Raw genomic sequence first — 72,089 nt, 5'->3', positions numbered from 1 at the left:
ACAGATGGTCATGTTTTTGGGCGCATTCTCATTTCCAGCTATCCCCGACATCGACTCAAACCCTAAGACCGCCATCTCTGGTGTTTTCCCTGTCCATGACCTTAGGAGTTTGTTACCAACTTGGTTTCTTTTATTGGTAGGTGTTGGTGTTGGGCAGGGTTAGAAGAAGGTTATTGAATAGATTTATTTTCATGTGTCACATGGCTCATGCTTAAGCAGACCTGCTTCCCAGAATATAGTTAGCCAGGGTGACCCCAGGGAAGAAAGGCGAGAGAGGGACCTCAGCGTGGACCACGTGATCAGTGCCAGGAAACGGCTTAGCGGGCACCAGCAATCATCCAAGTAACTAATTTATAACTTAGTTCTGATATTTTGATTTGTCTGAAATCTTTTCTTAAAAAAGGGGGCGGGGCTTGATTTGTTTTCAGGGGAAGACATAGATGTCCAGAGATTTCCTTGAGCTTGTTGAGTCTGAGAAGGCCAGAAGACAATCTGAACTCTCCTCGTACAGACTTTGTATGTCTTCCTCTCCAAGAGTTATCGAGGCTGTACCATGAGGTAGTAGTTGCAAAATGCCTTAAAAACTCAGGAACAACCAGACATTGTGACAAACACCTGTAAAACCCAACGTGTAGAAATCTGAGGCAGGAGGATCATGCATTCAAGGCTAGCCTGAGCTACTTAGGATTTTGTCTAAAAATGTAAAACAAAAACCTAAGCTAAACATGATGATGCATCCCTCTGGACCCAGCACCAGGATGCTGAGGCAAGACTGCCGTGAGTTTGAGGTTAGCCTGAGCTACATATTGACTTTGAAGCCAACTAAGGTATATGGAAGAACTTGCCTCAACACAACAAACCAAAGCAAAACCAAGTAACCAATAAAATTCAAAAGCAGGCAACCAAAACGTCACTTCTCAACATTGAAAATCCAGCCATTAACCAAGTGTGCTGTGTAAGAGTGGAGTTTGTCTGAGGCACTGTAATTTAGACTATCTGCATCGTCAAAGGATGTCGATACAATGGGGACATCACGAGGAGCCCCACACACATGCATGAGTTTGTCCCTGAAAACATCTATAACCTGTCACTGCGGAGCAGTGAGACAAACTCATGCCTATACTTGAATAATACGGTCCCAAGGGCTCAGTATGTGCTTACACATGTATCAAACAAAAACATGTTACCATGGCACTAAGTGTAGTTAAAAAACAAAACAAAACAAAAAACTTCACATTTTGATCAAGGCAATTTGTCTTCTCATTGGCTCATTTTTAAGTAATAATTAAAACTGCCTTCCCTTTCCTTTTTCTGAAGGTTGAGGGTGATCTTTCTTGGGGCATCTTCAGTGTGTTTTGTAATCTTTAAATAACCCTGTGTGTGTGTGTGTGTGTGTGCGTTGTTACTGATACTTATATGATTGTTATAGAAAAGGTGAAAAATGCCCAAGTCCACAAAAAGAAACAACCACCCCATCATTCCACGGGTGTTATAGGGGCAGGTCTCCAATGTATATACCAAGAGTGTTTTCAAGTGTCGATTTACACAGTGGTATTTATATGTGATAGTAATCGCGCACACCACACACACACACACACACACACACACACACACACACACACACTCAGGTGTTTATGAGCCTAAGGAAGGCATCTATGCATGTGGATATGGATAGAATCACAAAAAGGTAGAAAGGGGTATTGAAACTCGCAGACAAAGCTGAGGGAGGAGGCTGGAGATGAGAGGAAGAAGATTCCTCCATGGGAGAATGTTCTTTTCCCTCCTTCCCCTCCCCCACTTTATCATATTATTGTTATTTTTAAAATTTATTTATTTGTTCACTTTACATCGCAATCACAGCCCCCTCCCTCCTCCCCTCCTCCCCTCTTCCCCCTTCCCGACTTCACCTCCTCAGAAAAGGGGAGCCTCCCAGCTAAAATGAGGTCTTGAGCTTGAAAATCGGTTTTATCCTCTCAAGTCATGGGGTGACCAGTGTGTGCCACAGTGGCCGCTCCTGGGGCCAGTGAGCCTTGTGGGGGATGGTGGTGGGAAGCTGTGCTGGGGTCTGCAAGCTGATCTGGAGCAGTGAGAGCTAAGCATCGCACGCATGCGTTTAAGAAGGTGAAGGAAGCATGCTGCTGGAGCTTGTGGAGGACAGGTGGAGTAAGGAACGCAGAGGGACAAGTGGGGTAGGACCGGTCCTGCAGTTCACAGTGCCACAGGACAAGGGATGCGATGGAGAGGACATCCAGGAGGAGTGCTGAGATGGAGGTCCAGTGAGCTCAGGGTACACAGAGGAAAGCATATAGGCAAATACGAAAGGCTGAACGGCTGAAGGGATGCTCCAACTGTCAGGAGTCAGGAAGGTGACTCTGTTGTGTGTCAGAAACGCGGTTGTTGTATTTGTGGCTGGAACAGATCTAAATGTCAAGACTGGTGTGCGGTTTAAGGTTTTAGACTGTGGGTTCTTGGAAGTGTGATTTAAAATGCCACAAGACAGTGCATGCTGCAAATTAAGCTTATCGATTTGGTATTGTCAAAGAGCTTAGCACTTTAAAACTTGGCAGTGTGAGTGATATGCTCACTGGCAGGTGCCGCGTGATACTGTGACTTTCTAACAGTGAACCATACAAGTTAGCAATTCACTGGGGACACCAAGGACATTGAGAGCAGCCTATTGGCTGGGCACGTGCCTCCACCTGCCATCCCCGCTGTAGCCACGCTTGTTCTGATGCCCTCTACACATCTCCTAATGACATAAGGAGAGGGCACGTGGCCTGCTGTCCCCTTTACTTTTCCTCCAGGAGGTTTCAGAGATATGCAATGAGGCTGATTTATGTTTGACTCAGAAAAAAGGGGATCCCCAGGGCTGGGTATCCGCTAAGGGAAGATGAGTCACGACTGGCCAAGCAGGGGGGTGTGGGAATGTGTTTACTGCTTCCTAGGGGTGCTCCTGGCTTTTATTGCTCCTGGCCCCTTGTCGGCTTCAGACTAACACAGCTGTCTTTTAATAACAAGGAGGTGGGGATAAGAGCGGGGGTGGGGGAAAATGTGTGCTGGGGAAAACTGGTGAGAATGTTTGTGTTTTTCTGTATGTTTGTTTTGGTTATGGCTCACACCTTTCTGTTATTTACTTAGCTGGGACTCTATTATAAAGCGTTTTCTACAAATTTATACAACATGAAGAGGCTACAAATGCATCATAGTAAAAAAAAAATAGTCAGGCTTTAAATCTTTAAAAGGTAGAGCATTCATGATCGCTGAAACGCTAGTATTTTTACAATGGGAAGAATTGATATATTCTGATAGTTTTATTTGCTTGTGTGAAGCACGGTCTCGTTATGTTGGTTTCCACTCCTGCCATCCCCTGGGGCCACGAGCTCTGTCCTTGGAAGCTACCGTAGCCCTGACCCTTTATAACGGAAGCCCACTCGTTCCTTACCCACTAGTCCATTTGCTACAGTAGGCATGGCCTGCTTCAGGAATTCCTGATCCTGAGGTGGTAGAGGTTAGCCCAGATGCTGAAGTAACCGTCACATGAAGCACACGGGGCAGTTTTTGCCAGGGGACAGTTCCTTCCCCTGCTTCGAGGTTCTCCTCTCCAGCCTTGGTGACAGACAGCCCAGTCTGTCCTCAAACTTACCACATGGCTGGGGGTGACCTTGACTTTGAGTGTCTGACCTTCCTTCCCACAGTTGGGGTACGCAGAGCTGAGGAGTGACCACAGGGCTTCATGCATGCCAGGCAAGAGCTGGGTCAGCCGAGCCACGCCCTCAGCCAAATTTGCTCTGGTCGTTGAATGGTGTCCAGCTCACATCCTACACTTATTTCAAGCTGCTGTGCAAATCCATGAATGGCAATACATGTAGTTTAAGCATGTGAATATACATATCTTAATTATATATTAACCTACAAAAGCACGCAAGATACTCTTAAAAATAAACTGAAATCAACCTAACAAACCCAAGGCTCTAAGCGGGAGTTACCACAGCTGGCGTTCCTGGTGTGCTGTCCCCGGTGGAGTCATCGCTCTATTCACTAATAGCTGTAGTTTTTAAGCTACAAATTACATGTGTTCAAGCTAAGTATCTATACAGGGCTTTTTTTTTTTCTCTTCTTGGTTCTTCATTGTTGGTTGCTAACTTTTCATGTGAAGGATCAAAATAATAGCACTGCTCAATCATGCTGATTTTTGCCTTTAAAAAAAATGGTTTTGTGCTATCGCCTCGGACAGCTTTACTGTCTTTGCTCTTAGTACTCTCCAAATACACACAGGAAGTGTTCTGTGTTTGAAAGTCGACTGTGACACCCCCTACAATGTTCTCTTTGGCCATCAGCAGTTCAACATCCAACTGTTAATCTTTCCTAAGGAAAACAATACTTTCTTTTCTGGAAGTTTGAAATATTAAAAATAACAACATGGAGCATTCTTAATGTGTAGGTGGTCATGATAGATCCCTGTTTTTTTCCTGAATCCTACTGTGCCTCTTGGGAAGGGACAGGATGAGAGAGAAGCGTGGCCACCCACTCAGGACACTGCTGTTCTCACTCTGTAAACACTTCCTGAGAGGACTGTGCTTTCTCCACTGGGTGACCCTGTTCTCTGGGCTAGTCTTCAGAAAACACACCTCTCTCGGGGAAGACACCCCCGCTTGGCCAAAGCATGAAGAAAAAGCTAAGCTCTGTTTAAAATCCGGACCCTTTGACCCAAGCAGCCAGAGCTCTTTCTCTAATGACTGGGAAGTGGGTCCCACGACTGTGTGAAGCCGCAGCTGCAGATGGGGTTTCAGGAAGCAGGCCTGCAATCCCGGTCACCAAGGAGCCAATCACATGTGCTTTGTTAAAAAGAAAAAGGAGGTCTATGTGTTGATGGTGAACATCCTCCTCTTCCTGCCCAGTATCTCCTGTTGTTGGAAGGCGGTGGGCTTTCTTCTGATGCAAGACTTGCTGAAAACCAGAGAAAGGCATATGCATGCTTGGGGTGTATGGGCACAGTGTCAGTGTGTTTCTCTATCAGCCTTCCTCTCATATCCAATGACAGGGCAGGTCCTTGCCATGCCTTCTGGAAGAGAGATGCATTCCTTCTTGAGACAGCACATGCGAAGACAGGGGCATTTCCCTTGCGATAGGGGCTTTGTTGACTTTGTGTGTTAATCCCATAGTCTAGTGGGAATGTCAGCTTAAATTGTAAAACATCTACTCTCTCATCTACTCTGGAAGCCTGGAACCAGAGTCACGTTCAAGGCCCCGAGATACGCTGAAGGCCTATATGGTACAAATAATATACAAGCCACCACTCTCTGCTTCAACAAAAGCACAAATAACAAAGACCATGCTAACCAGTCCGTCAACTATAGTAGCTTGTTTTTCTTCCAAGTCACAGAGACAGTGGTTTCTGTGTCAGGGAACGGAGGTGTCTCCAAGTATGTTCCTAGCAAACTAGAAGAAGCCACTGAGATGGAGGTTCATAGTTACTTTGGAAAAACTTAATTGAGTAAGGAAAATATCTTAAATTAGACACCAGCTTTTTGATCCATCAAAGACTGTCAGTCAGGTTCACCCAAAAGTTAAACGCCGTGTTGAACAGCATCACCATGTCAGAACACCAAAGACAAGTTGGAGACCAACACTTAGACACAGAGGGCAGCAGTTGCTGTTTATGGTGTGTAATGGTATTTGTAAAAATCTGCAATAAAGTACCATGACAGAAAAACAGCAAATAAAAGCAACATAAATAAAATAAAAAATCAATATGCACACTATAAAATCTTCAAAGCCCCATGAAATCTAACTCAATGTAAGTGGCAGATTTTGAGCTGAAAAGGTAAGTTTAGAATGCTCTGTTTGTTTTTTTCTCAATTAGGGGCTTGGGGCAGTAAACACCACACACACACACACACACGTTAGTATTAGACTTTCTGTTATAATCTCAAATGCTCATAACTCTGAATCATGCCAGCCACTCTAATCCCACACATGTGCACATGTACATACACATATATGCACATGCTCACTCACATACACAGTCACATACACCATTCACACACATATAACACACGCACATGCAGACACACTTAAACATGCTTACACAGATATCATGTACACACATGCACACACACACATACACACAGTCATACATACCAAGCACACACATACAAAACATGCACACATATGTGCACACACACACATACACACAATAAATAAATACAGGAAAAGAAAGAGTCTATCGTCTTGCTAGATGTGCTGATAGAGAACTGTAATTCCAGCGCTTGGGAAGCTGAGGCACGAGGGCTGCAAATTCAAGGCCAGCTTGGTCTGTATTATGGGATGTCATCCCAAATGATAAAGGACTGAGAATGCAGCACTGTGGTAGCTTACTTGCCTAGTGCACACAAGGGCCTTGGTTCAGTCCCACTCCTGTGTACGCTTCAATCACCAAACAATCCTAGACAACATTTCTCAGGACCCTGACCATGAGAAGTGGATTTATGCTGAGGACTGAGGAAGTTTATTATTCACTTATGGTTTTTGAGATGTGCTCTCTCACCATGCAGTTCTGGATAGCCTGGGACTTGCTATGTAGAACAGGCTGGCCTTGAACTCTCAGAGATCCACTTGTCTGTGCTTCCACGTGCTGGGATTAAAGGTTTGCCTGGCTGAAGTAAGAGATTTTACTCTCTTAAAATTTCACATTTTTTTTTAGAGGCTGGAAAGACGGCTCAGCAGCTGAGAATGCTTGCTTTGCTTCCAGAGGACCTGAGTTCAGTTCTCAGCACCCACATGTGGCATCTCACAACCATCTGTAACTTTAGCTCTTGGCCATCTGACTTTCTCTTTGGCTGTTTGCAACAACCCACACGGCGACACATATACACAGAATAAGGTTTTAAACGACATTTCTATTGATATTTAAAGAAGATGATGAGGAGGATAGTGACGATGATGAAGAAGAGGAAGAGGAGGAAGGAGAAGGAGAAAGGAGGAGGAAGAAGAAGAAGAAGGAGGAGGAGGAGGAGGAGGAGGAGGAGGAGGAGAAGAAGAAGAAGAAGAAGAAGAAGAAGAAGAAGAAGAAGAAGAAGAAGAAGAAGAAGAAGTTGTTTCTCTGTCAATCACTGGTCATTCCCAAAGCTTCGGAGTCATAGATTCTAAAAGGCAGAGGTGATTGAAGACACCTGTTTTGGCAAAAAGCAGTCAATGATTGGTTATACTGGTTTTATGCTGCACAGAGAGGGCCCGCCACTCTACTTGGGGTAATTTTTTTCTTTTATTTGCATTTTTTGACACAAGGTATTGCTCAGGCTGGCCTTGCACTTGTGAGCATCTTGCCTCCATTTCCAGAGTGTTGGGATGACAGGCCTGGGCCGCCATGCCAGGCTCCAGGATTACTTGGAGTAAGTCTGGTTAGGACCCCATCACGAGTCCCAGCTTTCCTTCTCCTAGTCCCACTCTCCCCCAGCAGGCTCCTCGTCCCTTCTCCCTTGTATCTCATCTTGGAGTCATTCCTTTCATTTATTTAAGAACTTCTGCGATTAGAGCTTGTGAGAATAATCATTTAAATTCTTCCCAGTGAGGCGCAAATGGCTGTTAATAGCTTAAAATGTTACTCCTTTCTGAAGTGTGTGCACAGAGCTAAATCAAACAATCAATTATTTAACATATTTTAAAAGCAAATATATTAATTTCTGGTGGTGACAATGCTGTGGTCATTGGCAGAATTTATTTGTGGACTGTGAGGAAGGGGGGGAGAGTAAGACAGCTGCCTTTGAAATTAACAATTAACACTCTCAGGTCTCTGGGCTTTGCACTGGTGAATTTGCATTGGCTTCTTGCCATACACTGGCACAGCTGATTTTTAAAATTTTGTATGTAACATAACATATATTTCCCTTTTAGTCTGTGAATTCTTGTACATGTACACACATGTGTACCCTTTGCCTGTGTCTGTATGTTGAACAGTAACACCTCACCAAGTTCTCACAGCCTACGTGGCCGTGGTCATAGCCGTCCACGCCGTGGCGCCCACTGATCTGCCGCATCTTCTGCTGTGTGACTTCCTTTTGGGGAATGTGTACAAGGGGAAGAATACAGTGCATGTGGGCGACCTCTTTATTGAGCGGCAGTGTTAGGCTATAGGGAAACTCAGGGACTCGTCCTTTGCTGGAGGACATTGGGGCTGCTGTTCTTCATGGTCAGGAAGTGACATACCACACACGTTTGTGTCCACACTTTTGTGCAAGAGAAGCTTTCGTTTCTCTGGCGTAAATAACCAGGACATGGATTGCCAGACTCTACAGTGGGTGTGCTTTGGAGTTCATAAGAACCTGTTTTTGCTATGGCAACAGCCAAGGACTATACATGCAGTAAACAGTAAACATTGAACCCCTACCCAGATCTAGCCAATGGACAGGACATTCTCCACAGTTGAGTGCAGAGTGGGAACTGACTTTCACACGAACTCTGGTGCCCCATATTTAACCATGTCCCCTGGATGGGGAGGTCTGGTGGCACTCAGAGGAAGGATAGCAGGCTACCAAGAAGAGACTTGATACCCTATGAGCATATACAGGGGGAGGTAATCCCCCTCAGTCACAGTCATAGGGGAGGGGAGTAAGGGGAAAGTGGGAGGGAGAGAGGAATGGGAGGATACAAGGGAGGGGATAACTATTGAGATGTAATATGAATGAATTAATAAAAAATTAAAAAAAAAAGAAATTGTTTTTGGAAATGTGGGATGGATGGCAGGAGAGCCTTCCTCACCACATTCTGACGAGAACGTAGTTGTGGGCTGTGACCATTCCCTAAGAGAATAAACACGTCCCTCCACAGACAGAGAGGTGTCTGTCTCAGTGTGGGTTGCCTGGCCCTTTACTTGAGGCTGTAGTCTCTATCATGTTTCAGGCACGGGTTGACCTTCCTCTTTCTCTGAGTGTCTCCCAGCAGGAAGATGTTCTACATCAGAGGGAAATCATTCTAGAAAAGAAGTTCCCAGCCGCCCTGTTCCGTGTCAGTCCCCAAACATGAACACCAATGTTAAGTGTACACATGGCGGCCGATGGACAGCCCCCAGCTGCTGGTGGAGCCCATGACCTTTTCCTCCCTGTGGGTTCACATGTGTTTTCTGGGCTTCTGCCAACCCTATTTACACCACGCAGAGGAGGACAGAAGACAAACAAACACATGGCGCCTGATTCCTAGGGGTAATGTGAGTGTTTATGTAAAAGATTATTCCCTCAGTTTTTAGCTCCGGTTTTCAGAGGAAAATCAATAACTGTGTTGTGGCTTGCACTGACATTAGCCACCCTCTGTGGAAAATTGTATATTCAGAACAATACCTTGGCTTTAAGTTTAAAAATACCAATTGGAGTCTTAGCATGTGGTAAACATAGTGCTTAACTCCTGGACCCAAAGGGCAAATGGTCAGATAGCCTGGCCTGTCATCAGTGTCACCATTGAGAGATGGACAGGTGGAAATCAGTAGTACATCCACAGAACAGTGCTGCATGGCAGAAAATAAAACAAAACACAAAACAGGTGCATTGTGCAAGCCTTCTTCCTGCCGACTTCAGGGCCCGTGTGACTGACCTTTGCAGAACATAAGTCTTTTGTGAGTCCAGAGGCCCAACGATGCTTATCCACAGCAGAGAATGAGTCTGGAAACCTTGCTGCCAACCTCAGAAAGGACCCCCAGAGGTTCCCAGAGAAATCCCTCAAAGATTAACATTTTCTTTTAAAAATTGTGAGTGGGAGTGTGTGCGCACACATGTGTGTGTGTGTGTGTGTGTGTGTGTGTGTGTGTGTGTGTGCATGTTAGATGTGAGTAGGGCACAGTTATGCCATGCTGCATGTGTGGGGGTCAGAGGTCAGAGGACAATCTTTTGGAATCAGTTCTCTCCTTCCATGTGGGTTGCCGGGATTGAAGTCAGGCCCTTGCTTAAGCACCCCAGCCTGCCGTGCCATCTTCCCAGCCCACTGCTTCCTTCAGTTAGTGTTACCCCACAATAGTGAGACATGTTAGCAGAGCAAGGCCATCTGACTGTAGTCTCACATGGCCACGCTGGCTGTGCTTGTGACCTTCCTTACAGGCTAGGCTCCTGGACACGGGAACCATAGTGCCAGCCTGGGTGAGCTGCTCACGGAACCTTGAGCCTTCTGTTCCCCTGCAGGGCTGGGATTGAAGTTTGCTTGGTCAGGGGTGCTGGGATTAGAGGGTTTAATGAATTGCAGAAGTACCCTATTAAGGAACAGGCACCATTCTTATAAACCATGAATTAATTTTTATGAATTAGGTCCAAAGAGCTTAAGTAAAATACAGCTGATATTTCGTAAGTGATTTCAGCCCTCTTTAATAGTACAAGTCTCCGGTGTGTAATATTTAGGTAATGATTATCATAAAACAGACATCTTTTGAGGGCAATTAGCTGTCCTCGGCAATTCTCTGTGAGGGAGCTTGGAGGGAGAGATGTCATCACGTCTGACTGTATCTATCTCTCCCAGCACTCAGGACGTTTGGGAGTGTGGTTATCTCACCGTGTAGGCGTCTGTTGCTGAAGGGGTCCAGTGTAGGTTTCGCCACCAGCCCTTCTTGTATGTGGTCAGCGGCACAGGCGGGCTTTTCCAGCCTAGGCTGTGGTACATAGCAGGGCATGGCTTTATTTCTGAAGCCAGACCACTGCACGGGGAGAGTGTGGGATCAGTGCCACCGCCCCCCCCTCCAAAGGAGCAGAGATGGTTCCAGGCTTCATCTGAACAGGCTACCTCATGTTCTGTGATGAGTATGTGCCGGGTACTCAGGCTTGGCGTCTCGTTTGTTTCGTTGGGGAAATTGGAAACTGATGGCACCAGGCCCCCTGCAGAGGGCCAACCTGAGTGCCTCACCCTGATTTCTTCACATTTCGGGACCAATCAGACACAGCCGATCTATTAGTTGTCTTTCTTGTTGCTATGGCAACACACTTGGAAAAAAGCAACTTAAGGGAAGAAGGGCTCATTTAATTCATGCATGCGCGCACTGGTCCTCCATGATGGGGACAGCATGGTGACAAGAATGGTAGGCAGATGGTCACAGTCAGGAAGCAGAGACAGGTTTAAAATATGACCCAGTCAGTGTACTGTGAGAGTTGAACCCCCAACCCCCAAAATGACCTATGTGCCACTTAAAAAAATAAAATGCAAATGGCAAGAGCTAAAATTTAGAATAAAAATGGTAAAGTAGTGATATAAGACACCTACGATGAACGCTGCTGTTTGCCCTCTTCCCAGCAGTTTCCTCCTCTGTAATTGTTCACCCGTGCTCCTGGATATGGGGCCTACTGTACTGTTGCAGTGGATCCTGGTGTGAGGCCAATCCTGTGGGGCTAGGGTGGGCGCTCACAGGAGGGCCATATGTGTGGTAGAAGGAAGCTTGTATCTGAGGTCAGCATGCAGCCAGCAAGCCCAGAGGGGACTGAGGGAGGGCATGCGCTGAGCCTTGCCTCATGGCTGTGCCTCCTCCTGGGGTGTTGTGTGGGCACCCGTGGCTCAGCATGGGGCACTGAGCTGCATCTTCCTCTCACACAGGCATCTTGTGGCGTTGTTTTCTGCTACAATCATCATAGTAACCGCTCATGATCTGTTTTAAAGTAGCTAATGACATAAATGTTAAGCTGCGCTTTTGGAGAATATTGGATTGCCGCATAATCAGCTCACGTGTGGACCATGGTTTGCATGTACCAAATAGCTGCCTCACACCTCCAGCCTGCAGCCTTTCCCCACCCTCATGGGGTTTTGACTGTCTCCTGACGAATCTCCTGGTGGCACTGTATCTGAACACCCACTGTGCTGTACCACCGGCTTGTCGTGAAGATGCTGTTGGAACGCTGGGATTTTGAGATGTGGGGGACGTGAAAGTAATTGAGGCTACATGGATATATGAAGTTTAGGAAGGAATTCTAGGCATTGGATGGCAGAGATTCCAGGTGAGGCTGCACCAGCAGCACCTGGCGTTTCTTCTACTGAAAGATGAACAGTAAACATTGCGCATGGTGGTACACACCTGTCAACCCAGAACTCAGGAGGCTAAGGCAGGAGGATTACTGTGAGTTGATATGAGACTCATGCTTGCGATGGGAGCTGGAGGGCAAGTCCTGGGAACGTCTTTATCACCTGCACCAAGTGCTGCTTGCACTTGGGGGATCACAGGGGCAGATTGTGTGTGACTTTCCCTATGTGTAGGGTGCCCCTTGTTTTGTCCCCGGCCAGACAGCCTCACCTCACAGGGCACTCACGGCCACCTGCTACCTCCAGGTCCTGAGGGCAGCTGGCTCCGGGTCAAGGCTGTGGGTCATGATTTCCAGAGGACCCTGTGGGGCTTCTGGAAGAAACAGTCCGGTCTTGTGGCTGCAGCTGACATTGTACTACTAGCCGTCGTGGCTGAAGAGTCCTCCATGCCGTCTGTCCTCTGCCCTCAGCCTGTGCTGTGTGTCCTGACTGGTTTAATTCTGTCGTCCGAACACCCAGGCTCTCTCCTTCCTTCCGCCTCCCACATGGCTTAGTGATGGGCTGGAGGGTGGCATTTCTCCACCCCTAGCCTTCGTCTCCTCCACCACCGCCTTCTACCACCACTGCCTCTCCTGGTTCCTTCCAGGCATGGCTCAGGGACTTTCTTTTTCCTTTGTCAGCCTCTGCCCTTCTCAGTGTCCCTGATAACAGTCCCAGACCCGGCCTGGCCTTTCCAGAAATCCCCCGGGAAGCTGTTTTCAAGGAGCTCGCTGCTCTCCCCTGAGCCATCTGCTGTCACCACTCTGCCTGACTTGATAGATTATTATTTCCTCTCTGTCTTAATGACTTCTTTACCAACAGATGTTGTCCCTGAGCCCACTCAGAGACCATTGTCGGAATTTCAGGATTTTCCTAAGTCTCTGTGAATTTTTCCAGGATGTCAAGTTCCTTGAGAGGTCCTGTTTACTCTGATGTCGGGTCTTACTGAACTCCCTCTGGAAAATGATTAAGAAATTTTGCTACATGGTTTGGACTCAGATGATCTTCCCTGAAGTTCCTCTGTCTCAGTCCTGCTTTGCAGGTTCTTTTCCACAGACACCGGACCATAGCCCTTCACATCGGCCTGTATCACCCCCACCACCCGCCCCCACCCCGTGTCCCAGAAACCACTTTGTTCTACTTCCCCAGATGCCTCAGGTCTGAGAGAGCTCATTTCTCTCCTCAGTACTCTCTTTCCTGCCTCAGTTTCTCCTCCAGGTCTGTAGCTGAGGAGATCAGCTCTCTACTTTGCAGGAAGGTCTGTAAGCCAAGCGTTCAATCTCTGCCCTTGCTACATGGAAGTGGAGGCGTGGAGGGGAATTAGCACCAATAACAAACAAGAGAGGGCTAAAGAGACAAGACACCCTAGAAAGTATTAGTCACGGCTCTTTAGTCTTCTTCCACAGCAAAACAGCTCTGTGTGCAGCTGTTCTCCTTGTCATCTTTATAGAGTTCCCACGGGAGTGAGCACCTTGCCTGGGACGCAGGGTTTACCGGACACACCTTGGCAGGGAGCTGAGTCAGATATGCAGGCCGTGACTCCAGCTGTGGGTGCCCCGACGAGGGCTGTGGGAGCATCCCAGGATGCCGGCCGTGCCCTGGGTTTCACAGCCCTATGGATGTGCTTGGTTTGGGTTGCTACATTTTTCTTCCCCTGGGGTTTCACTGATGTTTAAAAGCTATCAGACATTTAAACACGGTATCAGTTTGCTTGTGCTATTGTGTGTGTGTGGGGGGGGGGAGGTGGAGGGGGAAGAAAAGAAAAGACCACAATCTAACAATGGGACATGCTTCCCCAGTTCTGAGGTGGGAGTCCCGGATGTAGTGTGGGCAGTGGTTTCTCCCAGGGCTTTCTTCCTGAGTCATGTAGGTTTCCTCATGTTGGCTATGTTCACTCACCCTTGATCTCTTTTTCTCAGAAAGACACCATTCCTGTGGGGTTAGGACTGCAGCCCAACAGTCTTATTTTAATTACCTCCTTGAAGGTATTATACACAAGTCGTCAGCTAGAGGGGACAATGAACACAAACCGATAAGGGTCCTGTTCATGCTGTAACGAGACCCTGCCCTTGCTGTCTGTGCTAGCCTGAGTGGATCCGCCACAGGAATTTCAGGTGTACAGCAGGTGTATTCTCTCTCTTGCTGTGCTTGCCTGGCTCTCTGTCATGCCTTGGGGCAGCTGTTCTCTTGTGATCACTCAGCAGGTCCTGAGCACTCGGTTTTAGGAGGCTGTGGAGGTGGGGGGTGGGAGGGTGTGTCACATACAGCTTGCCTGCTCTGGGCAGAGGTGGAACTGGTGGTGTGGCCCTTCTTAACAGCAGGGACTGGAAGATGAGCACCAAGGGAGGGTCTTAGAGAAAAAGGGGGACCCGAAATGCTGTGTGGATGGGGATGCCTCTGTGAGGGGGAGATAATTGTCCCTGGGTCCCTCGTGGCACATCGTGTGGCCAGCATCATGCCAGGCAGTGCACACACGCTAGTCAGTGTTCAGCATTAAAATTTCAGTTTTGATTTTAAAATTAACATTCGAAGTGCCGGGTTTAACATCTGCATCTTCATGCACACTCGGTTCTGACTGATTCCCCCACCCCACCCCTGCTCTCTTACACCCCCTGCTCCCCTATATCCTGTTCCCACCTCTGTTCTTCCTCCTCTGGAATCCCTCCCTCCACTGTCACGTATTCTTGCCCTGCCCTCCCCACCCACGTCTCTTTTGCCTCTGCTCTTGGGCCCCTTTCTAGTTTCCTGACCTCTGCCCATGGTCATGCCTATGTACATACACATATATAAAAAGGAAAAGCTAAGGGCTAAAGAGATCATTCTTACCAATTCCTTAAAACAACTGGAGGAGGAACAAACCTGCCTAGAAGGACAGTTAAGGAGGTCAAGCTTAGGACACAGTATCTGGGGATTCTTGGAAAACATCCTTATTCGACTTTTTAGTGATGTGCATGTGTGCGTCTGTGCGAGTGTATGTATGTTTGTTTGGGTGTCCCTGTGTACTCTCCTGGGGCTGGACTTACAGGTGACTGTGAGCTGCCTGACTACTGGTCGTCTGTAAGAGCCGTATGCAGTCCTAACCACTGGGCCACCACTCCGGCCTATGTTTACAATTCTTGAGGAGGATGCTGTGGGAAGGATTGTAAGCTTTGTCCCAGGTAAAAGCAGTCTTGGCGGGCTTTTCCCCTTGGAAACACCAGGGATAGACTGAATGGAGCCATCCTGGGTCTGAAATTCAGGAAGTGGACTGGGGACTCCGACTGGGCTATTGTGTTTCTAATCCAATATCGAGGGGGGCAGGGATCCTGAGCCAGACCGGCCACTGCGTGCCCGAGAGAGACGCAGGCGGAGGAAGGAGAAGAAGGCTGCATCTTATGGAGCAGGGTCACACGTGGATTTGGAGAGAGTCCAGCTTACAAGCCAGACCAGCGTGCAGGCCAGAGACACCTGGGGATCCGTCCCGTGGAACAGATACCGGAAGGTGTACTCTTGTTTCCCTTAAACCCTTTTTTCTTCTTGTATAAGATTGTTGGATTGTATAATACAGTCTAGTTGTTAAGAAACAGAGCCAACTCACATACTCTGGTGCCTCACCTTTGACCATGTCCCCTGGAGGGGGAGACCTGGTGGCACTCAGAGGAAGGACAGCAAGTTACCAAGAAGAGACTGGATACCCTATGATCATATAGAGGGGGAGGTAATCCCCCTCAGGAACAGTCATAGGGGAGGGGAATAAGGGGAAATTGGGAGGGAGGGAAGAATGGGAGGATACAAGGGATGGGATAACCATTGAGATGTAACAAGAATAAATTAATAAAGGAGGAAAAAAAAAGAAAAAAAAGGAAAGAAAAGCAGTTCAGGCTCTGGAAAAGGGCAGGAGGTGGGGACGGCTGCTGGGGACGGGAACTGCCGGGGAGCTAGTGGCAAGTGGCCCCTGAGAGTTCTCTGGGTGTGGGACAGAAAATGAGTCGCCTGCCATCATCTCTCTTTCCCTGCTTTTTGTTACAGCGGGCCTTCAGCAAAGGCCCTTTGAGTCTAGAGCTATGACTGGCCACTGCACAGCGGAGCCCGACCTCAGGGCAGCATGCGCCCCGGCCCCGGTGTGTGAGCTCAGTGCTGGCCATGCTGAGAAGTGGCCTTGAGCCAGTGCGTTGGATTCCAGAAGACCGGAGGGTTTGGGGTCTTCAGGCAGCAGATTCTGATTGTTAAAAATAATTATGGAGTTTCTGCTGTCGTGCCTCCCAGAAAAACCCTCATGTTTACATAAGTAAATGTCTGTAAATGGAGGCTAGAGTGATGGTTCAGACATTAAAAGCACTCACTGCGATTGCGGAGGGCCCTGTAACTTCAGTCCCAGGGCATCTGACACCCTCTTCTGACCTCCTTGGGCACCAGGCATACATATAACGTGCTTACATAATGTATGAACTCTCATTTACACATAAACAAATATGTCAAAAATGGTAATTGATTTCTTTTCCTTTTTTTTTTTTTTTTTGAATTTTTGCTGCTATGGCAAAATCCTTGAGACTGGGGAAGTTACAGAGAACAGTTTTTTTCTTCTCACAGTTTCTATGGGAATGAATGGGAGAGAAGGCAGTGGAGGAAGGAGGGAGGGAGGGAGGGAGGGAGGGAGAGAGAGAGAGAGAGAGACAGACAGACAGACAGACAGACAGACAGACAGAGAGGCTATTAGGCGACACTGCCACTAGGGGGCGGCACAAAGGTTTTATGGCCCTTTCCTATTCTTGCTTTGCTTTCTGATCTGTGGGCACGTGAGGACTGCTCCCACACTCCCACTGCCAAGAAAGCCATGACTCTGTCTCTTCAGTCTTTCCTTTAAGTTGCCTCTAAAATATTTGGTCACAGTGAGGAGAAAGGTAAGTAACACATTGCTCTGACTGACAGTCTGTCACCTTGGTCCTTATCACTAATGCTCACTAGATGCTATGGCGGCACTGGGACTTGGCTCTCCAACACAAATCACACAACAGCCTACTGGCTAGCCTTAAGTATGTAAATATTGGCCCCCATCTCTCTGTCTTGCCCTGTCTCCTAATCTGGTCTTCCCCAGCCCTGCACCCCCAGCCGTTACCTCTGTGTCTACTGTCTTGGTTTGCTTCAATGTGCTAAACTCAAGGCATCCAACACATTTTTTAAAATAAATTTTATTTATCAATAATTTCATTTTATCCACTCCCAGATCTAATTCCTCAAAACAGGTCTCTAAGAAGCAATTTGAGAAGCACTATTAGCCCCTCCCCCTAAAAATAAAATAAAATAAAATAATACCCATAGGCACAAAATAAATGATAAAGAAAGGCCACAGGCTAGCAGGGTAAACCAGTTAATCTCAGCCCCACGGTGGCTGAGACAGGACAGACGCTCCAAGTTCCAGAGATCCTCTATCAGCAGCCAAACCAAAAGGAAAAGAACCCAGAGGAAACGGTTGCTCTGGTGTTCTATACAGGCCTGTAATGAGCCCTCGGAAGTGGAGGCAAGAAGATCCGGGGGTCATCTTTTGCTGCTGCTGCGTATTGAGTTGATAAGTAGTCTGGAGTACCCGCCACCTGGGGGTGCGGGTGGGGCGTTAAATGAATTTGAACCACAACCTTCAGCCTGTGAGGTGTGGCCCTGCAGGGTCTACGGGGAAGCCCCGTCGGAGACTCGGCTTGGTTTTTCATCTGCCGGTGCCATTCCTGTCCAACGCTGTCTGTCTTGGCACACAGGTATTGAAGCGTTGACGCTGAGTCTCGGGGAAGCATCCGAAGTTTGGTGCAGCCAGGAGCCGGAAACGAAGCTCTGTGCCACACGTAGGAGTGTCCCCATGGGGCAATGAGAGTCGGCAACCGTGCTCACGGCTGGTTCAGGACTCCGAGGGGTTGATGGTGATGAGCCTGTACATCCCCCAGCTCGGCGTCCCGCAGCAGTGGGGTCTGTGGGACGCCCAAGAAGAGGTGTTATCCCTGGGCGGAGGGCTGCAGCCTGCCAAAGCGAGGGCGCATCTCCTGCTCCAAGGAACGCCGGATGAGCTGAGTCTCAACTTGTTCCTCCTTCAAACTGAGTCTGGTGGCCAGGACCTTACGGGCCTTGAGGTTAGGGTATGGCTCCACCTTGAAGTGTTTCTCCAGCTCGCCAAACTGCCCCGCGCTGTAGTCCTGGTCAAGGAGGCCTCCGGTTCAGAAGGACAGGGAGCACGGACACACTTGCTTCCATCTTGTCTGTAGCTCACTTCAAATCTGTTCCTATCCGACGCATTTTTGGCCCTTGTAGATGTCAGTCCTGGGTGCATTTTGTTTTAAAATGACAGCCCCCCCACCCCTTTTCCCCACCAACAGCAAATAAGAAAATCAACTCATTTAACAACAATAGAGCAGATACTATGGTTTGTGTCGAGATGGTTTTCTTTAGAAAAGAGTTTTGGCGTCAACCCCCCCTTTTTTTTTCCTTGCAAAATTTTAACTTCCATGTGGGAAAATGAAAATGGGAGATGCTATGAGTATTTTAGCTTCTTCCTTTCCAATTTGGGGTAGTGGCAGCAAGTGGCACCCATATCAAGGTCAACCTCAAAGGACCGCCTTTGAGACTCTGGGAAGAACCTGTCATCCTGTGTCAGGTGAGGGGTTCCTAGCCTAGGCTGCGTTTTGATGCTCAGCAGCAGGTTGGCGGGCGGGACTCACTGGATGCTAAGCCGTCACTGGAGAGGACGATGGGGCTAAGACTTTTCTTGGCAAGGTTGTGTCTATAAAGTAATAAGCTGCCACAGTGGGGCTGACTTAACCGGGTAGGCCAGATGGCTCATTTTGCTGGGCTACACTGGGGCAGTGAATTGGGGTGTTCAAACATGGTTTCCCTCTTTTATTCTAAGAAAAAATGTTTGGGGATAAATATTATAATTCCCCCCACCGGTATAAATGCTTAAAGAGTTTGTGGATGAAAGAAAATTAGTCTGTAATCTTCAGTCTGAACAGCACACATAGGCTTGTTTGTGTAGAGTCTGCAGATACCTTCAATCACCTTGTGTGTCTTTAGTGTGCCTTCTTAAAAGAATTGATAGGCATGTGTGTGTGCGCGCGCGTGTGTGTGTGTGTGTGTGTGTGTGTGTGTGTGTGTGTGTGTGTGTGAGAGAGAGAGAGAGAGAGAGAGAGAGAGAGAGAGTGCTGTGTGTGCCCATTGCATGTGAATGTGGGTGCCTGTGTGCCACGGTGTCTGTGTGGAGGTCAGAGGACAGCCTCCAGGCGTCAGCTCACCTTTCCACCTTTACTTGAGACAGGTTTCTTTGTTGCTGCATAAGCCAGGCTAGCTGACTCTTGAACATCTGGAGACGATGATGCTGTCCCTGTTTCTCCACCACAGACACAAGGCAGGACAAGTGTGAGCAACCGCATTTGGCTTTTACGTGGGTTCTGCAGGTTACAGCCCAGGTGGCCAAGCTTGTGTGGCAAGCAGCTTAGCCACCGGTCCACCTCCTCGGCGTGGGATTTGATTGACGGACAAATCAGGCAGTGGGGTAGAGTTCCCAACCCTGTCCTGTTCTGCACCCATCATTTCTTCTGTCATTGAGGCTGTGTGTTTGAGTTGTATGTGTTCTACCTGTGAGCACTCTGCCTTGGTGCATCATGGTTACGTCAGCATTTGCTCTGCTGACATCCTGAGGACGTTGACAGATGTGTAACATCATATATCTGTCATGTAGCTACCATAGCCACCCTCCTGCCTGAAAGTTCCCATTATTCACCCACTCGCCCTTCCCCCAGCACTGTGCACCATGGGAGACAGACTTTCCATGGCCTCCTCAGCTTTCCCTTTCTAGAACGCGTAATAGGAAGCACACAGCACGCTCTCTTTCCAGACTGCCTTTTGCACCCAGCAATGCGCACCTAAAGTCCCTCCGTGTCTTTTTGTGGCTTGGGAGCTCCTTTCTCTCTTATTGCTAAATAACGCTCCATTGTCTGCACAGAGCACGCCTTGTGTGTTTGCTCGCCGACTGCAGGGCATCTGGATCGCCTCCACGTCTTGGCAACTTGGGAGAAAGTTGCTGCTGTAAATAGTTCTGTTCGGGTTTTGTGAGGGTGTAAAGCTTTCGTTTAGGTAAATGGCCAGGAGCCCAAAAGTCAGATCAAAAGGTATCCATGTGCACCCGGGGACGGCTCAGCGGGCAAAGGTGCTTGTCAGCAGGCCTGACGATCTGGCTCCCACACGCTGTCCTGTGACTTCCACAGGCGTGATCTGAGACACGCTCCTGTCCTTGCACACACACAATAAATGAACAGCTGAAAAATTTTAGCTATGTGAGAAGCTGTCAAGCCGTATCCCAAAATGCCTTATAATTTTATCATAGATGTGGTTTTTCACCAGTTTTTTTTTGATAGTTAGGGAATTGTAAAATGTATTAATTGCCATATTAATTATCTTACCAATATCCCAAATTTTGCAGAAAGGTCTTAGGTAGGAAAGAAGCATGAGAATTTGTGGTGTGTGTGTGTGTGTGTGTGTGTGGTGTATGTGTGTGTGGTGTGTATGTGTGTGTGGTATGTGTGTGGTACATATGTGTGTGGTGTGTGTGTGTGGTGTGTATGTGTGTGGTATGTGTGTGTATGATGTGTGTGTGTGGTGTGTGTATGTGTGTGGTGTGTATGTGTGTGGTGTGTATGTGTATGTGGTGTGTATGTGTATGTGGTGTGTATGTGTGTGTGGTGTGTATGTGTGTGGTGTGTATGTGTGTGGTGTGTATGTGTGTGTGGTGTATATGTGTGTGTGCTGTGTATGTGTGTGGTGTGTATGTGTGTGGTGTGTGGTGTGTATGTGTGTGGTGTGTATGTGTATGTGGTGTGTATGTGTGTGGTGTGTATGTGTGTGTGGTGTGTATGTGTGTGGTGTGTATGTGTGTGGTGTGTGTGTGTGGTGTGTTTGTGTGTGTGGTGTGTATGTGTGTGTGGTGTGTATGTGTGTGGTGTGTATGTGTGTGGTGTGTATGTGTGTGGTGTGTATGTGTATGTGGTGTGTATGTGTGTGTGTGGTGTGTATGTGTGTGTGGTGTGTATGTGTGTGTGGTGTGTATGTGTGTGGTGTGTATGTGTGTGGTGTGTATGTGTGTGGTGTGTATGTGTGTGATGTGTGTGTGTTTTGTGTGTGTGTGTACTAATTTACTTTTAAAGTGAATTTAAGTTTAATTTAAATTTCTGATTTTTCAGAGAGTTCCCAGAAGTGTCCTGGCCAGCATTTTTCACTTGTACCTTTCTGTTTTGTCTCAGTCTATACAGGTAGTTAAGGAAGCCCAGGACAGTAAAAATCAGTCTCTCTTGTCTGCAGTGAGTGTTAAAGCTAAGCCATTGGGTTACAGTTGGTCAGCTCACGCTGTGTCTAGACTTCAGGGCTCCAGTTTTGGGTTTTGGTACTTTATCAATTAGACTCCCCTGCTTCCCATGAGGGGTGTTATCAAAGGTATGTATACGTCTCCCTAACTGCCCAACTCCAGATCAGAGAGACATTTCATTTGGGTCTGATAAAGGCTTATCAGGAAGAGAGAAACAAAGCAACAGGAAACTTGAATGATATGATTAGCTGCTCCTCGAAGGCACTTCCTGCAGACCAGCCACCCTCGCCACACAGGTTTAGATGAGAGATGCCTGCCCTTGATCATGGGGGTGATGTCTGCCGTGCTGTCAGGAGGACTCTCCAGGCTCTGGGTGGCCAGGGCCCACTGGTCTGGCCAGGTAATGGGCTGTGAGCTCACCAAGGGAAAAAGCAGACTCCACTTTCAGCCCCCAGGGACTTGTCAGGAATTTCTGAGCTAGAAACAGTTGATCTATCAGGGAGAGCAAGAAGCCTGGTTTTACCAAGGGCGGGCCTCACCAGATAATGGCATTGTAAGGAGACCTGCAGCTCTTTGTTCAGGTGAAGGAAAAACTTGCAAGGGAAGGAAGCAAGGAAGCAAGGAAGGAAGGAGGAAGAAGAGTGAAAGGACAGAGAAAATGAAACTTGAAGGCTGAGTTAGGACTCTCCCTTTCTCTCTTCCATTTCTCGGCACTGGGGATAAGTCAGGCCTTGGCCATGCCAGGGAGGGATGCTGCCACTGGTCCACCTAGCCAGCCTGGGAGTCTGGGGAGGAAGTGAAAAGACACAGCCTTCACGGGCGAGGGAGCCTGGATACATGGTCACAGGATGACATCCGCAGTTGGGATGACCAGAGTGGGGAAAACTTCCTTCCAGCTTTGGAAGGACCTGTTGTTTTCAAGACTGGGAAGTCACCAGCCTGGTGGGACTGGAGATAGGAGGAGACAAGAGGGCAGTGACTCTGTGGCGCTAAGGTTGGGGAGGCTGGCTGGAAGGTCTCCTCTTTTGACACTGTCTGGTAGGTGAGCCTAGTCTCCTGGATGCTCTCATAATTCTGCAGAAAAAAACCCATGATTGTTTTTCTGGAAAGGATATTCTGAAGGCTGTCGGGGACAAAGTTGTACCACGGTCACAAAGGCTGAGCCCATGCCCCAGGAGCATCATGGGGCCAGGGCCTCTGCTTTCTTGTAGTTTTGTTTCAGGGAGGCAAATGCCCCTGCTTTGATCAAGTGTCAAGCGTATGTGACAAATTCCTCCGTGAAGGACCCCCCTGCTACACAGGCTGCCTGCAGGGGAGGTGGGGAGTGGAGGGAAGCAAGAGTCATTTGTGGTACAACCCATGAACTCAGGGCTGCCACAAGCTCCCTGGGCACAAAGGAAAGCCGGTGCAGGCTGCGTCTCTTTTGATATAGATTTTGCCACCATTGTTCCAGGTGTCTAGGGAGAGAGCTTATTTCCATATGTATGGAGAAACGGAGTGCTTTCTCCTGCCGCCGAAAGTGTCACCGAATGTATTTTTAGCTGTACATAAAGCAGCCGTGGGGTGAGGCATCTTAAGGCAGGTTGCAAGGTTCGAACATCCTTTGTCACTGGAGGAATGTTAATGAGATGATTCTTCACCCCACTTATTTTAATTGCCAAACAACACTTAATCCCCCACCCCACCACCACCCCCACTCAAATTGCTTTTGTGTTATCGCTGGGTTTGCTCTTGCAGGAGGAGGAGGTGGTTATCTGAGGAAGACCTCAGCCTCTGGCGCGGAAGGTTCTAGGCTCGGCTCTCTCCCTGTGTGGTGTCAGTGTCTGCTCCGCTTCTGACAGATAGCTTGGAGGATGCTGAGGGGAGGAGATGCCTGTGGTTGTCAGAGAAACACGGGGATAGATATATTATTAGATCTTTCATAATTAGGCGTTGCTGATGTGTGCCAAAGATTCAGAGCTTAATCAAAAAAAAAAAAAAAAAAAAAAAACCACGTTATCACCCAGGCTGCCGTTGGGGGTGGGGGTGGGGAATCTGGAAAGCCAAAGGCTGTTTCTCCTGGCTCTGTAAGGTAACAAACGCAAGACAAAGGCCGAGGTCCCCTGCCTGAGGTTCTGAGCAGGCTCAAGCTTTGGTTAATCACGTGACTTATGTAGCCGCGGCAGTGGGTTTAGAAAACCCGAAGCCCCTCCCCACTCCTGATTTCTGAATCACTTCACCGGCCAGGTGCTGACTAAGGCTGTGGGCTGTGGGCTGTGGGAAGCTGATTGAATGTGTCTGTCAAGCGTTTCCAGGTAAAACTTGGCTCCCCCGGGAGCCTACGGGGTCCCTCCCTGGGTCACAGCAGGCCCGCCTGGCTGCGAATTTCAAAGAGCTGTATCTCAACCTTTAGATAAACCTGGCTGATGTCCCCTGGCAGCAAAGCTAGGGGAGGACCTCAGGGACAGCCAGCCTGCAGCGCCCAGGGCTGTTTGGACAAACCGTGCTATGTTTTTTCTGCCCATATCTGGCCGTGCAGGTGAATCCTGGTCCCGCTGGTATCTTGGCTGGCCGCTCTCTCTCAGGCTCTGCAGGGAGCTGGGGGTGCATCCCTGCAAATGCTCCAGTAAAGCTGTGCAAACAAACCGGGCCGATTAGTTGGACAGGCTCACTGGCTCGCCAGTGTGAGCTGGCCTGGCAGCCCTACCGCGCTCAACCCTTTCCAGCCTGTGGTCCTACCAAGAGCGCTCGTCAATGGACACCAGGCCTCCCCCTCTGGGTGCTTGGCTGGATGCTGGGAGCCTGGGTAGGACACCTGGTTCTCTCCTTGGACTCTCCTCACACAATCATATCACACGGTCTTCTTTTAAAAGCATTCCGCCTCGCCCCGCCCCCCCCCCCCATATATGAAAAAAGTCACTCATGTTCAATATAGACCGGAGAACGAGCATTTGGGTCAAACCCAGGCACGGCACAAGGGACGTACGTTTGTGCCTCAGTTATTTCACGCACATCCGAGTTGCACAAGACCCGTGTCTTCGCTGTACATGCCGTGTCAGAAAGGAGCTGGCAATTTCTGTTTTAAAGGTTCAATTTAACACTTATAAATAACCTGATGTTCTGAGCCTTTGGGAGAGACTGCTCAAACCGACTTGACTATTTTTTTTCCCCTCTGCCTCTGGTTTGAAGAGTCAGCTTGGTATAAAGAAGCCTCCTCGGGTCCCCTTTGAGGTGAAATCAGAGTGAATCAGAAGGAGTGATTACTCCCTTCTTTAATCAAAGGCTGTGAAGAGGATTTTCTTTTTGGAGAGAAGCGTCAAGCCACGCGCTTTGAAAATTACTTTCATATTTTCTTGAGCAGTTCAGATCAGGGCGAGTCTTAAGAGTTGTCATTTGCTCTTGGATATCAGACTGTTAGCATCAGCCTTTTGTCTGCGTCCTTCCTTCAGAGTGTCAGAAAGGACTGAGCTGGCCCTGGCTTTGTTGTTCGCCACACAAGCTATCAAGTGACTGATGCTCTCTGGAGTCTCACGGAGACGTTGACTCTGCCCCTGTTGCTATGAGCCCTGTGTTCTTTTGTGGAACCTAACAATGTAGGTAACGTATCTAGAGTATGACCCTGACAAAAGGAACTTGGTCGTAAGCAGCAATCATAAAATCACTGTGTACACATCACCGGCCTGTGGTCCATGCTCATCTTAGGGTTTCAAGTATGTTTGTGTAAGTGATGTGGGCTGATTAACTCGAGGTGACATCAGAGCGCCAGTAGAAAAAGGTCACCCACATCCACACAGCGAGTGCACATGGAAACATTCTCAGGGACTTGGGGAAGCCACACTTTTTTTAGGGAATTAAAAAAAAAATAAGGATAATCAATTAGAAATTACTCAGCTGACAAGCCGTGTTATGGGTCAAAATCATCCCTGTTATTAAAATAGTTGATACATTTAAAAAGAAAAGATAGGCACCATCATATTTTAACATTTTATATTAATAAATAGCTTTAACAATTAATGTTTCCTGTTTGTTTCCAAGAATTTGGTTGTTTGAATTCTTCTTGGGTGCTTGGAATGTTAATTTGGAGAAAGAAGTAAGCAATATGTGGGTTTTTTTTCTTGTTTGTTTTGTTTTGTTGTCGTTTTATGTTTTCTTTTTCTCTTTTATTTTTTTGTTTTTCAAGACAAGGTTTCTCTGTATAGCTCTGGCTGTCCTGGACTTGGTTTGTAGACCAGGCTGACCTCGAACTCAGAGATGCACCGGCCTCTGCCTCCCCAAGTGCTGGGATTAAAGGCTGTGCCACCATGTTTTGAGTTTTTGAGACAGGATCTTGCACAGGCTGGCCTGAAAAGCACTACAAAGTAGCTCAGGCTGGCTTCAAGTTGTGGCAGTCCTCCTGTCTCCACCTCCACAGTGTTGCAATGGCAGCCAAGAGCTACAGTGCCTGGCTAGGAAATACGGTTTTGTCAGAACTAAACGTGTGCTCGTTTTTTAACCTGAGACATTTAAAAATTAGTTGAAGCCAGAAACAATTAATGGTCCAGATTTCTCTCACTTTTTTTTGGCTTTTATCTTACTTGTTTTTTTCCCATTTTAATTAGAAAATAATACAATGACACAATTAATTTTACCTGGCAGGCTCTCTTCCACAGAAACATGGGCATGTGTGAAAAATGGTGCTGGCTTTTTTTTTTTTCTTTCTCTTTCTAGAATAAAAAAATTTAAACCTAAAAGTCTGTTACCACTTGAGCCTTTATAAATCCTTAGACAATATTTGAAATTCAGGCCATGATTTTCACGTCTTAGGAAACCATATGGAGGTTAAAATGTGATTCTTTGTTTTGTATTATGTATTATTCCACATATTTGTTGGCCAGCACTTCTATTTAGCCATTTTAAAATACAAAACTCACACTTTCCATTTAATCACATTTCCTCAGAAATTGTGTCCATGATTGCAGATAACATTTTAGCATTACCACATTTTATTGATTTATATTTGATGTTAAAGTTGAAAAGATGAAGATAGCATTTTTAAATTATGTAAATAAGAAAAAAATCTGCATTAGGCTCAAATTTTAATTGTTATCATACTGTCTCAATGAAACCCACTTTTATCACTTTTTTTTTCTTCTAAACATGTGCTATTTCTTACAGTTTCCCCTGGGGAGACCGGACCAAATGTTGTTTGACCACAGATGTGCAAAACCATCTTTACTCCACCCTCTGCACATCATGTGCTCTGCGTGTGCCCCATGAATCAAGTGTTGATTCTATTGAGTTGATGGTCTATAGGTACCAAGCAGTCCTGGAACATTAGAACACACACCATACATGCTAGCAACAGTAAATCCACATGCTCGGAACAGCTAATAACTTTCCCGCTGTGGATAACATCAGTTCTCCTGCATCTGATAGAGCCCCAAAATACCTATTAAATCTGGCCCAAGGAGCCCTGAGGAACAACACGCCATCGACACGGGAGCTCAGAAAACATCAGTCTTAGCATTGTTTCACCTCCCAACCCATAAGGCATACGCGCCTTTTAGTGAAAACTCTACCTTCTAAAATGTGGGCAAGAGGGTGGTGGTTGGGAACTCTGACTTAAACCCCCATCACCCCCAAATAAATAATGCCTAGAAATGGCCTATCCCAAGCCAGCGATGACAGCTTTCAAAGAGTTGAATTCGGATCTGAGTGTCTCTGACGCTAGTCTTTTAACTGCTTTTCTTTTTATTATTTCCTATAAATATAGAGTTTAGGTAAAATTCAAACAAACAAACGAAATGAAGTAAAAAGCCAAAGACACAGAACAGTCCCCTCCTCTTGGCAGTCCTTTCAGCCATGGCCAGTACCTGACCAGGAGTCCGAGGGCCTGGTCTTGGACAACAGGGCGCTTTCCTCAGCCTTATCCCTCCTGGCGTGCAACGTTCCAGGCGGAGCAGGCCTGGCTCTCTGTCTCAAAGCAAAGCAGCTTTGATGGGAGCAGCTAACGTTTTTATTTCCATAGGCCTCTCATCATTACCTGTTGTTTTTGGCAAAACTGACATGGTATTTGCACACACTATGTGTTCAGACTCTTCCCATGGCACTTAGCTCCTGATTTAAAAATACATAGCATGTACATATACTAATTTTACAAGTAATTTTTTTTAAAGTTAGGGTCTGATTAAAAAAAAATCTGTGGGTATTGTATTGAAGTAGAATTACTGTATGGAAAAACAAAATGAAGCCCCCCCCCCCCTTAACTCAAACAAGGCAGGCCAGCGAGCTGACCTAGCAGGTAAAGGCATTTGTTATGTTAGCCTGGCCACATCAGTGTGATTTCTAGAAGCTACTCCACAAAGTTGTCCTCTTGACTCTCCCATGCGCACTGCCACCTCATGCAAACATACACACAATAATAATAAATAATCAAGAAAACAAAAATAACGCCACTGCCATTTGCTGCCTTTTCTCTGATCACAGAGTTCCTTGAGAGCAAGCTACCAGCGAGTTCCACTCTCTTTGTGCAGCATGAGTAAGGCTTAGAGGATAGGGTCAGAGTCACTGTTTCACTAGCAGTAATGGCATGCTAATGATGTTGAAGCAGCTTGGACCTCCGAGTGACAAAGCCTTTTGCACTCTGTGGTGATGCTCTCCGTGAATTCAATTAAAAAGGCAACCATGAGCTGCTGGCAATGGCTGTTGCTCTCCTAGAGTTTCATTTAGCGTGCTTCCTTCTCTCAGCCACCGGGCCAGTCTTAGGTAAATTGTGCAGACATTCTTGTTGGGTTTGGCTTATTTAATTTTTATAAAAGTGGGGTTTGTAAATATCACAGCAAAGCCCTTCTCTCAGTTTTGACGACTAAATACACGTTATAAGCTGTATCTGAAGGTTGACGTCCATTGAGATATCCAGCCAATCAAATTATTTTATTTTACTTTAATATTTTATTTTAAGACAGACACCCATGTATCCCAAGCCGTCCTCAAACTTGCTAACTTGGGGCTTCTGTGCATGTGTGGGCTGTGGGGGGACAGAGGTGTATAGTCTATATGTGTGCATGTGGCATTACATGTGTGTGTATGTGGCATTACATGTGTGTGCAAGTGGTGTTTTGTGTTGTGTGTATGTGCACATGTGTGCATATGGGTATACATGTATATTTGTACATGTGTGTGTATATGAGTACGGCCTATGTGCACATGTGTGTCTGCATTTGTAGATATACATGCCTGCGACCTTTCCATCAACCCTAGAGCTTGCTGATTTGGTCAGGTAGGCTGGTGTCAGGTGTCTTAGTGCCTTCTTTAAAGCATGCACTGCTGTGCCGAGGTTTTCCGTAGACGGGAGGGATCCAAACTCGGTCCTGTCTGTGTTGCAGGCAAGCATGCTACTGAGTAAGCTAGCTCCCCCAACCCTCCCCACTTCTCCCCCCACCCCCAATCACAAGCTTCTGGCCTTCCTGCCTCCACCTCACAGGCCCCAGGACTACAGCCTTGCACTTCCTGACTCACGTGGTACTGAGGTTTAACCTGGGGACTCGCTCTACCACAATCCTAGCCCACATTTCCTGTTAGTGCTTGGTGAGTTTTTAGATTATTTCAATATGTTGATGAGGGCTAGAAAGATGGCTCGGCTGTTAGGGCGCGGCGTATAGTTGTAGAGGGCTGGGCTTCACTTTGCTTCTTAGAACCCACATAAAAAGGGGCAGAGCTGCCTGGCACTCCAGCGTGGCACTGGACACCTCTGGCTTCCGTGCACTCGCAGGCACATACCCCTCCACAGGCAAATATGCATTCACGTAACTTGAAATTAGTTTTTTAAAGTTCACCTCCAGAGCAAATGCTCCCTCATCCTGTGATGCCTGAATTGTTGGTTAGTATTCTATCAACATCACAGAGAAAGTTCCATTTCTGGGGGAAAGTCTTCAGGATTCAACCTTCCCCCAAAAGGATAATCCCAGATTCCACGACAGAGCCGGCCATAGTAGCTGCTTCAAGACTGGAGTTGAAACTTTGGTCCATATCCTTGTGAAATGAAAGAAACGCTGAGGTCACCACCAGCTTCCCAGGAAATGGCTCTGTTGCTAACTAGGTGGTAGTTCTCATCGGTTGCTTAACCTGCAAGATTAGATCTTCCTTCAACCAGGCGGGGAGGCCTGGCGGGCACACAGTGGAAGGGGAAGCAGGCTATCCGGATGAGACCTGATAGGCTGCAATCACAGGGTGGGGGAGGGGGGTTACCTTCTCTCAGAGGTCTAGGGGAGGGGAATAGGGTGGAAGAGGGAGAGAGGATGGGAGCAGGAAGTTACAAGTGAAGGGATAACAATCGGGCATGTAATCTGAATAAATTATAAAAAAGGAAAAACAAACAAACAAACAAACAAACAGATGAGTTTTCCTGCCTCTGAAAACAATCAGTGTGGAGTTAAGGAGCACTGTGTAGGGAAGGGTGTTGTGCTGGCGTTTGGCGGGTCTCCCACCCTCCCATCCTCCCACCCCCAGCCCCATTCAGATATTTTAAGTCTCCCAGTTTCAGAATCATCAGCACTGGAAGGCTGCGGGGAGAGTCCTGAGCAGCCATTTCCACAACAGCACGCAGCCATCGACAAAGCAGGAACTTATAAACAAGCAACCTTTTTAGTTTCAATCCCCTTCCTGTTTCCTGGTCTTTGGATGCCGAACACTTTTTAGGGCATCTGGCTTTGCAAAATCGAGGTCCATCTTTACTGGGCAACCCTGGACCCTCTGTAATGGCTGAGGGGACTTTGGATCCCTTCAAGCAAGTCCCCCGTCCGCCTCCTTTGTCCATGGTAAACTTTTGTCCTCTTGGGTGATAATTTTAAAGACCCATCACGAACTCAACTCTTCGTCATTCCAACTCACTTATTCGCAACAGGAATACAACACATCCTATTTTCAACAGCAAAGGACAAGGCAGCAGGCACCACCCAGCTTGGGTCTGGAAAAGGGATGCTAGGTCTGCAGACCCCTGGCTAGATCTGCACGTGGCCTCAAGCTAGGGAAACCCAGGACTCACATGGGTCCTGTGACTCGGAAATGACAGTTTGGCAGTCCTCCGCTATCACCCTGGTTCACGCCCTTCCTAGCCTCCTGCTTACCAGGCAGCTTTTGGATGCCTGCGGGTCCTGAGGGACCATGGAGAGGCTCTGGATGAGCAGGAGGCTGCAGCCCTGCGCTTCGAGAAACCTTTCTTATCTGGGCTCCTGTCAGGGACCCTGTTTTGCTGACGAAGCCTGGATCTGAGGCCAGGACTCTCCGCTGCTCCGGCTCTATTCTCATTTCTTGTACCTGCGTATCGATTGACTTTAAGTTGGGAAAAGAGGCCGCAGTCTCATTTGATAAGGGGATTTGGGGTTTCAAGCTATGGAACACGTGAAGCTGGAGAGATGTGGGCCAGGGGAAAGCTGCCTTAAGGAACAGATAATGAAAAAGATCTCCCTTAAAGCGAAAGTCATGCTTACCATCAACGGGATAAACGAAGTTTAAGTAGGAAAGCTTAGAATCTAAATCAAACGTGCAACGCTGAGGCCCTTATATGGGTAGGTACAGATAACTCCGTCTTCAAGGGTCTTTTTGGAGGCAAAAGCCCAACTTAGGGAAGTATGCTCACTTTGAAGTGGTTATTTTATTATTTTTAAAAAATGATTCCTTCTGGTCCTCATACATCCCCAGCCTTAAGAGCTAACACTAAATTCTAAATAAGACTTAAAATTTTTACCCACTGTCCACCTGGAAACTTGTATGTGCATTAGTCTAAGTACAGGCCATGGAGTCAAGGCAGAGCTGTGTCATATTGGACAAGGCGCTGCATCCTCCGTGTTCTATATATTAAAGGTGTTGGTACCTACCTAATAGGGCCCATGGGTGGTTGACAGCTGTTAATTTATATAAAGCCCTTAGAGCAATGCCTTAGAGCATACCAAAGAACTCCAATTCCATAAATCTTTTTTTTTTTTTTAAATTCTCTTTCATGTTCTGGCAGGTGACCGACACTCTTCGTCCCAGCCTGAGTTTGGGTTATTTTGAACACAGAGCTCGTGGCTGACAAATAACAATAGAGAGCAGAAGGGAGGGAAAGGGAGGACCTAGGGCAGGGAGAGAGGGCCACTCAGGGATGGCCACGGGATTGTCCACTTCCGCATGCTTTACAAATGCTTCTGGGAGGTCTGCACTGAGGAGTCCATGCAGGGGTGAGCATCCACAGCTTCCAGCCCATGGCCAGAGAAGAGAGGCGAGCATGGGAAGGGGCCACGTGTACCCCCACCCTCAGTTTCAGTGTGAGTGTTTCACACTGAGGTGTCAGAGAGCCCCACATAGATGCTGTTGGCCTTCTCAAAGCCAGGGGAGTTGGGTGAAGCCACATCCTGCAGCTTTGATGGGGCTAGACGTGTGCCTGGAAGGATCTGAAGCCAGGTTTGCATGTTCAAAGTCAAGTCCTGTATGACCCATTTTATAGGCCTGGAGGCTGAGCCCAGTGGAGTTCAGCATGCCACCTAGTTATAACCTCATGAGACCAGATTCTAAATCTCAGTCCTACATCCAAGGCGCTAGCCCTTTTCCTCTTCTGGTTCGTTCATTTGTTGACTGAGTATGTGTGTGTCTGTTTGTCTGTATGTATACCATATGCATGTAGTATTTGTGGAAGGCAGAAGTGGGCTTTGAGTTCCCTGGAGCTGGAGCTATAGGCAGTTGTAAGACACCTGGTATGTATGGGTGCTGGGGACTGAACCTAGGTCCTCTGCAGAAACAGCAAGTGCTCTCAGCTATGGATGATCTTGAATCCTTACCAACATGTGGGACCTTATTTATTTCTGCTTAAGAGTACAATTTTTTTTTTAGCTTTTATGTGACTAATGGAAGAGCAGTGAAATGATTGAAAGAAAAACATTGAGAGTTAAACAAACAACAAAAAAAAATTCTGGGGAGTAACGCAAATTTTACACTCTTTAGCAAGCACAGCAAGACTGCTCCAAATTTCAGTTAATGAATTTTAATTCCAGCTGAAGCTTCATTCTAAAATTGATCTTTAATGTGAGTGGCGGCAAGAGAATATTGATGTATAACGGGGGTATGTTTCAGGAGTTAATCTTATTGAACTGTAATTACGAGAGTGCCTTCCTTTTCTGTCCCCTTTCTGCTCTACATGAGGTGTATGTGCCTGTGTGTTCTGAATTAGCGAGGTTTCCTGTGGGTTCTGGGGTTTGACGTCAGCCATCAGGCTGCCTTAACAATCATATTTACCTGCTGAACCTTTTCATGTTTTACTTTTACCTATTAATGTTTTATGTTTAAGATTTTTACTTTTTGTTTGTTTGTGAGACAGGGTTTCTCTGTGTAGTATTGGCTGTCCTGGAACGTGTAGACTAGGCTGGCCTCGAACTCATGGAGACCCACCTACCTCTGCTTCCCAAGTGCTGGGATTAAAGTTGTGCACTACCACAGCTGGACTATTTAAGACATTTTTCTGAATAACTCTGTATCCTCTGTATCTTGCATTTTTATGTGATTCCATACTTACTTAATAGATATTTTTAGACCATTTACATTTAATGCAGTTATTGCTATGATAGGTTTATTTTATCTTATACTTTGGTGCTAGGGATATAACCCAGGCCTATGAGTGCCAGGTGAGTACTTTCCCACCAAGATGTATTCCCAGTGTTTGAATCTGCATTTTGCTTTGGTTCTGTATTTTGTTGTGAGTTCTCATTTCTTCCACTTCTCCTTTCTTTCTCTCATGTCCTGGCTTCCTTTAACTCCATTCTGTGTGCTTGCTGCAATCTTGCTTACTTGCTTCCTGGATGATTAGCTGCGGCTCTGTCTCAATTTTTTATTCTGTGTGGTTGAATTATTGCTTCTAGGATATCCATCCTTCCTCATCATCACCACTGAAGCCCAGCCCCTTTATTGGAGCTTAGTGAACTTTTTGCATATGTGAGTGTATGCTTTTTGCATTTTTTCAAGTCTTAAATGTGGGCTATCATTTTCTAAACTGCGTTTCACTCTTTTCATGGATTTCCTTGGGAGTACTGAAACTTCCCCGTGGTCCGGGATGCTCTGCTCTGCTCTGAGCTCCAGCTCTCTTGGAGTCTCCACTTGGGATTTGTAGCTCTGCCTTCTTAGCCTGTAGAGACTGCAGGTTCAGCCGGAGTTGGTTCCCATGATTTGCCTGGAGACTTCTTTAGGGGACAAGAAAAGCTCACAGTCAACCACTAGGTTTCTTCGGCAGACTTAGAAAACTGTCAATGCTTAGTGAAGATGTATCAAAAGTCTGTGGAAATGAAACAGTTTGTGCCTTTGATCTACAGCATATGGTAGTGCGATCTTAACAAGCTACAAGCCCCTCAGGTTTCTCCATTTCCTCTTTTCTAAAATAGGGTTGTTGCTGTGAACTGAGCTCCTGTTTGTAGCCATCTAGACAATTTCCTGACATGTAACTAGTGCCATGAGACAGACATTAAATAACAGAAATCAAAATTAAAGCACACACACACACACACACACACACACACACACACACACACACACAAATACACACACACATATGCACACGCACACACAAGTATAATGCTCATGGGAAATGAGTGTTGGATACCACTCACTGCAGACCTCAGCAAAAGGTCTAACAGGAGAATGCTCTAGCAGCTAAAAGTAGCCATAACAATCCAAGATGGCTGCCACTATGGAAAAGGGGCTAGAAAGAAGCCATGATTGAAGAAAGCATCTTGGTAAGGATGAAAGGGAGAGCAGAGGTTTGAAGAACAATCCAGAGAGGGACGCTGTTGCCTGGGACAGCGGTGGTGCCAGGCACGGGCTTGGTGGGCTGGAGTTAGTCCAGCGTGGGAGCCGTGATGTCAGTGTGCAATGCTCCACACTGGATCGTGCTTGTGCAAGAAGGGAGAGAGGAGTCTCTCGGGCCCTGATGTGACTGTACAAAAGTGATGATTAAAGTTAAATGTAGAACAGAAAGAAGAAGGCCCTGGCGGAGTGGGGCGGAGGGTTCTAGGGAGGTAAGAGAGTGCATCCGCCTGGGGTGTAGTCTGGTTAGTAGAGGGCTTGGCATGAGTTAGGCCTGAGTAGCACTGTGTGGAGCAGATGTGATGGTGTTCATTTGTGTTCTAGGTGGAGGCCGGAGAATCTGTGAGCCTGTATGTAAGATAAGCATTCCACAGACGAAGCCCCTCCCACCGCCATGCCTTCCCTACCAAGACACAACATACTGCAATCCTTCTGAAACCGCAAGCTTCAGTAAACTTCTCCTTCCTCAGGATGCTCTGTCAGGCCCTTTCACAGTGATGACAAAAGCAGCTAGCATGGGGTGAGAGATTAAGATAACATCAAATTTGAAGGGAAGAAAATCAATTGCGTTTTTCTTTTCAAGGTGTCTCTCCTTTTGAGTTCTACTCAAGGCTCCAGGTGTGGTTTTTCTTCTTCTTTTCCCCCTTCCCACCAGCGCTTAGATCAATTTATGTTTCCAAATCTGAGACGTCCTTTAGGGGGTAGTCAATTGAAGTTGAAGGTGAGTGGAGACCATAAGTACAGCTTAATTGGAGAGACACATGGAAGATGGAATAATCCTTCATAGCACTAGAAAGTGAAAGGAAAATTTCTTATTGTGTCTCTGCATTCATTTTGATTGATATCTCTACTAAAAGGAGCCATGCAAAAATAATTCACAGAGTAATAGAAAATGACTATAAATTGCTTTAAAGCCCTTTGTGGAGATGTTTATTGGTGTTATTCATAAGTAAGAAAAATTGAAATGGGCACTTGATCGTACTTTTGAAGGGTATCCAAAGGACCCTAGATATAGGTAGGTTATGACTATGATGACATCACATTTAGGTCCTTATCAATAAAAAATGTACCCGTCTTATAGATTATCTGAGCCATAACACAATTCTAGGCAATTCTGAGAAAACAGCCATGAGTTAGGTTGACAAATAGGAACTATAGTTACGTGCAGGGCAGAAGTTATAAGGACAGGTGGGTCTGTAATTTCTCATTGTCTCAGCTACATTTCTATTGGGGTCCTAAGACACCACGGTCAAGGCAGCTTATAGGAGAAAGAGTTTATGGGGCTTCCAGTTCTCAGAGAGTTAGTCCATGACCTCCAGGGCAGGGGACATGGCCACAGGCAGGCAGGCTGGGTGCTTAAGCAGTAGCTGAGAGCTTACATGTTGAGACAACCCAGGAAGAAAGAAAGCTAGGTAGACATTTTAAACCTCAAAGCCACCCCCAGGGACCCACCTCCTCTAACAAGACCACGCCTCCCAATCCCTCCCAAACATTGCTACCAACCAAAGACCAAGCATTCAAGTATATAAGCCAATGGTGGCCATATCATTCAAACCTTCACACTTATGTTAAAACATGAATGGCAAACATACATTATACAAAAATCTGTCATTTTGCATTTTATGTACTTATCATAAAAAGAGATAGAAGGCAAGATGGGCATTGTGGCACACTCCTTTAATCCTAGCAATTGAGAGGCAGAAGTAGGTACATCTCTAAGTGTGGTGCAGACTGGTCTACATAGCAAGTTCTAGGCCTGTCTCAAAGCATTGGTGGAAGGCTATTTAAAGTAAGTGAAGAGAATAGTTAATCCCCATAGTTAGGTTGCATAGGTAAGGACAAAGTTGATTAAAATATCTCTCATTTTACTGCTACAAAGAAGCCAGAGGCTCCTAGTGTGAACAGTGTGTGAACGTGGAGGTGGCTTACCACATTTCAGGAAGAGCGCTGAGTAGCAACGCCCATGCCTGTACAGTAGAACTGATGGAATGCCGCCATCCTTGCTGCCGGCCAGCTGGTGTGCTAGGATGTGAAGATTCCCAGCCACATGCCCCTGGACTGTGAAACATCCGTCACTGTGCCTTTCTAGCTATGTTGGACTTTATCGTTAATAGGTGAGGCCAAAGACAGCTCTTCCCTTTAAAGTCGCTTCTGGTTGGGTCTTAGGTCACAGTGATGAGACGGTAACTGAGATAGAAGACCATCACTGAGAAATGGCCGGTGCCATGCCTGACCTGGCTCCTAGGCCTCTGGAGATTGGCTTCCTAGAGGAAGGTAGCAGAGTTATAGTCATGGGGAAGAGAAGCCCCCGAGTGCTTAACAAGCCATGCTGAGGGGAGCTCAGAAGACTAGCACTCTGTCAGCAACGTGAACAGTGAAGACTCTACCCATAGGTTTTCATGGGAGGGAAGGGATTCAATTGGGAATTGTACTAGAGGCCACTCATGCCTGTGTCCTGCCTGTGTGTGTCCTGCCCGTGTGTGTCTTGCCTGTGTCCTGCCTTGTGTGGTGTCTTCCTGTGTGTGTTCTGTCTGTGTGTGTCCTGCCTGTGTGTGTCCTGCCCGTGTGTGTCCTGCCTGTGTCATGCCTTGTGTGGTGTCTTCCTGTGTGTGTTCTGTCTGTGTGTGTCCTGCCCGTGTGTGTTCTGCCTGTGTCATGCCTTGTGTGTCTTCCTGTGTGTGTCCTGCCTGTGTGTGTCCTGGCTGTGTGTGTTTTGCCCATGTCCTGCCTGTGTGTGTCCTGTCTGTGTGTGTCCTGCCTGTGTGTGTTCTGCCTGTGTCTTGGAAGCTGTAGTGAGGCTGAATTTAAAACTCATTGGTCGATTTGTTTGGTGAAGGAAACTTAAGACATGTAGTATTCAGGGAATGGCATCACTAATGCTCATTGAGCTTAGAAGTCTTTATAGAGAGGATTGAAATCAAGAAAATGTGAAAAATATGTGTTTTGGTGATGAAAGAAGCACAGTCATAGCTAAAGTTGCAGGCAGGTTGGGTGCTGACAGCTGCAGTTATTCAATATTGGCCCCACTAAAGAGATACTGCCCACCCTGCAACTGGACAATCAGCAAAGTATCTCGAGAGCAAGATCCATCTACTAAAGGCTGCCATAGGATTTCTATTCTTGAAAACAGATGCCTAACGAAGTGTTTTTTCTAGGCTCAGCCAGGAAGCCGCATGGTGGCTGCTATAGCTGTGGCAGAGGCAGGCCAAATTGCATGTTTTTCTGGCAAAAGAAGTTGACAACATCATCTATATGGTACAGTAGTTGAAAGCATGTAAGACACAAAAGTTAATGGGTCGTGGAGGTTTGCAACCAGGCTCTAGGAAGCTACTGAGGCCAGGCAACGGGCAGTCTACACAGAACTCTTGACTGGTATGGCAATGAGGCGGGGGGAAGTGAGGCAAAATTATAGTAGAGACTTTAGGGTGCTGGGGCTGCCAGAAGCATGCGATGTTCTTAGAAAGAAAGCCATGGGCATGTAGTGGAGTTAGCCAAAGAAAGAAACCACATATGCCACAAGGAACAGAGCTGGGAGGTAGGACCACTCAAGAGCATAAATGATGCCACCATGAGCCCCAGGTGCTGGACATGGGTTTGGTGTTTGCCCTGATGGGCTGTGGTCTTGCCTTCATCCAGTATTTCCATGTGGTGTTCCCTTTCCTCTCCTTGGAATGGAAATGTTTACTCCATGCCAGTTTATATTAGAAATATACTTTTTTTTTTTTTTGGTCTCGCTGTTGAGAGATTGCCTTAAGTTTCAGAGCAGACTTGAATTTAGACGCGAAGCCAATGGCTTTTACATTATAAAATGACCAGGAGCCTCAGCAGACCAAGAATATAATGTTATATATTAAAATGATGTGTTTGGGTGCTACATGGCTAGCCTCATCGCTAGCTTGACTGCATTTAGGGTCATCTAATACACATCATCTAGAGCATGCTTTTAGGGCCTTTCCAAAAGCATTGTTGGTGTTATCCCATGGGAAGCTGGGGAGGGGGGAGTCCAAAATTAATAAAAGGGGGAAAAGGAATAATAAAATAAAATGAATGGAATTAGTAAGCAAAATAATGAAAATATGCTGGGCTATAATTCCTGGAATTCCTTAATGACCATCTTAATCTCTCTCCAGTGTTCAGTCTAACAGTGGTCTTTGTTCTGAGAGGCACTGACTGGTCCTTACCCAGGTGATTGTGGGGTAAACATTATAGGAGTGTGAACTAGAAAACATAAATTTCTCAGGCCAAAAAAAAATCTTTTTGATTGAATATTTTAATAGTGTCTGTAAGGGTAAGTTTATTTTGAGATACTGGGAAAGGTTTTTGTTAAAAAGCTGTTTTATGGCCAACATTTACTTTGTGTTGAATTCAAGAGACCCAAGTCTGACTTCGTGGATGAGTTTTGGTCTTAATCCAGTTAGGAATCCAAGGAGATAGGAAAGGAATACAGAATCCTCAAATATAATGCTAAAAACAGTTAGGACTTAGAGTAACAGGGTTCAGTATTGCTAAGGATGGGCTGTCTCCAGTCTTCTTCCAGAGTAGAGACCAGAGAGGTGAAGAACAAAAAAATAAGATGCTCTGTCTTGGTCTGGTCTGAGAATGAGGGAGCATATGCTGGTTTACACGCCTGCACAGAAGGCAGAGTTCATCTCCTAACCCGAGACCTCATGGGTCCCTGCACTCAGAGAGCCCTGATCCCATGTGGGGTAGGGTTTTCAAAGCATTCATCCATTGCTCTGTCTACCTCAGCAGACATCCAGCTGAGGGAGAACACGTGTGACGTGGAAGGAAAACCCACCAGTGACTGTGAGACTCTTACTTGTCAACGGCAACCTTAAAAACAAAGGCAAACTTGCAAGACTCTGCTGTGGGATACGTAGCTTTGGATATAAGATAACACCTTTTAAGAAACAATCGATGTTTTCCATTATGAGACTGAGAGTTTTGTATATGTAAATACTTGTTTAAAAGACCAATATTAATATTTTTAGATTAACTTTATGGCAAATGACAGTGACATATAAGGTATTTAAAAAAACTATTTTGTTTATACATATTAGAAAACGTTACTTAACAAAACCCAATTCTTTAAAAAAAAAAAAGTTAAAATATATGAGTTAATCCCTTTAAAAAGTTGGCACTTTTTCCTCTAAGAAGAGTCATATCTTGTACAATCTTAGCAAACTTTGTCATGATCCATGAAGCTTCAAAGATGGCAGCTATATTTTTAACAGAAAACAAAACACATGCTTATAGAGTGGTTTTTGAGAACATTTTAAATAAGAGATTGCCTTCTGTTGCCTTCTTTTAGATAGGACTTGATTTATTTATTTTTCTTTGACATGCAAGTTTACAATTTTTTTCTTTGTGTAGTTGAAAAGGACTGTTGCTGTAAAAACAGGAAACGATTTTTAGAATGTGGTTAAGTAATGGCTGACCTATTAAGCTGGCTCTCTGCAGATTGGAGGTGAGTCTCTTGTCTTTTGTCTGAGGGACAGTGATTTCCCCCAAAATTCAATTCATTCCTGTCATGGAAAAGTGCCCTCCAGGGCCTTGTGATGCAAAGTAGATAGTATTTAAAGTTCTGAATGACACCACTAGTTTTTCCTCTTCTTTAAAAAACAAAACAAACAAAACAAAACCCTGCATAAAGTAAAACAGACTCCAAAAACAACTACAACTAAACAAATCCCACTAACAACTCAACTTTTGCACCATTCAAGAAGTCTCCCACTGGTGAATGGCTTGGGATGGCCATTTGCATTAGAATGAAGCTCTTTTTTTTTTTTAATACAATGTTAAAATCAAGAAGTATTTCCTCCAAGGAAACCCAGGGTAGGGCTTGAGAAATCACTGCAGTTTGTAGCGCTTGGCCTTTACTTTCTGTGTGAATTGGTCTCTTACAATAACTTAAGAATAGGCAAAGAAAAAGTGACTCAGAGGGAGAGTGTTAGGGAGAGCCCACAGACCAGCCTGACTCCAGAAGTGCAGAATTCAGCGTGAGCCATGGATGCCCTGCGCGCTTCCTGAAGATATTAAAATGAAATACCTATTATCTACCAAGAGACGCTGGGTTCTTGATGCAAGCTGTAAGTGTTTTATTGTCATTGTGTATGTGACAACATAATGTTCATGACTTAAATCGTTTGGGACTGTAGCTCACAGCACTGACTACATTTGCAACGTCTGAGTCCAGTCGCTATCTCACACTCTGCGTTAGTTATTTTTTTCTTGTTGTTGTCATAAACTGCCTGAAGGAAACAGCTCAGGCAGGAAGGTCTTATTTTGGGCTTGTGTTTTGAAGGTACAGTTCCTCATAGAGGAGAGGCCATGGCAGCTGAGGGGGGCTGACCCTGGACTGTGGGGGGCTCTGAGGCTGCTTGCTTACATTTCAGGGGATCAGGAGGTGGGTGGAGTCGGGCTAGAAATGGGGCTGGAATATAACTCTTAAGGCCCACCTTCTAAGCTTCTCTCAGCCCCTAAAGTTTCCTTCCTAAACAGCTTTACTAACTGGGGGACAAGCGTGTGTGTATGCATGTGTGCATGTGTGTGTGAGTGTGTGTGAGTGAGGGTGAATGTTTGTGTATGTGTGTGTGAGTGTGCATGTGTATGTGCTCATGCATGCATGTATGTGTGTATGTGTGAATGTATGTGCATATGTGTGTGTGAGCATGTGTATTTGTGTGTGTGTGCGTGTGTATTTGTGTGTGTGCATGTGCGTGTGTGCGTGTGTGCGTGCGCGTGCGCATGCACGTGTGTGTGCGTGTGCGTATGTGTGTGTGTGTGTGTGTGATGGGAATGCAGATCCAGGAGTATGGTCAGTCTCTACGGTGCGTCCTGTCTCTTTCCAAGAGTGCAATCATTTTATTGCTCCTCAAATACTTCTTATTTATCATGCTGATGATAACAGGGATGTTCTGATTGGAACTGAATCTCTCGTTTTCTGGGAAATTCATTTAGATTGTTGCCTAGATAAAAATGATTTTAATTAGCTTGCTCTGTGGAGAACATCTGACGCAGTTGTGCAATTGTCTCAGGCTCAGAGCTTTCCAGGCAGGTTCTCCCCACTCACCCATTTCTGTTTTTCTCTTAGCCCCACTAGCAAAAAAGGATTCCTTCGCTTTCGACCAACCCAGACTGAAACCTTGTGAGTAGTGCTTCTTGCTCTGATCTCCGTCACGTCCTTAGCTCTAACCCCACAGGTGTTCAGAGCTGAAAGCAATGCCTAAGTCTGGCTCACACTTTGCCCTGCTTGGTCTTGCTCTGACTTGTACCTGGAAAAACATGCCTCATCAATATTTGTTTGGTTTTTCAACCTGAGATTTCATGCTGCCTCCTCCACAGAGTCTTTTGTTGTAGCCATCTTTGACTCCCCCTCCCTTACTCAGCCCCCTCTGAGCCTCAGGATGCTCTGCAGATGGCTTCTGTCACTTTGGGGGTGGGGGGGAGAGGCCCTAGGGAGCCCTGTCAGAAATCTCAAAGGAAGGTAGGCAGAGATGTTGGGGGGCTCAGCTCTTACTCCTGGTGTGAGGTCATTGTGTGTTCCTGTCACATTTGACTGCTGCCTGCTGGTTCTCTGTAGGGCTCCATCCTCCCTGGTTCCTGCTCACCCTCTCTTCATTTGACCTCTGACCTTAGGGTGGTAACAGCTCCTGCTAACACTAACTGCAGGTGGCCTTGTCATGGTTTCCCCAGACTCAAGCCTCTGCTTATGGAAGTCCCTCCCTTTGCCAACAATCTTGCTTGGAATCCCCTAACTCCAGACTGCAGCTTGCTTCCCCTGGGCCGGCCACTCCTGGACAGCCCTTCCTTCTCACCTTCAGGGCCTACAGGGCCTCCTCTAGGTTCCTGCAGTGGCTTGTCCTTACTTTAGGGAACTGATAGGCATATCAGACTTGGGCGATTCAAGCATATGTTTTAATTCCATTTTTGGTTTGTTGATTTCTTATGGGAGGAAAGTGTATTTTATTTTATTTTTACATTTCTTCTCTTCCTTCCTTGAAAGGATAATGTTTTAAATGACTATGACAAAACCACACAGCTGTACTGAAAGCAAGTAACTTTGGTTTTAGGTTAAGGGTTTTTGCAGCCATTCGATGCAAATCCAGCATGACCAGTGTGTGTTGGAAGTTACCCTCTGAAAGGTCATCTAATTTCAAAGAAAGAAAAACATTGAAATTTATTAAAAGCAAATAAAAACCATATTAAAATTATATTATTAAAATAGCTGCAGTGGACTTAATTAAATTGAGAGCTCGAACTAATAGCTGCTTCTGTGTGGAATCACGAATCCAAAGGTGGCTGAGTCTGTGTTGTTTTAGGCCACAGTCAAACTCATAATTAAACTCACTCACTGCAGAACCTTACTTTCCTGGAATCTGTATGAAGAACATTCATTTTACACGGGAGCTCATAGACAGCCAAGCCAGAGCACCTCAGAGGAATTGCAGGTTGTGTTAGGCTCCAGTCCCCTCTGCTGTTTTATTCCTGGCAGTTTGTAAACAGCTGGTACCATCCAGGAAGCCCACGCTGCCCTCACATGAAGTTTCTTTATAGAGTCTGCTCTGTGCTGTCTTCTCACCAAGGCATAACCACCATCTCCCTTTCAGTAAAATTTTCTTCTGTTGAGTGCGGGGCCTGTCCTCCTCTGTACGTCAGCTGTCACTATCTGATTCCCTGATCATCCCTGGCGCTGTATGCGTCCTTTTTAGTGTTCACCAGAGTTCAATTTGAGATGCTTCAGGCCTCTTCTCCCTCCATCTCACCTCCTGTATGTATGTACTTATCCTGATTAAGAGGCAGACCCTCAAACCATGGTGATGGCGTCTACCCAAAGCCTGGGAGCTCTGCACAGAATATGAGGACAGGACAGACCCCAGTCTGCTCATCATCAGCTTCATGGAGAAGTCTGTTTGACATCCCAGACTGACCAGGGGGCAACCTGGGCTCTGGATTACTACCACCCTACATTGGACAGGGACAGCCTTATAAATCCCACCGTCATCTTTTTCGTAATCTTCAGCCAAAACCAACATTCCTCCTCCAGCTCTGCCTCTTTGATAATTATTTGGTGCATCTGAAAAATCAATTCTGTGTGCTGGCAACTAGTAGATGTCTCTGCCAGTGTCCTTCAGTTGTTTCCTTGGTTCCTCCAGTGGCAGACAGCCCCTCACCGCTGCCTACTTACCTGTGCTTCTAGAGATGTTAACAGCTATGGAGTGAAATGAAAATGTGGTCTTTTCTTCTTTTTGCTTCAGAAAGTAGTATATTAAATATGCTCGTGTGTACCTTTTATAAGTCAGATTAAATTGAAGTGAAATTTATTTCCAACCATTGTATGCAATATGCAGAACCCCAATCCTAGCCTCGAGGAAATGTACTGGCCCTGACTTCTAAGTTTGCTGGATGATTGCGTGAGTGCTACTAAAGCAAGCTGCAGAACAGATCGGCCCATGACTCTTCAGAAGCTTTTCTTCGTGCCTCTCAGCAAGCAGTCCCCACCTCAGCCTCAGCACCTGGCCACCTCTAATCCAGTGTCTGCCTGACTAGCCATTCCTAGCTCCAAAGGCAATGTGAATGCAACTCTCTGCGTGGGGCCTGGGTGTCTAGCTTTAGCTATTTTTCTGGGCTGCTGCAGGTGTCACAGTTTGTGATTCTTTCTTGCTGAATGGCACGCCCATCCTGGTCAGTGTGTGGAGAACTTTCTTCTCCATGTCGGCCCCTCCCCCCCCAATCCTGCTCCCCTTCCCCGCCCCCCACCCCACCCCAGTCTCCTTCACTGCTGTGATATAGTTTGCTGTGTGAACGCCCTATAATTTGCCTCCTGGCACCATTTCCTCCTCGCACCATCCCTCTTTCAGCCACAGACAACCTCCCTGAGCCCCGGCACCTGGCTCTCTCCCACATGTACCAACAGGCCGCTGCTTCTGGTGCTGTTAAGCATATAACTCAGAGACCGCCTACTGTGACTAGAGTGAGAAGGCAAAATCACAAACTGGCCTTTGATTCCCGGTGCTGTGTCTGTGCCAAGACCCAGGTGAAGACACCCAAGGCTGCTTTATGGATCACCTAGTGGGAGTCAGAGCAGAAGAAACTATTTCTGCAAGATGTGCGATTCCATGGCTGTAGACTTTGGGCCCAAGAACATCTTGAAGGCTTTACTCCCTCCTTGAGATACAACGCAGCATTCTAGGGCACCTCTGTGTAGCCTTATACAGAAATCGGTTTGCAAGGCCCCCTGATTGCACCCCCAAGCCTTCCAAATCCCTTCCAGTTGCCTTCCACTTGGGCATTTGGAATAATGACACCTCTGCCCATTGAATGCTATCTGGACGTATGATGAATTAATAATTTCCTTCAGTGCAGCCGTAAACTACCTGACAAATGCAATTTAAAAACCATTGATTTTGGCTCACACATTGAGTCCATCATGGTGGCAGAGGCATGAAACAGAACCAAGTGAAAGGCGAGCTTCAGCGCCCCCTGTAGGTTCAGGTCCTGGGCTTCCTCTCCTGTCTCCATCACATTGCCTGGAGAGTCCCTGCTGGACTTCATTAGCCGTGGGCTATTCTTCCCATACACATCTGAATGGCGTGTCCCTTCTGTGGCAAGTCGTTGCTGGAAGTCACCTCTGTGGGAAGATTATCATGGTTTGGACATGGAGGCCTTTATAAGGCCAGTGGCTCCATGGCCCAAGCCCCTCCAATGTCTATCACCTGCTCACACAGTTGCATCAGAGACCAAATTCCTACATAGATTTTGCAGTAGAAACACTACACCCAAGGCAAAACACTAATCATGTGCTAGCAAATACTGGCATGTAATCTGCGTATTTGCTAGTTGGTTCCTCTGGGAAGGATCCATGCTCTGCATTGTTTTATTATTTACCTGTGAGATTCCACACTGCAATGGCTCATGTGTGGAAGGCTTGGTCCCAGATGGTGGTGCCATTGAGATTGATGAATTATAAGTATTAATCCATGGATGAATTTCTAGTGCAGTAAGAGGTGGAAGTAGGTCCCTTTGAGAATGCCTTTGAAGGGTTTTTTCCTATTGCTTTGATAGAACACCATGACCAAAAGCAGCTTGCAATAGAAAGGATTTATTTAGTTTACTCTTTATTATTACACTTCGTCATTGAAGGCAGTCAGGGCAGGAACTCAACCTGGACAGGAATCTGGAGGCAAGAGCTGATGCAGAGGAGTGCTGCTTACTGGCTTGTTCCTTGTAATTTGCTCAGCCTGCTTTCTTGTAGAACCCAAGACTACCACCTCAGAAATGGCACCACCAACAATGGGCTGAAACTCTTCCCCCATGGATCTCTAACTAAGAAAATCTTCTACAGGCTTGCCTACGGCCTGACGTTATGGAGTCATTCCCTTCTCTCCGATGACTATAGCTTTTGTCAAGTTGATATTAATCTAGCCCACACAGTTTGTCTTGCCCACAGATGATTCCTTTCTTGAGCTGTAGATTTCCTAGCTGCTCTGAGATGAGAGACTTGAGTCCATGGTGTTCTCCCAGCTATGATGTTTGGCAGCAGGGCTAATGAGCCTCTCAGACTGAGAGCTTTAAAACCGTGAGCCAAAACAAACCTCTCCTTCTTCAAATGGTGTCTTTCAGGTATTTTGTCATGGAGACAACAAATGACTAACATTATCTTTGTCACCAAGAATACTGGCTGGCACATGTTGGTTTCTCAGAAATCATTTGCGTAAAGAATGAATGGACTTGTTTAGGGGCTGATAAGAATGGCAGATTCGACATGCTTGCTGCACACTGAGCATGCTTTGGTGAGCATATGCCTTTTTTTTTTATACTGGCAGAGGTCCAAGCTGAGAACTGTGAGAACAGGCAGCCACACATCTAATTCTTGGATGCAGCAATACCTCACAGGGCTGCAGGATATTACTAATATTAAATTTATACATTCAGTTCAGATTTGCTTAGGAATTAGATGTAAAGTCCATCCATGTCCTAAAATGTCATCTTTGATTTGATCTTGAAACTGTTGGTACTCACAAATCAGGTTCTTTATCGAAGAGCAGATGTGTAACTAGACCCTAATAAAATAAACACAGCATCCTGGTTGGTGGACTAGAGAGTGATTAGTGCTAGCCCACTAAGGAGACTGATGTGTAGAGAGGTGGGCATGTGTGTTAAGAAGAAAATATTGTTCTAAGAGTTGCCATAGATTTCCAGGAATAAAAATAGACCCAGTTCTGCATTTTCAATGGCCCGTGTTGATCTAATGGACTCTCCAAAGATCTGCTGGTTATTGAGTTTTTTAAAAAAATTGATCATGACAATTAACATTTCTTTATGAGTGTCAGCCAACATCTGCTACGCGGGTGAGTGGAACTCTCTCTTCTACTGATGGAACCCTTGGGGAGATAACTCATTTGCAGATTTCTTCTTCTTTGTTTTGCTTTTTGAGTCAGCAGAGAAGAAACTGGAAAAAAAATGATGATGGGATTGAGCAGTTAAAAAGACAAACTATAGCTTTAGTTACACTCTTGTTCCCAGGGATTGCAGAAAATTACTTCTAGACCGTTTCTAGTTTGTTATTATATTCTTATTAAAAAACTCTGAAATTTTTAAAAATGTGTAGTCACCTTCACAAATGATTCACATTAAATATCTTGACTGAAATGTATAATTGTTGTTGGAGAATATTCATTTAAAAATACTACCAAGTACATATTACCCCAGGGATCTTTCTGAGTTTGATCTGGAGAACATTTCTGGATTTATAATAAATGACATTAATTTGGCTTCCAGAGAGCATATTTTATCTTTTTTTCTGATAAATTAAGACATCCTAGTAATGATTTAAAGAAAGTAACAACAAATTTGACTCTTTGGGAAATTGAACATGCAAATTTTCCTTTCTATAAATGATATAGAAATCTATTTTTTAATCTCTTAGATATGTAATTAAGGTAAACCCCAAAGATCATATAGAGGGAAAAAAAAGATCTAAGAGTAGAAGCATCATCTTGGAGGACAAAGTTATTTTAGTGTTTTTTTCCCTCTGTAAGAACTGTGTTCCCCTGACTCCCATGACACATTGCTACACCTGAGGATTAGAGTATTGCTCACCCCTCATCAGAGAAGCTTCTTGCAATAGATGGTAATTGCCTCAGAGGCCCACAGTTGCCTAAAGTATAGACAATGAAAGGCTTTGAATCATTCAAGTCCGGAAAGGAATGTCTTTATCCCTCAAGGCCCACGGGTCTATGCAGAAGAAGAGGCAGAAAGAACCAGAGGTTGTGGATGACTCCAAGAAAATAACGTCTTTAAGATAGAACACGGTTGATGCACACGTGAGCTCACAGAGGCTGTGTCAGCATGCACAAGACCTGTTGGAGCTCAAGCCAGAAAAAACCCCAGTATTGTGGAAAAGGAAAGTGGATACCAAGTCCCATTTCCAACCAATAGCTGTTGGGAGAAAGAAAATCAGTTTCAATGGGAGGGACATTGGGTATACCAACCATACTCTAGGACAAACCTAAAGCTTAGGAGCACTCAGGGAGACGCATAGCAGGAGGGAAAAAGGATGTTATCAAAACACAATTGCGTGAAAGTTTCAAGGAATAAACAAAACGTTGAAATGATAGTTCTCCATTTTTCTAACACCACTACACATTATTTTCTATGGTAGCAGCCTCATGCTTACTCCAAAATTTACAAGGTTAAAACAAAAAAAAAAGATACAAAATCATTTTTGAAGACTAACAGCTGAACTGGCAGTGTTAAAAGAGAGCTGTGGTGTGGGTGCGCGAGGCTTGCTTTCTGAACTCGCTCTGTGGTCAATTACCTTAGGATGCCTGGAGTCTGAAATGGCTTTGGCCGAGTTGAAGTCAATGAAATATTTATGGATCAAAGCATCCTGGAGATGCTTCCTATGGGAACGTGTATAGTATTTATACAGCGCCCTCTTTGATGTGCTCAAAGCGTTTTGCGGACATTATGGACTACATCTGCACCACCCATGAAGCAGGTTAGGGGGACAAGTGAGTCTTGTTTACGAATGAGTTCGCGAGTGCAAAGCAGAGCTGCTCAGAGGCTCACAGTGGGGCCCGCAGGAAACCCTGTCTGTTCAAAGGTGTGAGGAAAAGGATTAGTTTCATGGTGTCTGCAGGGGGCCTTTAACCTCTAAACTTCTTATTTCCCAGGATACCTAGTACCATGTGCTCTGTGACTCCTCCACTCCCTCCTACTTGAATTCCACAACCAAGTTCACAGTCATAACGCGCGCCATGGAGGCGGGGATTAGACGCCCCACAGGAGACAGCCCGGGCTTTGAGTCCTGGGCCCTCACGTTCTTGAGGGAGACACTGTGAGAAACGCAGTTGATTCCCTTGACATTCAATTTCTTCCATTGTAAGAAGAATGGGTAATTCCAGCCTCGTGAGGTATCACTGCCCAACAGAGACGACACGTAATAGGTTCTTTTTTTTTTTTTTGATTTTTTTCTCCTTTATTAATTTATTCTTGTTACATCTCAATGGTTATCCCATCCCTTGTATCCTCTCATTCTTCCCTCCCTCCCATTTTCCCTTTATTCCCCTCCCCTATGACTGTTCCTGAGGGGGATTACCTCCCCCTGTATATGTTCATAGGGTATCAAGTCTCTTCTTGGTAACCTGCTGTCCTTCCTCTGAGTGCCACCAGGTCTCCCCCTCCAGGGGACATGGTCAAAGGTGAGGCACCAGAGTATGTGAGAAAGTAATATCCCACTCTCCACTCTACTGTGGAGAGTGTTCTGTTGTATACGTAATAGGTTCTTAAAAGCTGTGTCAGGGAGCCTGGACACCAGAAGGTTGCGGAGGCAAAGGTGCCGTCAGCCTGCCCTCCTCCACCAGGATGGTGTGACTGGGCCGTAGGCTTCTACAGGAATGGTTCCAGTAAAAGCAAGGTCATTGTTATAAAGTTTTCTTCTTGAGCAATTTCATCGTAAGGATGGTATTGCCAAATACCGAGCTTCCGAATGTGGCAAGGGTTCACGCGGTTTGGAGACTATGTTAGCTTTGTATTGCTCCGATAAAACACTGGAGAAAATCACTTATCACAGGAAAGGTTCGTTTGGGCTTACAGTTTCAATCTCCCATCATGCAGCTTTGGCTCTGGATTGTAGGAGGCACAAACCGTGGTGTGAGAAAGAAGTTGGAGCCGAGTTGCCCAGCTGATATAGGGGTCATGGGCAAAATGGCACCGCGTTCCAGGGAATGTCCACAGTGGCTTACGTCCTCCCACCAGGTGACATCTCTAAGGTTCCCGTCAGCAGTGTCTCCATCTCTGCCATCCGCTGACGACCAATCCTTGAAGACATGAGCTCTGTGGGCCGTTCTCATTCTGAACCACAGCAGAGCCAAGCCTGGAGAATGCTGGGCTCTCTCTCTCTCTCTCTCTCTCTCTCTCTCTCTCTCTCTGCAGAAGTGGAGCAGCTTCCTGAGTGTCAGCGGCCACAGGGAGGTGGGACTGTCGTACAGTTCATTTTGAACCAACCATCTCCCACGGGAGGCTGAGGAAGTCAGAAACTGAGAGGAGCAAGGGTTTGCTGTGATGACAAGGAGGAAAGGGCTATAGAGCCAATGAGTAATGGAAACCGTAGCCATTTAATAGTGTCCCACCCGCCTCCCAGTCCCCTTTGGGGTCTTGTCTTTAAATAGTTCCTAGGATGAGCTCCTGTGTGGCAGCTATCAGTTCTACCCTCAGCAACACACACTTACCTAAAGAAATCCAGTGACAAGCGTAGCCGAGAAATCAATCAATATAAAGGCCGAAGTTAGGTGCTCGGTGTACTTCTAGGAACATAAGTGTTAAATCAGTAATTCTCAGTGCTGGACCAGGGAGAGGTGCTCAATGGGTAAAATGCTCATTGTGCAAACACGAAGACCTGAGTTCAAATCCCCAACACCCACATAAGGGCCAGATGTACAACCTCAGCACTGGGGAGGTAGAGACAGATGGATCCTGGGGGCTTCCTGTTATGCCAGCTTAGTCTGAATGGAAACCACCAGCTTCAGTGAGAGCCCCTGTCTAAGAAACTAAGGCGGACAGCAGTAGAGGAAGATGCTTAACGTCAGATTCTGGCTTCAACATGTTCATGGGCAAGCAAGTAAATGTGCACGTATGCACACACACACACACACACATACACTCACTCACACACACACACACACACACACTCACACACACACACACACACACTCACACAGATTCGCATACTCATATACATGCACATAACACACACTCATGCTCGGACAAGCACATGCACGTACACTCATTTTGTTTTTCCTATATATAATTATCAATAGAATCTGATGGCCTATGTGCTGTAATTTGCATGCATGCGTATTTTGATATCAGAGAGAAGAAAGACATGATTTCTAAGGAGAGAGATGAAGAATATATGCTTTAAGGATATGCATTTGGGGTCCATTTGGTTATCATTTTTCTGATGAGCCTGTTACAGAGGGACAAGTCCAAGCTGTAACATAGAGACAATGGGCTGATAAAAAGCTGGTTTCCCAGGGAAACAGAATGTCCTTGTTTGTGGCCTTTGCCAGCTCCCATTGTGTGGAAGACATGCCAGACTCCGTGGTCTATTCTGATAACCAGGGTATGGAGAACTGAGTAGCTGTCCACAGTATCCGTGAGGTCAGCTCCCACCCAGCCCAGAGCTACTCCTATCTAGACCACGGCAAGCCTGGGCCACAGGGAGGAAGGGAGGCCGAACGCTAGGAGCTGGCAGGAGGCCAGGAGAGCTAGGCGTTCTGCAGTCGATACAGGAGCAGATAGAATTGTTCTCCTCAGCACAAACCTGGCACACCATTTATAAACTTGCTGATACTCCGAATCCAAGAGACAAGGTCAGCAGAGCTCGGAGATTGAGCTCCCTGACTGCCCACCACTGTCTGGGCCTTGTCAATCACTGCTTAGCGGAGGGCTGCTGGGATGTGCTCCGTCTGGCCATGGCTTCCCTTTCCGCTATGGTGCAGGTGTTGAGAAGTTAACGAGAATCGTTCACAAGGCACGCAGCACACGGCTGAATAGTCCTCTCTAAGGTCATCTGCTGAAGTGCTAATGTCTCTCGAAGGGTGCTCATGGCTGAGATCGCCAAGAGGAGGCTGTTTCCGTGGGCCTGGGACAGTGGGATGTGTTCCCTAGGAGAGGAAGGACACTGGGAACATAGGTATGTCTGGAAGGACAACATGTGACAAGGCAGCAAAATACGGAGAGGGTCACCAGAGGGGACATCAGCCCTGCTTGCTGCACTGAGGTCTTGGACATCAGGCCTTGAGTACCGGGCGGGAATACCTTTTTGCTGTTTAAGCCATCCAGCCTGCTGCGTCTTGTTTATGGAAGCTCTAGCCACTAAAACACACAGCAAAAAACCGAGAGCTTGATTATACTATAGCATTGCAAGCAAACCATATTTTTGTTGATTTTAATGATGAGAAGGAATAAAATAAGTACCAAGGAGGAGAATGAAAAAAAAATTAAAGAGTGGTTCAAAATGTAAATAGGGCTAAAAATATAGCCATCTAGAATGCCTTATTTTGAGAACTCTGTGATAAATGGAATATTGTTTCTACATCATAGGAATAATTAAGTCACCACATCCCAGAGCTGAAAGTGTTTGTTAAAAATATGCTCTTAGGAAAAAAAAAAAAGGCCATGGGGTGTCCCTGTGTGCATCCGGTGAGGGTTTGGGGGTGTTTTAAAGCAGATATGCAGGTCTATAGTATGTGCGCCCATCAGTGGGTGGTGACTTTGTGGCCAGTAGAACATTTGCACCAAGATTCCAAGCTCATCTTAGACCCGTCTCGCTGCACACTGTGTGCTCACTGAGCCTGTTTGTTGCTTTTTCTTTCAGGGTTGTGTCAGCTACCATGGGCCGAATAGACTTCAAACCTCGGAAAGGCCAAGAGTGCAGGTCAAAGCCATTTCTTCCAAGATGAGGTAAATGTATCTGGTCACCCGTGGGAAGAAAAAGAGAAAACAGGCCCCTTGGCTACAGACCTTGTGGATGGGTCTTGCTGTGGCCTCTCCTTAGCCCTGTGTTGACTTGGGGTGTGGCAGACAGAATTTCCTTGTTTGCAGCCGCCACACTGCGGGGCACCCTCAAAGGGAAACCAAAGCTGAGGACCATGATTGTGGATGGAGAGAAACACAAACACAGGATCCCACACAGCTATGAAAACACGGCACGGCCCATGTACAGTGTTCAGCATTTCAGTGCCTTGCCTGTCTTCGCTACAGTCATTAAAAGTATGAACTCTTGACAAGTGACCCAAACCTGAGAGGAAATGATCATGCTGCGGCCTTGCTGCCTCTCTGAAAACTTTCAAAACAGAGAGGGAATTAAGTAGGTAAAATGCCAGCTCTAGAGAGGTATGGGTGTGCGGAAGTTATGAAAGACACCTCATTAAAATGCAAGGAATGAGGCGTAATAGAAGCACATTGCTTCAGAGAAGTAGAATACTTGTTTTAATTAAGGCCAAGATCTCTCCACTTTGAGTTGTGAAAGAACCACTTTTGGGGAGGGTGTGGGGGTGGGGGTGGGGGTTTGGGTTGGGAAGGTGGTTCTGGCCACTAAAGTGCTAGGTGCCCAAGCAGAAGAACCTGCGATCAGATTCCAGCATCCACACAACCTAGGCACAGCAGTGTATGCCTGGAACCTCTGTTCCGGGAGGCGAGGTGTGGAGACAGAAGGGACCCTGGGGCTTGGTGGCTCCCAGCCTAGCCTAGCTGTTGAGATGCAGGTTCATTGAGAAATCCTGTCCAAAAAAAGAAAAGCAGAGAGCTACTGAGAAAGATATCCAAGGTTGATTGCTAGCATTTGCATGCATGTGCACATGTATGTTTACTTGCTTGTACTCATGTGCATACACACACACACACACACACACACACAAACATGTATGCATGCACACCCTCATTCAGTCACTTAGGCTTTAGAATGCAAATCATGGCGTGTACTGGCAGCAGTAGCTGCTGCTGGAAGTTCCTCTGGGCTCCCTTGCCCATTTCCCAGAGCACTTCTGCCTCTGTAACCCTCAGACATGTTGGTTCTAGAACATGCTTGGCAAGTGTACTGTGCCCTGGCGCTATTCAAGCAAAATTTGCCTTCAGCACGGGTTTCACGGTCTTCATCTCTGCTGTCCCCTAGTGCCTGTCCTATTACCATGGAAACGGCCCTTGTTGTGGAGAGGTCAGCAGGTGACGCCATGGCTGACTTTACGATCTCTGTGGTCTTTCTTTTCACTGACAATGCAAACACATTTTAAGTAGTGAACTCTGAGATAGTTATGATGTTGATGGATTCCTATTGTAGCCTCCACACCTGAATCAGAAGATAGAGGTCTTGTGGGATTTAGCTAAGCAAATACCCCGGGGATTATGGTTTGCTGTTAGGGAGTCCTGGGACTGTGTTCAGATCCCAGCGGCTTCAGCATGCACCCGTGTACCATGGCCCGCCATAACCAGAAGAGAGCCTCCGCTGGTGAAGGCATTTCAGTCTCTGGAGAGCAATAGAGAAGGCTGCCCAGCAAACTGGACACCACAGTCCTCTCAGACCAAGACAAGTCCAGCTGCTTCCAGGGACCTGTGTGGGCCTGCAGCTTCTAAGGTCATGAAAGGATCACAGCTGGAAACCTTTTTGTTTTTTTCAGCAGTCCAGAGAAGATCACGTACAGTGAAACTCACCCTGCTTGTGCTGTCCACCCTGCTATGTGTGCTTTGCTTTTGCTGTACTTGCTAAGACTTTCGCCAGGTGGGCAGTTATTGACACAGACATTTTTATTCCTCAGTATTTGATAACTTAAAATATACATAGATTAAAAAATATCATATTGGCACTTCCATCATCTTTCAACTCCTTCCAGCATGCTCCCTTCCCGACTTTGTGTCTCCCTGTTTGGAAGAAAATATGAATTCTTACTGGAGACATTAAAAAAAATTTTTTTAAATTTAATTATCTTTCTTTTATGTGCATTCATGTTTTGTCTGCATGTATCTCTATATGAGAGTGTCTGATCTTGGAGTTACAGACAGTTGTGGGTGCTGGGATTTGAACCTGGGTCCTCTAGAAGAACAGTCAGTGCCTTTAACCACTGAATGGTCTCTCTAGCCCCTTACTGGACACATTTGGATGGCTAGTGAGTTCCCACCGAATGCCTTGATTCTTGTTATGACTCTTTTAGTGGAGTCTGGGTGACAAACGTTATTATAGAACCCAAGCCTATGACCTTTACTTAAAGGGAGAGTCTCTTGGAACAGGTCTGATGTTTTTGTCAGGAGTAACTAATTGTAGGGTTTTTGTTTGTTTATTTGTTTGTTTTTTTAATCACTTGTTGTTTGGGAACATTTTGACTGTCTTGTTTATTTTTTTTAATCAAAGAACTTTTTAGATGTAACTGTGTTATTAGGTGACTCTTGACTTGAAACTGTAGTCAAGGGTCACTTAGTTGAGTTAACCACTAAGTTTTGTTTTACTTGTTAATAAAAACATGGTTAAGAATTAGTCACTAGTAAATAGTTTATATTATGACTTATAAATTAGATGTTTGAGTAAAACTTTAGATAGTGGCGGATGAGTTAAGAAAACAAACTGTCTTGACTTACAGATGTTTGATATAATGAGAAAACATTGACTTTTGATAAAGAGAGCATATGAACTGATACCAATTTAATGACTTATAAGTGATTGTTTAAGATAGACAACAACATAATTATTTTGTATTTTATATTTTTGAATTGTATAGAAAAATAATGTAACCATGAGAGACACTTTTGTTTTAAGAGATGTGTATAAAAACTTGGCTTGTTTTTAAAATACACTCTGAGGTAGACTTAATCTTGAGTTTTGTCTTTGTTTTGTTACTTGTCTATTTTTTGTTTACCAACATTTTGGGAACTTTTGACCCTAAGGGCCTATATTTGATTGAGACAATTTATGGCGCCCGACGTTGGGCGCTACCTGTAGTGGACTAGTTTAGTTGGGTTATAGGTTTTTGGGGTTGGGAGTTTTTGAAGCATTGGTGGGCAAGAGATAGGTGAGTGACACTCAGACACAGACTCAAACCGTGGTAGATTCTTAGATCCTGTCTTTAGAGGGTAAAGGAAACACACTTCTTTGTAGCTTCACTTGAACCTTCTTCGATACCAAAGCAGCCAAGCTTCCAACTGAGGGCCCTGAAATCTCTTGAGTCTCTTAGACTTTTTCCTTTGAGATAACAAAGATCATGGTGTTACATTGTTAAAAATGAGCCAAGAATGCTGACTCTCCAAATGAAGGTATAGATGATGATAACAAATGAATCATACTATTAAGAACATGCATCTGTCAATGGTGTGACCAACTGCTTTCTGCTTGGATTTGAGGCCAGATCTGCAGGAAAGAATTCACATTTTGTCCTGTAGACCTGGTTGAAAGTTCATGGTTGGGGATGTCACAGACTCTAGTGAGGAAGCTACAGTTGTTGTTTTTTTTACTAGTCATGATGTGTCTGTCAAAATTGCTTTCTAAATATTTTGTTTACGCTCATGGACTGGTGCTGTCAGCTTTGGTCAAAGGGGATTATCTTTGCAGCGACAGAGATTCCTAGCTGGTCAAAGAACTGAGAGTAACTGAGTGTTGAAAGCTGAGCCCTAAATGGGACATCTAGGTTACTTCCTCTGAGGCTCAGGGAACACTACAGACAAGGTGTCAGAAAGAATGGAAGAGCCAGAGGAAAGTGTGGAGTGTGGTGGAGCACTGCCCTCTGGGCATGGCGTGGCCATTGCACTCTTGACTCCTGAGCTGCTGTGATCAGCCCACGACTGATATAAGTTAGGGACCATGAGTATTCTGTCCTTGAGGAGGGGAGGGGATCAAAAGGCAGTCTCTCCCTAAGGATATGAATGCATAGCCCTGTTCCTGTAAACCCTTTACCCACACTCCTGCAAGCAATCACAATTCAAGTCAGCGGGTCACAAGAAGAAAGAAAGGAAAGATGTGGCATGGGACAGGGACTGGCTGGAAAGAGGAGGGGGCATCAGCAGGCATAGAAAGGGGTAAGCTGACCTCATGTCTGACGGGCAGGTGGGTGTGTACACTTACAAAGACAAAAGAAAGACCGAAAACACATGTGTTTCATTTTGATCCTGTTCCCTGGATCTCCTGGAATTCTGGCTTGTAGAAATCTCTAGGGTTTAGTAACCATCAATTTTTTTTGTTTTAAAATTTATGTGTATGGGTATTGTTTTTGCGTGTAAGTCTGTAGATCATATGCCCGAAGGCCAGAAGAGGGTCTCATATCCCCTGGGACTGGAGTTACGCATGACTATGTGTTGCTGCGTGGGTGCTGGGAACCAGACCCAGGCCCTCTGAAGATCAGCCAGTGCTCTTAATGGCTGAGCCATCTGTCCAATGCAGCATCAAGTCTCTGTAGGTAAAATAAGAATCAATAATTGGAAGTTGAGGACAATTTTCTACTCAGAACAAGGAATCTACTAAGAAATCTCAAATGAGGAGATCTGAATGCAGTCATACGCTTTCTAACCTGGGAGCATCTGAGGATTGTTAGGATCACCATTTTGTCCTGAGTGGCTAGCTGATCAAACAAGAGAGTGTTTAACATTCTACCCAATCATATATCTATGGGAAAAGGTGGAGTGGCTGTGTGGTGCAACAAGCTAATTCAGATAATATCAAATAATTGTAGCAAGTCACTCTACTTCCTTGAAAATATTGGAAACCAGAATGCCTGTTTTATAGATTTCTGTTAGAATTAAGTGTAATAATTTAAAAATTATTTTTTACTTTTCAAAAGGTGGGACTGTTTACTATAAGCAGCAGTCTAGGACTGAGATGCCCAAGCATCCAGGATGAGAGTTTCTTCATGGTCAAGCATCAACGTCACACACATGGCATCGAGTTATTCTGTTAGGATGTCCCTGTGGGACCCGCACGTACAGCAGCCCTACTCTGGGACTGCCACCTCACAATTCCAAGGCAGCTTGGTTGGACACCTGGCTGCAGGGCACACCTGGTGGCTGTTCTCTGTCCCATCACAGTAAGCCAAGTAAAATGTCAAAGCCTAATGAATGGTTGGACCTGCTGCCTGGGGGCTGCAAAACCCAGGAGCTGTTGGGGTCCACACCCTTGAAGGCGGTGGTAGTGGTTATAGAGCTAGGGGTGAGGTAGGCTGGCCACGAGGGAACACTGAGGGGACTGGGGCCAACTGGCGCAGACAGCTGCACTCCATGAGCCTCTGCTATCAAATATATGTATATATATATACATATATGAAAGTAACATCATAAAGTTCGCATTTCCTCCTTCAGGATCCTGTTTTGTTGCCTCTTCCTTTTCCCTAAATACCCCGATTTACTGTGTAGTGCTTATGATTTCCAGGCCACAGGAGTTCCCATCATGGCTGGTTTCAAGCTAACGATGGTTTAACCTCTTGCTTGTGAAATAGCTTGCCTGTTGGCTCTGTGAGCCACTGGTCCAAAGTCAGCTCCAGCAAGTGCTGCCTCTACTGTACCCTGCCATGTGACCTCCGGGGATATTGAGGCAGCAAGGAGAGCTGTGATTTTCCTCAGTTCCTGCAACATGAAACTGACAGCATTTTAGTAAGCTCCGCCTCTCGTACTGGATGAGGAAGGAAGTTCAGAGCCCGCAGAGGCTAGCCAGTAGCTTGATTCAAGTAATGAGAAACCAGTACGGAGAGAAGACAAACTCTCACTGAGTTTAGCAGCTGGAGGAAAAGAGGACCAAGTGGACCACATGCTTGTAGGAAAGCTGGGATGGAAACCAACCAAATGGTGGGTAGATGCAGGAAGGCAGACTGCTTCTTCCAGGGTGTGTGCCTCAATCTTCAACAATTCAAATCCCCTATGTGTTTCTCAGCTTCGGGGGCTATATTCATGGGCGTAATTACTCAGTAGGTCTTTGTTAAATGATTTTGAATTTTAAAACCTTATTCTTCCAAATTAGCCATTAAATATATGAGCATTTCTATTTGAATTTAATTCCATTACCTGACAAGAGTGAGTTCTTCATAATAATGACAAAAGTGTGATTAAATCATTTAATTCAATGCATCAGAACAATTTCCAAATGATATGCATTTGTGTTAAGATATGCTTCAATCCAAAAACCAAAAAATCACATACACGTCTGTCTTTACTAATAGAATGACATTCTCTGGCCAGGTTGATATCGAATCATGTGAATAATTTCACTCTTCCATCTATAAAATTAGACAGTTACAGCTAATGGGGTTATTGGATGAGTTAATTGTTTAATATAGAAGGAAAAAAAACCATCTTGCAATGAAGAACACCATTCACCCGGTCTTAACATTTAGCATCAATTTTTCTCAGACTTTAATTAGTCATCCTCGTCTTATATGAAATAAGCATATGCAATTATCAGGCCTCCCTGATGGATTTATACCAAAGAGCAACTGTTTGGCTCATTCCTAACCATGCACAAATGGGAGAAAAGCTGGTGAATTATATTTTAGCTTTTCTCCATTTTGAGGTTATTTATGTGAATCACAACTTTGTGAAGATGATGGCTAAGAATTAAGTAGCTGAAAGAAGTTAATTACACAGTGGTCAAGTCGATGTCTTGTGCATTTGTTATGGTGGTTTGGAATCATACAACTTTCTTATCTCTGTAACTCTGTGGGCTGGTAAAAAGCGTGACACTGACAAAGGAAGAAAGTGCCTTCCTTCTTCAGGTTGGCATTGGCCCCTACTGAGTACTTGTTACCTGGACCTAGGCGCAGAAGCCTTCTAAGAGTGACCTCGTGCTCTGTACTACACCTATCACTACAACTGTGGCCCAAGTCCCTCTGCCCCCCCCCCATCTATCTCATTTGCATCCTGGGGTGGTCATGGAAGTTATGCTAATTTTTTATTGCAAAACCCAAATGAGTTCTTCTAATTGAAAATTTTATAATAAAGACAGGAGGGGGTTAGGTGAGCAGAAGTGAATTATCTGAGCTGACACAACTGCACAGGGTTACAGTGGCAAACCCCTTTACGTAGCAAGAGGCAGGGGCAGGTGGGTTTCTTCAAGTTCAGGGTCTACTTAGGGAGCTTGGTTCCCCCCCACCCCCAAAGCTATACCATGAACAAACACTCGAAGGAAACAGTACACAGTTTATGACAGCATTTCTCTCTGCCTGGGTATTCCCACAGTGATCAGATTAAGCTAGCCAGGATATTACATAGTATGTTATTTCTTTTTTGTTCAGGCTCTGTGACTTCAATCAGCACTGGTGACTCTTGGGGTGCCTCTGTTGGGGCCTGGCTATTCACCCATCTTGGTATTTGAGTTGGTCTTTTCCACTTAAAGACTCCATAGTTTGTCTTATTTCTCTTGGGTTTTCCCAAGGCAATAGTAATTGTCTCTACCCTCTGGGCAACGGTTTAAAAACAGGCTGACGAAGTTTCTGTAATCCCCACTGCTCTGAGGTTGTGGCAGGCACACCATGCTTACCTAAGAGTGGTTTGATTTGGGGCTGCGGATAAAAGCTTATCTCCAGTGCCTGAGAGCAGGTCAGTGGAAGGGATGCTCCTGGCTTCTACAGTTGAGAGCAGTAAAGAGAAGACAGAGCCGTCCAGACCCATAGCAGGATACCCACTCCGGAGAGAAGCTTGGAGCTTCCGAAGCTCTCGCAGGAATGGGGCGCATGGCTGGAGGCTGAGGGACACTGGAGAAGGCCCAGTTACCCAGGCTCTAGTTATTTGATCTTTCCTTCCTCTAGCCATGGGAGTGAGAGGCTGTGACTCATGTCCCAGATGCCTCCTGACCTTCATTGTCTGAGTGACTGACTGGAGCCACTCAGCCCCCAGGTTGAAGAACAAAATTAAGGACTGTTGCTACTTTCTTAAGTGGGTGACTGCTGTTAAAGAATTTTGTTTACTGCTGTAGACAAAGCAGAGCAGGCTGCTTCTTCAGTGAGGTGAAGCCACACAACCTCTATCAGGAGAGATCACTGGTGAGTGGAGTTTCTAATGATGAGGTGGCTCACAGATCTGCGGAGCCCAGCCCAATCCCAACATTCCACACTTCGGGGCCTGGGTCTGCTTATCGCGTAGGCCATCACTTCAAAGGAAGCTCAGAAAGGCCTCTGGTTAGTTCAAGCTAATAAAGCGCTTTGTTGGTTTCTCTGCCGAAAGAGAGGTTTAAGAAGGTCATAGATTTATGGCCTTTTGAGAAGGAGGAAAATTTCAGAACAGGGTGCTGCCATGTGACCAGGGCTTGATAGATATCAGAGAGGCAGGGGTCAGGTTGTCAACTCCTCAGATGAAGGGGGATTTCCCTCCCCCATGAGTTGTACTGCTTTCTTCTCTGTGTGGCAGAAGCCACCCCGAGCACTATAGTCTCTGCTCAGAAACCTGAGCCTCAGGACTCACTCTGCCCACGTATGGAACACCAAGTAACGTATGCAACGCTGAGTAATGTAGTTGTGGTTGCCAGTGTGCCATGTTCCTGTATAGATGAATGGACATGAGCGACCCTTGGGCAGCCTTGCAACGAGGACCTTTTCCCACAGTGACTCTAGCCATTGCCCTGTGCTGTGCCTCCGAGGCCATGGAGAAAGGCCCAGCCCCGTCAACTGTTTCAGCGTGCAGCCTCCTGAAAGATCTTGCAGTGTAACCAACCTTAGGCCTCTGAGTGCCTCGCTGCCTAGACACTGCCTAAGCGTTGGTTCACCTTGTCTGTTCATGTGGAAACCAAGAGGCCTTGTGCAGAATTGTACTGCATCTACAATGGAAGGCCGTGTAAATAGGACTGTAATTCCATTTATGTGGGTGACACAGTGTGTCTCACATTTAGCTGATCATAGCAAAAGGTCCAAGTCCTTCCTTGCAGTGTGAGAGAGGGATGCTTACGTTGTGCATCTCACAGACCTCACCTGGATGTGACCTGGACCGTAGATGGCCGCAGGGAAGAGCCACTGTGAGGTTATCGCAGATTTGGATATGGTGCTGTGGTTCTGAGAATAGGGAAAGATTTCCAAGATCAATCAGTGTGCTCTTCCCTGATTGTTGGCACTTGACTATGATACCCTAGTTTGCCTTACTCAAGACCCTCTCTCTTCAAGGACTGCAGATTTTGAGGTCTCAGATGAACTGTTTAGGGCCACAGTAGCCCGGTAAGCCAGACTCTGCTCTAAGAATCGGTTTTCAAATCTGATTAGCGATACTGGAGACAGAACACATGGCTTCTTACACGTCAGCCGTGTACCCTGCTAATTGAACTATAGCCCCGGCCTCTCAAATTGTTTTATATATCAGTTGTCAACATTAGCAAGTGGACCTGGTGGCTGTGGTGGGCAGGTGTCCTTGCTGGTCAGAAACAAGCTGGGAAGGCTTGTTGGGAGGCAGGGAAGCCGTGCTACGTGAGGGAAAGTTGAAGAAAAGGATCTTCTCATTTTTAGCATGAGGACAGCTAAGTTGACTGACTGGATGTGACTCCCCTTTACTTCTTCCCTCAGCGCTGGCCTGGAGTGAGAGGGACGCACAACGCACTAAATGACACCCTCAGGCCAAGAGAGCGCAGTGGAGCCCCCGAGTCTCTGCGTTCCCTCATTTTATAATTTACAACACATTAGTGTGTCCTACAAATGCTTCATACCCACTTCTAGATTGTGATAACATCAAGCTGCTTATCTAGGCACAGAGCAGTTAGGACCATTCTATGATGTCATAACCAGGGCAGTGTTCTTGGGGGCAGTGTCTGAGGCAATACAAAGTTCACTTTGTCCACCTCATTGCCACAGATGTAACATGTTGCCCGACTGAAAAGAAACTTCAAGCCGGAGCTTGGACTACATCACCAGTTTTTACAATTGGTCTTCGCTAACTACCCAGGGCCACAGGAGGAAATAGGCTTCAAATCAGAAGAAAAGGTGAGACTTTTAGTCTCTCCAACTGAGGCCTGGTGACGTGGTGGGCTGAGGGCTTCCCCTGCCCCCACACGGGGCCACATGGAGTCAGAGGCCACAGGCAGTGTGGTGATCTTCTGATCTCTGGCCTGATGAGAAAACAAGAGGAAGTAGAGCCACCAAGCCAGGTGAGAAGCTGGGAGCAAGCCCACCTGGACCAGCTGTCCTTAGCCAGACAGAGATAGACTGCTTTCTTGAACTTAGCTCACCTCTGTAATTATGGGAAAGGAAAAAGATGAAGATAGCCCTTCCAATGTTCTGGAAAAGACGCTCCCTGCAGGCTTCTCTGATCTCCATATGACCTAGGCAAGACGGCAGGAAGTCCACCCTGCAGCTGTGGCGACGCCAGATGCAGACCCTCCAGTCCCTTTCCCTGTCTCACGCAGCACCGGCCAGACTTCTGGCCACTGCTAATCTAGTAGAAACAAAATACTTGTTAACCAAACTTGGCAAAACTCCTGCCCCACCCCAGCCTGGGCCAGTGTTTGAGTGAGTTCTCTCATTTGAATACGTTCTTAGATATGAATAAACAGGCTACCAAGACGAGATTTGATAGCCTATGTCCATATAGTGGGGGAGGAGGGTCCCCTCGGTCATAGACCTAGGGGAGGGGAATAGGGTGAAAGCAGGAGGGAGGGAGGAATGGGAGGATACAAGTAAAGGGATAACAATTTAGTTGTAATCTGAATAAATTAATTAAATAAAAAGGTATGAAATCGTTGGTGACAGAATGTGGATATTAAGCGCTTTTTAAAAAAATAGACATGACAAATTTTCTTTCCAAAGATTTAGACTATTTTGTTCTTCTGCTGGGAGCACATGACGAGCCTTGTTTCCTCATGTTCCAGCCAACATCAGTTATTATTCATCTGCTAACCGCTGCCGATGTGATAGTTGAAGAGCAACCTCTCTGTCTCTTTTTTTTTCATTCAATTGCCTTATGAGTTTGATTAGCTTACAGTAATTAATGACCATCTCTGTTGCAAAATGGTTGCCCTCATCCACTTACGACAGACCAGGTCTTCTCAGCCCTGACTCATAGGATGCTCTCTGATATCAAAAACACTAGCCAGTCGCCATGTGTGGTAACTGTGTTCCCTGTCTCTTTGAGAGATTTACTGATGTTTACCGCTGAAGATTTCACCCTTCCACACCACACACTAGATTCTTGTCGAATGTTCCCGTGTGTCTTCTTCTGTTTTGTACACTCTGCTTTTGGCTTGGGAGGCTATTCTCCTTTCTGTGTTTCCTCTGTCATCTCAAGGCTTTACCTTTAATTTTTTTTTGAACTTACTATTTTTTTTTAGTTAGCACAAAAGAGAAGAGATTTCATTATGACATTTCATATATTTTTTATACCACTTTCTTTTGTTGTAGTTTTCCCCTCAGCCCATATACCTTGCTGGTCCTTTTCTTTCTCTAGGTGCTTTTCCTCATGCTTTCATACGTGTGTGTGTGTGTGTGTGTGTGTGTGTGTATGTGTGTGTGTGTGTATGTGTGTGTATGTGTGTGTGTGTGTATGTGTGTGTATGTGTATGTGTGTGTATGTGTGTGTATGTGTGTGTATGTGTGTGTATGTGTGTGTATGTGTGTGTGTGTATGTGTGTGTGTGTGTGTATGTGTGTGTATGTGTGTATATGTGTGTGTGTGTGTGTATGTGTGTGTATGTGTGTGTATGTGTGTGTATGTGTGTGTGTATGTGTGTGTATGTGTGTGTGTGAATGTATATATGCATATATGTATTCGTGTATGTAAACCTAGATCTGAGAGAAGCTATGTTATATTATTTTGCCGTTCTCCACCCTCATTATCCTTTCTTCTCTCTTCCCCTCTAAGCCCCACCCCTTCTTTATAGTCTCCCACTTTTACTTTTACCGTGTAGTTTTGTTTCACATGCATGTGGTTTTCCAGACGGCCATTGCAGTTCATCCCCACTATACGATGATGGCTGTCCTTTCTGGCGTTCAGCGGCAGGCCCTTCCTGGTGATGTGCTGAGTCTGTGCTTCCATGTGCCACTGTTCTGCCCTCACTGCTTCTGTCTGCCACCCCCTCCCTCCATTGTGCTCCAGCCATTTTAATTATTACTTCAAATGTTGATATGTCTTTAATTCAAAAGAAATTACTCATTGTTTGAAAATAATCACTTGGCAAATAAACTTTAAAAAACACTGTTAAATTCTAAAGGAATTATTTTAGAAAACTGAGGATGGTGTTTCAGGATGATGGGTGTTTCAGGATGATGGTCCAAATCAGTACATTCCACCTGTTGATGTATACTGTTAGCGTGTCTGGGCCTCTTGAAGGAACCTGCACACAAAAGCAAAGAAGGCCCATTGGCACAGACTAAGTCAGTCTCTGGTCTTACCCAGGAGCACAAGGTGCCATCTTTAGAGCAACATCCTCCCACAGAGGAAAGCAGGGCCTGGAGCGTCTGAGGAGGCAGCCTAAGAAGCACATTAACTCTTTCCTGCCGAGAAGGGAACTCAGCGAAGCAAGGAGAATGGGCGTGCATCCAGCTACTCAGGGCTTATTTGCCTTGGGAACATGGATTTGCAATTCTGTTTAAGTGTTGTGAATCACAACAGCGTCAGACACATTTATATTAAAATGGAAGAGTGAGTTTCCATTCCAAACTGAGGTCCATGTCGGATTACCCACTGTCTTTGAATGTGTCCACAGCTTCACTCCTAGCTCCTCCATTTCCAGTGCTCTACCTGTACTTCTACTCCACACGCATAGAGATTAAAACATGCGATCTTTCTTAGGAAAAAAAATTGGCATAAAAATGGCGAGTGGATAATCTCTCTTGTCAGGCTGCTCCTAAATTAGTGTTGGACCACTCTCACGCATTGATGCCAACCACTTAGCAGTGTACTCACGCTGGAAATCCAGTAGTATGGAGAAGGAAATTGATTTGAAGCTTTCTCACATATTAGGCAGCCTTTTGTCCTGTTGCTGTGTAGTGCATCGTGACATAAAGGTCATCTTCTCTTGTGAGCTGCTGTTTCAGAGCCAGTTATCATCCTTTGACGGGGAGAATGAAAGTCATGCACAACACTGTAGATCACTGGAAGGGCTCCCCATACTTTGCTGAACCACAATCTCATGCCAGTAGTTTTCTTGCCAAAATAAACTCTGATTATGGCAGTAATTTAAATAACTTATGTTACAGATTTTGAAGGAGAGGGAAGTACCAAAAAATATAGTTTGCAAAATTGAGAATGACTTGGAAGCCAACATATTCCTTTAAAATGCAGAAAGTATTCCAAGTGAAAAATTTTATCAGTTGAGTATAATTGGTTCCTAAAGGGTTAATTCCTACATCTTTTATTATTGGTACAATAGTATCAAAGGTGTTTTGAATAGAAGAAAAGATTATTTTAAAATGTTGTGTGTCATCAATATTAGAGCATTAGGCAATATTCTCTGTTATGATGCCTGCACTTTGGTATGTGTATTTTCACTTTTGAAGAGTTTAAAATAACATTGTTTCACTTTAGAACTATAAATTTATCTTTAATATTGACTTAGCTTAGTGTTTCTGTTACAAACTCTTCATTGACAATTAAGAAATGATGAGTGCCACAATACGTATTTTTTCTGATAGCTACTGTAACAAACACTACACATAAAAGGTTAAAACCAGAACTACATCATATGAGAGATGCATGGGATGGTTGTCAAAACATTAGTGATGTTAAGATCAATTGCGGGCTGATTACTTTGGCTTTCTTGAGTCCTGTCTGACTTCAACTTCTATAGAATCCTTCTAAATGTAGTTTACATGATTCATTCTTCCTGCCATTCAAGAAAAGTAACCCATGTCTTCATATTACACTTTATGTTTCTCTCTCTCTCTCTCTCTTTCTTTCTTTCTTTCTTTCTTTCTTTCTTTCTTTCTTTCTTTCTTTCTTTCTTTCTTTCCACAGGGTTTCTCTATGTAGTGTTGGCTGCCCTGAACTCGCTTTGTAGACCAGGCTAACAGAGATCCTCCTGCCTTGGCCTCCAGAGTACTCGGATTAAAGGTGTGTGCCACCATGCCCGGCTTTACTGTATATTCCTTACAGTCAGCAAAATAACTGGTCCTTTCTCCTCTTTACCCAGTCTGAGCATCATGGACTTTTAACCAGAGTTTTTAGCTCATTTACAGTAAATGCAACAACGTATATAGTTATGGTTTTGTCTACATTGTGATTGTTTAATTTTCTTATGTTTTCAGTTGCCTTGTTTCTTCTTCTTACCTTCTTTTGTATTAATGACACATACACATATATTTAACACAATTGTCAATTCTACTGATTTAAAAGCTACCCTTCTTTATATTATTTATAGTGGTTGCTTTTGGGTAGAAATATTCATACTTAACACAGTTTACTTCAAGCTAATGTTATTGTATTTAATGAAATTACAAAATCCTTCAGTGACATAATTTCAATTTTGAGCTCCTTTTGCCTTTCTTCTATTACAATTAATATCTGCATTCAAGTACATTAGAAAGTACAAAGTCCATTGTTAATATTTTTACTTTTAGTGATAAGTTTTAAGAAACAAGGGGAATGGTTTCTTATGTTTACAAGTTTACTCTGTGTGTGTGTGTGTGTGTGTGTGTGTGTGTTACTCATTTGTAGTCTTAATCCAAGTTTCTTTCTTCACCTAAAGGATATCCTTTAACATATAAGGTTTGTTAGTAATACATTTAGTAAAATTATTATGCTTATCTGAAAATACTGATTCTTCTCTCGGTTCTTAGTGGATGTAGAATTTTGGGTTTACTTACAGGACTCAAGATGACATCCCATTATTTTCTGGTTTGCATTATTGCTGCATAGCTCTTTCCATTCAAATTGAAGCATTCTCTCTGGAGGAAGAAGGAATGCTCATGAAAGTTAAGCTTTAAAGCAACTAGTAAAACTCAGGGGTCCGTGGTACATGCAAAAGTACAAGCTTCATAAGATCCCTTCTCAGGGTTAAACAAGAAATCTACAATCTCTGGGGAAATAATTTTTCAGTGAATCTGCTTTCAAGTTGTGTAGGATGCTCTAGATTTTCTGAGGGTTGGGGTGGGCATTTGCGTGATGTGGCTAAGAGTTATTCATGGTCCTGTAAGTACCTTCAAAACTCATTGGTTCACAGAGCTAGACGTGCTTAGACTCTTTTCATTCTTCTATCATGGATGCCTTATTTGGGGGTGAATAGAAAACATTCACTCTCATCCCTCCAGGAAAAAAAATCATACAGCTATTCTTGTCTGTCTGTGAATTTGTGTTCACTGTGTGGTTTTTTTTTTCCTTCAGTGTTTTCAAAGAAGACAGGGCTGTGATGGCTTGTTCAAGTTCCCACAACAAAATGCCAGCACTGGTTATCTACTTAACCACTCTGGAGTCTGGGAAGCTAAAATCATCATGTCCTCATGGTCTTCTGGGATGTCTCTGCTTGCTTTGCAAATGACCATTTTCTTGTGATGTCACATGGTCCTTCTGCCCAAATCTTCTCCATCGGTTGTAGGCTCAAGTCAGAGTAAACAAGGCATATCTCAGATGGCCTTATTTTAATTTAGTCATTTCTTCCACTGCTGTGTCTGTAAATGTAGTCACATTTTGAAGTCCTGGATGTTGAGATTTTTTTCCTTTCATTTTTTCATAGGTATCTTTTTTTTTTAAACAAAAATTATTATAATTTATTCAGATTACATCTCATTTTTGTCTCATCATTTTTCTCTTCCCATTCCCACCCTCCCTCCCCCTTCCACCCTCTTACCCTCCCCTAGACATCTGACAGAAGGGGATCTTCTTCCCCACCATATGACCACATCCCATCAGTTTGCATCTGGATAGATAGCCTGCTTCCCCTTCCTCTGTGTGCCCGAAAAGGCCTCTCCACTAACAGGAGCTGGCAGGGCATCTTCTCTTTCATCAGTTACTATTATCCTTAGGTTTCATCTTTTCATGGTGTCCTTGATTTCTTGGATGCTTTATGTCAAGGAACTTTTTAGATTTAAAATTTTCTTTGATGGTTGAATCAAATTCTTCCACACCTGAGATTCTTTCCTCCATCTCTTGTATTCTGTTCACAATTTGCCCTCTAAGTTCTCTCTTTCTAGGCTTTCCTTAGTTTGTCCTTTTGTTGTTTCAGTTTTCATCTTCAGACCTTGAACCGTTTTATTGATTTCCTTTCCCTGAATGTTTGCCTTTTCCTGAATTTCCTCCAATGATGTATTCATCTCTTCAATTATCATTTTCATACGGAAAGATCTGAGGTCATTGTCTTGTGTTTCAGATGTGTTAGAGTTTCCAGGGCTGATTGCTTTGAGATAACTGGGTTCTGGAGATGCTATAGCATTTTGGCTTTTGTTGTTTGTGTTTCTGGGTGTCTCTGGCATTGGGTGGTAGTTTGTGGTGTCCTTCATTGGCTGTAGAGAGCAGCTCATAGGTGAGTGGCTATAGGTTAAGCCCCCTAACTATGGGGATCAGGGAGCTCTTCAGGTGGATCAAGTGGGTGACCTGAGGTCAGATCTGCCTGTGCTCCACACCGTGATGTTTCCTTTCAGCAGGGAGACTCAGACACTTGTGTTTTGCAGCCCACAGTTCTGAGACACCAAGTGCAGGTGCTGTGTGCACCCCACCCCACCCTGAGGAGTGCAGCTAGTCTTTGGAGCATAAGCTAGTGCCTGCAGGGACCCAGGGACTTTTTTGTGGATTAGCTGGGTGGCCCAAGGCTGGACCCTTCACATGCTCCATACAGGGTGGACCCCTCTCTCCTAGGGATCAACAGAACTGGTGTTTTGTAGTTCTCAGTTTGGTCTTTAGGTCGATGTGCTGTCACTGCACTCCTTTTGATCAAACATGGTGTGTGTTTTGGCACTGCCATTTTGGATTGCCCGGATGTTGGGATTTTAATAAATGAGTTCACAGGTGACCTAGTTCAGCCCATAGCACAAACCTGAAAATATTCAGGCATATGTCTTTTTGTTTATTTTGGTGCTGCTTAGGACGAAGAAAAGTCATAGCAATAAGAAGTGCTTACAAAACCTTAATAAGAGTCAGGCATGCAGACGTGCTTTGGTTTATACAATGTTAACCCAGAGGATCATGGAGAATTATGCTTCATCTCCAGCCTGCTTGTTCATAGGACAACAAACACCAGCATTCTTCAGGTTTCTTTTTCCTTACCGTTTTTCTCCATCATACTTATGTGTAGACCAAACACCAGGTGAGGAGAATAGGCTTATTTACTTTTATTTCAGATGTTTTCATGTTGAACATAAATAACAGCAGAGCAAGCTCAAATATCAAGGCGAGACGTTTTCCTCAGGGTCATGGTCATGTCAGTGACAGATTTGGGGGCAGGTAAATTTCAGGGTGCTTCTTGGTTTCACCATGTGTGCACAAAAGCCTTATAGGAGGTCTGCCATGCATTCCAACAAGAATACTAAGGAATCACAGAAAAACCATTCTGAGTGAAACCAGACAAATGCAAAATGAATCTACTTCTGTGAACTTCTGGGAAAGGCCGGCTGTGGCAGGTGAGTCCACAGCAACAGTCCCCTGGGGCTGGCTGTGGGGAACAGGCTCTAAGGGAGAATGAAGTGATGTTTGGGAAAAATTAAGTTGTTGTTGTTGTTGTTGTTCTAGTAGTAGTTTTATCTCTATGACAAGTGTGTATAGTCCTGTTATAGTATGTGTTTTCCAAAATTGAACTGGTGAGTTTGAAAAAAAACAAAACAAAAACGAGATGACGTTTATGCTAAGGTCTTGTCCTCTAGACCAAAGTGTCTGGGATAGGACAGACGCACCAAAAATTTGTTTCTTTCATGCTGAGCTGGTAGATTTTCAATTTATGAATTTTCTCTAAAATGCAATAGACCTAGGAAGGGTTCTGATTAGTCAGACACATCTTAAGTCAGATGCATCTTAAAATAGTGCTCCGATATGCCTCCCCAAATATCTCAACTGCAGTGTGCATAAGGCAACTGGGCGGAGAAAGGATGTAGCCAGGGGTAAGTGTCCCTGGGGCTTCTTGCGGGACAGCTTGCCTGTGAGCTGTAATGCATTGATCTCTGAATAGCCAAATCGGCAAATAAAAGTGCTAAGTATTTCAAGAGGAGAACAGCTTACAACGTAACTTGGGAGGGCAATTTCCACACAATGCTCATGTGTATGATTTTCATCTTTATTTGAGACAGACCAGACATCTGAATGACTGAATGAGTATTGGAGTTTCCATTGATATGTTTGGTTGCTCAGAGTGTCTGACTGTTCAGAAATCACTGTAGGGAAAAAAAAATCACCGTGGAAAGAAAGCAAATAAAATGTGATGGCCCTGCACGGCAGGAGATTTCTGCCCTGCTAATAATAGAACTAGAAAGGTTTGTAGAGATGTTCTGCCAACCCAACACTTGCTGACTTAGCCGATGTCCTGTGCAGGTGTGTGTTAGAATCGGGAGAGACCCTGAAGAATTAACTTATGAGAGTCTATACCTGTAAGGCTCTCGCATAGCACCGAGTGAAAGCTGGCTATCAACACGCTCGTAAGTGGGTCTCTTAGATAGTGTTGTTTTCCTATGGTAAATTCCTTCCGTATGCTGTGTTAGAAAGGTATGCTATGCTAAGGATGAAGGATATTAAGCTATAAGGGGACTAGAGGTATGCGATTGAGGTAGGGTGGTGTCACTAAGTAAGGAAATATTTTTTTAGGGTGTTCTGAGAACACGTCATGTAAGGACTGGAAGGACTGGGGAGGACTCTGGTGGTTCCCCGGGGAGAGAGCTCATTCTAGGCTAAAGGGACGAGAAGAGAGCGAGCGAGGGACAAGCGTGCCGAGCTGCTGCAGGAACCGTGTATTGATTGGCCAGTGCAGTGGAGTGGGACGCATGGGGGAGGAGTTAAGCCAATGTCGTAATGGGGCCATGGAGGAGTTGTAAGGAGCAGGCCACGCTAAGAAGCTGCCGGACCTTAGGCATGAAGCGGAAAGCCACCGAGGGCCTTCGTCAGAGGCATCGCAAGGTCTGACAAGTTTCATGAGGCTCTCTGACTGCTCCGTGCAAGACAGACCTGGCTAGTGACCGGAAGCAGGAAGTACGGTTGTTGGGTGGCCATTGCGTGGCTCTCCTGTACTTTGTAGAGGAGGAGGCTAAGGCAGAGAGAGAGAGGTTGAGTCCTATGTCCAAGGCGGCTCAACTAGCAAGCAGTACAGCAGGCCTGGGACCCAGCCTGTGGTTGTAGTGTGTTGACGAAGCTTCCGTATGATTTGCACTAGCCTCTCATGTATATCTCATCGCCCAACACTTGCTCATATTTAATTATAATACGTTTTCTTTCTGAAGTAACCCCTCTTTTCAAATAGACGAAGACTGTGTGCATTAGGTATGGATCTTAGCATGTATTCACATTTTCCAACCATAATTACTAGCGTGTATTCAGTCCCTCCTACGTCACCGACCCTGACGCCACCACGTGTGGAGTCACTCACTTGCTCTGTGGTAAAGCCTACGTTTTGAATGCGTTTATAAACAGATCCACGCAAACGCGCGTGGAGCACACAATGCCTCCATCCAGTTCAGTGGCGGGAGCTCCCGATTCCACATGCAATGGCACTTGCCAGGATGTGAGCCACAGATGAAGAAGACAAGGGTGCACGGCGGAGGGCGACATTCTGGCACATCCCTTAATTATACCTTCCAGACTTTGAGGATTAAGACTTCTTTTTCTTGCTGGCTGTGGACAGTTTCTTGAAAGGCTCAATCCAAGCTCGGGGTTGGGTGTGTGTGTGGGGCGGGGGAGGACACGAGGGGGTTATTAGAAGCACTTCCTCTCTAAAGCACCCAGGGCTGTGAGGCTACAGGCTGCTTCCTTCCTCTGAGCAGTGGTAAGGCAGTGCCCACTAATCTGTGGGTTGCCTGGACTCCATGGTACAATAGCTACAAATCCTCGTCCATCAACTCAGCATCCAGCCTTCTCCTGTTTGCTGACTGCCACAGAGGCGCTGAAAGTTACCTTTCGACCGAGGATGCTCT

At 45.5% G+C, this 72,089-nt stretch overlaps 2 long non-coding RNA genes across 2 annotated transcripts; one reads left to right on the top strand and one right to left on the bottom strand.

The window, feature by feature from the left end:
* Nucleotides 1-23,033: 23,033 nt before the first annotated feature.
* Nucleotides 23,034-24,842, bottom strand: LOC311584359. Its single transcript, XR_014774831.1, has 3 exons — nt 24,050-24,842; nt 23,813-23,942; nt 23,034-23,204 (listed from the first exon to the last, which is right to left on the bottom strand). It is a non-coding gene; the product is annotated as an uncharacterized lncRNA (long non-coding RNA).
* Nucleotides 24,843-24,942: 100 nt separating this feature from the next.
* Nucleotides 24,943-53,983, top strand: LOC311585353. The gene is made up of 4 exons (XR_014775199.1): nt 24,943-25,020; nt 34,439-34,634; nt 51,999-52,084; nt 53,797-53,983. It is a non-coding gene; the product is annotated as an uncharacterized lncRNA (long non-coding RNA).
* The last annotated feature ends 18,106 nt before the right edge of the window (nt 53,984-72,089 follow it).

This window comes from Acomys minous (assembly GCF_964271855.1).
Source record: "Acomys minous genome assembly, chromosome: 15".
In the NCBI taxonomy this organism is placed as follows: Eukaryota; Metazoa; Chordata; class Mammalia; order Rodentia; family Muridae; genus Acomys; species Acomys minous.
This window is presented reverse-complemented; position numbering and strand designations above follow the sequence as displayed.